This window comes from Taurulus bubalis, assembly GCF_910589615.1.
Source record: "Taurulus bubalis genome assembly, chromosome: 16".
NCBI lineage: Eukaryota > Metazoa > Chordata > Actinopteri > Perciformes > Cottidae > Taurulus > Taurulus bubalis.
In genome coordinates, this window is record NC_136604.1 from 14887725 (window position 1) to 14959813 (window position 72089).

Sequence of the window (72089 nt, forward strand, 5' to 3'; positions counted from 1 at the left end):
ACGCTTCCACAATAAAGACGTGATAATGGGAGGAGAACTGCATCATACAAATTCAGTGTGTGATTTATCTCAGGGCACTCTCTCTCTCTTTGTGATTACAAATAACACCCTAAGCTGCAAATCCTCATACAGCACCTTTGATCCGAGAGGTAGACAGTAATGTTGAGGATGCAGGTTTAATTGTTCTTCTTGCTTCTTCTGTTTCTTAGGCTTGTATATGACATGAATGACAAACAGGACAGGCCTTATGTGTGCGCCGCCCAGGGCTGCTCTCAGGTCAGTTGGATACAGAGCTTGTGTGTTACACCTGCACCATAGCAGCCGTAATGACTCTTTGTTTTACAGGAAAATGTATCATTATTATGATCAAATTAGATTTGTAATTCTGACAGAGTAAAGTCATTTATTGCAGGTAAAATGCAATGATTTAATATTGCAGATAGTCATATGATGATTCCTTGTGGACACAATGTATTTCCAGGTTGATAATAATACGATTTTGAAGGTTGAGGATTAATGATTTTATTTGTCACATTGCATTTCGCAAGGTGGCATACACTCAAGACTGTGCTAAAAGGTCTAGTGTACAATTAATACCTATAATGAGAATAAAACATAAATACATAAACATTACAAATATATTTTTCATTTGTTTATCATGTCGAGTGATACATATTCTCAGATAGTCAACTGACCATTACAACTGATTGCTCAGCTAAAAGAGGCGTTAGCTGACTTAACTGAACATCCCATGTGTCATGTCATGCAGCTCACGCATCTCTTCATATCTTTCTCATTCTGTCGGTGTGCTGCAGCGCTTCCAGTTAGAGGAGCATCTGGTCAACCACAGACGCAAGCACGAGATGTCCCTCAAGTTCTCCTCCATCAAGGCGGATACGGCTTTCACAGGTGAGAGAGCACAAAAGAAACCACGTAAAAATAAAATAAAACATTTGGCCTGTCCTCTCTCCCACATACGCCAAGAGCGGATATTTGAGTCTGTGCATCCCCTTATCTTTCCATAACCATAAATAATTGTCATTTTTTCATGCCTTAGATATACTGTATGTCACTCAGTTCAGCCGTGGTCTGGCTGCATGTGTGTGTGTGTGGGGTAACCTCTTTTCAGGATCAGTGCTTGATGAAAAAGTTATGACGCTAGTTATACAGTATGAAAGCAGATAAGCTTGATACAGACTTCTTTCTCTCAGATAGTCTGTGTTGGGAAACATAACTGCTCATGTTGCAACCTGCACAGCACAAACCTTCTTAAAGATCCTACTCTTTTATGTTTCATATATTTTATATATATTTATATTGGGCAAAGTAAAGAGAACAGGAGATCATTTTAAAATTGTAACCAAATGCTTGTGAATCAGTTTTTTACTCCGTGAACCTGGGTTTGCTAATAACACTAGTTTGCTGACTAATTGCACAAATATTTACCAATATTAGATGGACTGTTCGTAAAATGTATTCCCACAGTAGTGGTAGTGATTATACCACAGTAGTTTCTATTTGTCAGTTAAATGTCACCAAATAGCAAAAGTAGTCAAAAGTATTTCAGAGCCCAAGCTTACTTCTTCAAAGCTTTGTCTTGGCTAAACTAACACTCCAAAACCCAAAGATACGAAGTGTATCATACAATACAGAAAAAAAGCAGCAAATACTCAATAATAATCAAATATAATTATTTTTAATGATAATTTTGTAAATTCTTCATCTTCTTCCTCTTCTAATTTTTCCCACGTGGATAGAAAAGGGGTCCGTTTCTAATTCTCCATAACCATAGGCAAACTACAGTATATGTGAGCAAAGCAACAACTAATTAGTAAGCTGTTGTTTTCACTCCACTGAGACATTAAACAAAAGAGCTATTTAAAAGCAAAAAAAAAGTAATACTAAAATACTAATCCAGTTATGTCACATCTTTAGAAGCTCCACAATGCAGTGCATGACCAGCAGCTTCACTAGATAAACAGTTTTTCTATCGCACCACCGCGGTCCAGACTCATGATCATAACACCGTCACGTGACAATGTCTGTAACTATAGAAACAGTTGTCCATCTGGAAATAAACATGAGCATGGCATCTAACCTCTGCAGACCCTCCCTCTGCATCTCTCGCTCTCTCTCTCTCTCTCTCTCTCTCTCTCTCTCTCTCTCTCTCTCTCTCTCTCTCTCTGTCCTGCAGCCTGTCACGCCTCCTGCAGGAAATCTCATGTCAAAACAAAGCGTCCAGCTGACCTTTGACCCCTGCATGTTTAGACGGCTCAAAGAGACAGACTGATGTTATCAGAGAGAGAGAGAGAGAGAGAGAGTGAGAGAGAGAGAGAGAGAGAGAGAGAAACAGAGAGCACGGCTGAGAGGAGACTTGGTTCTACTCTCGGCATCACAGCTTAAACTACAGTCGATTTAGAAAGCAAATAAGCTAAAACAGGGCAGACTATTGTGGCAAGAACTCACCAACACATGAATGTCTACTCATTCTGTCCCTCCTCTTTTGTTTGTGTATTTGTATGTAATGCTTCCAGACCAGACTCCGACGCCAACGCGATTTTTGCAGAACTGTGAAGAGGTTGGTTTGTTCAAGGAGATAGAGGAAGAGTTTCTTCAAGCACAAGAAGAAGAGAAGAGCAAACAGGTACACATTAAAAAAAAAAAATCCAAACCAAAATTCAGCAGAATTTTAAATCTTTTGAGTTATTCCTGGCTCAGGTTCGCGTTTTGAGTGACACTTGAGTGTGAGGGAGATAAAAGCAGTCAGACCCAATGAGACGACTGCAGATATCTGACCTGCTGCGAGGAAAGCCACACCAGGCGATCACATTCTCCCATGTAAATTAAACAGCCAGACATCAAACACACAAGGGCATACAGACACACACACATCAACATCATGCACTTCAGATCACAAAACACACACCGACTCAAAGTAGACGCTGCACGTTCAAAAAGGTCCCGGCTGATTGTTGCTCCCACTTCTCCCGACAGAGGCTTTCTCACAATGGGCCACCCTGTATGAACCAGCAGCAGCTCAAACCCCAGCACCCACAACCGCAGCCACCGCTGCACCATCCTCAGACCCATCCCCTGCAGCACCCTCACTCTCATGGCCCCATGATGGGCCCCAGCTGCAGCCTGGCTGCCCAGCAAGCGCTGTCCTCCTCGCAGACGGGATCCGTCATCACCCAGGCTCCTTCCACCCTCACACACTCAGGGTGAGTATACGGCTGCACACATACATACACACCTTGAGAGGCACTCATACACACATACAGTACATATTTCACTCTGCATCCATGCAGCTACATGTATTCCTTCATCACACACACACGCACACATATTTCCTTTAAATGTTGCCTTTTCTCACTCTTTCTTCCTCTCTTTTACTCTGTCTCGCCCATCCTGTTTTGGATGAATTATAACTCATTCTGTCTGGCACAGACTGGCATTTCCCCCTGCATAATTTATCACTGCACTAATGAACTGAGAGAAATGAGGGGGGAAAAAATCACACATCAATTTACTGAGAGAACAAAGTCATAGCAAAAGAGATGGAGAACCGCTGCACACCACCCACTCAAACCCACTGACACTACCCACCCTGCCACCCAAATACTGCCTCTGTTATGTCTGTTAAGACTCAGAACCAGACTGCAGTCTCGCAGCGCCTGTGCAGCTTCCATGGCTCCCTGGTTATCATCCAGCCCAACAGGCAGATTAGAGGAGTTCCTGTCTTTCATCTGACCAGCTCCCACCAACTGCTTTCCCTCCTCCTGACATTTCAAGTTTGGATTTGGATTTACGTCAGACATATATTTCTGGTTTAATGGGAAAATGTCACACCAATTTTAATTGGAGCATGCTGGATTGATGTGAAAAATAGGACTGTAATGTTTTAGGTTGGTAAACTTTAAACTTTTTCAATTATTCACAGATTTAAAGGACTTCCGGCAATGAAAATGATAACATTGTAGTTGATAACACAAGCAGCTCTTAACCTACCAAAAAACCTGATTTAGTGTAGATTACAAATGCAACATTTATACATTCCAGTTTACACAAACGTGCACATTTTGTAACACATATCTTCATATATATATATATATATATATATATATATATATATATATATATATATACATTTTTTCACTTCTCTATTGTTTAATTAGTTTAATTTAATTTCCTAAATAATACTCTCTGCGCTGTACATATCTTTGATCCCAGCTATTTCTATTTTTGTATAAATCTCTCATCCCTGTTGTTTTTAATATGTTATGTTTAGTCTGTAAATTGCTACTCCGACAACAAATTTCCCGTTGGGGATTAATGAAGTATATATTCATTCATTCAAGTAAATACCTGAAATTATGAGTAAGACTCAACGACAACATATCTGTGACTTGATCAAATCAATTTAATTATAAATATGTATAATGTATGGCAACACAAAATAGAATAAAACCAAAACAGAAAAAAAATTGTATTGCTAAAACCTAAATCTCAACCTCAACTTCCTTCAGCACCTCCATTTCCACTGCCACATGTATACGCTAAACGTTTCATTATTACATTTGTGACATTTTGGCAAATGTTTGTTGGACATTTATTGTAGAGATTTATTGTAGAGTAGACAGTAGAAACAGGAAATAATGGAAAAGAGAGAGATAGAGAACGACAAAGGTCTCTTCTCTCATTGCTGTCACGACAGGACAAGACAGGACAGGACACTACAGGACAGGACAGGACAGGACAGGATAAGACAGGACAGGACACTACAGGACAGGACAGGACAGGACAGGATAAGACAGGACAGGACACTACAGGACAGGACAGGACAGGACAGGATAAGACAGGACAGGACAGGACAAGCCACTAAAGGACAGGAGTCAAGACAGTACAGTAAAGTACAGTGCAGTACAGTACAGGACGCTACAGGACAGGAAAGGGTAGGCAAGGACAGGACAAGACAGGACACTACAGGACAGGACAGTGAGCTGACTATGGTACATAAATTGGTGCCAGCTGAATCCAGACAGCATGTTAGTCAGTGCAACCAGCTAAGTGTTACTATATGAACCGTTGATCGTGTGTCTGACTGTTTCCCCTTGTGTTTATGAGCGGTTTCCACAGCGACCTGGTCTCTGAGAGTCTGGCGCTTGGCCCGGTAAAGCTGTTGTGGTTACGTTAGGAAATGCTGTTTTGGTTTGTCTGTACTTTGTTGTATGTTAAACGGGCCGCTTGCCCCGGATTCAGTGATGACATCATTGCCGATGACATCAGCACGGGCCACGCAGGCCCACGCTGTCCAATTGGCTGAGAGCCAGAGCTGTTAGGTCAGCACATGGCACCCCGGGTCTCTACATCCCCCGCTGTGATCCCTGAGCGTCTCTCCTCCCTCTCAAGCTGTCACTTTTTTTTCCGTATCTCTGTTTTCTTTCAGGTTCTTCACCTCATAATAGTTTCCATTGACGTTGCCTCACCTCAAACCTCTGCTTACGCCTTTCTGCTCAAATACAATAACGTTGAGATTTTTTCTTTCCTTCAGCGGATGCTTTTTTCCAGATTTTAAGTTTCATACAAAGCTTGGTTACAAATGTACCTGCAACTCTCGACTACATTAAACACTTAAACTCAGATCATCCCCGCTAAATTCTGTGGAAGAGTGCAGGAAGAAAAATGTAGCATTCAGTCCTCTGACATACCTCATAAGACATTCTGTTAGAATAGTATAAGCACACTCAAAACAACCAGTTACAATAATGTGAAAATATGGCCGTTATATCTTTTGTTACATTGAACAGATATAACAGACATGAACAGATGAAACAGATTCTGCAAGCATTTTCATGAGGTATGAAAGAATAATAATTTGTACAACAGAAGAAACAACTGCCAGATTCAACTGTCCAAATACAAAAAAAGTAATTCCCGAATTTTCACAAACTGCCCAAAACCATTTTTATTCACTCAATAAAATTTGCTCATTTTGGGCCAAATCTGATGTAAAGTGTGGGTGAATACAAATTGTGGTGCTCACAGTGTTGCAAAAAATGACTTTTGAAAACGGAAACAACTCTTTCCAGTAACAGATGCCCCTATTATTCTGGATAATCCACAGAACAATAGTTTTCATAGGGATTACTGTTTCAGCAAGACAACGTTCCAATAAAACAAATTCCACAGTGAGGTCTGGGGATTAATTAGAGTAACCGCATCATGGTTTCTGAAACTTTTACATTTTTTGAGCACCACAAGAAAAATTCGGATGACCGACATTGTATTGGGTGAAATATATTAGATTGATATTTCAATGGATACATCTCATAGTAAGTCATAAAAAAACAGCTCATGCCAAGATCAAGAAGTTTTTTAGTAGTCAATTTGATCATAATTCCTCATTTATCAGCCTTTTGATTTATAACATCCATTTACCCATACATAGCTCACACATTTACCTGTTTTGACCATCTATGTCAGCCTCACCTCCATCTGCCAATAAAGCTATGAATGTTTTAACTTGCACCTCTCTCTGAACTTGATTAGTGAAACTTTAGCTGTGAATAGCTCTCTGGCTTGACTCACCCATCTCTCTCTTTGTGGCTGACCACAGGCCAGTTCCCGGGTCGCTGTCGTCCCTTCTCCACATGCGGAACAGACAAAGACAACCGCTACAAGCCTCCTTACCTGGCACCCTGCCAGACCCCGCCATGCAAGGGGCATCTGCTCAGCACATGCCTGTAAGTACGGGAGGCTGGTTACTCACACATTTGCATTCAGACGCGCGTGCATTATGATTTATAGATGCAGGTATAGTGGCCAAAGTGGTCAAGATCCCCAGGTTAGAAATATTCATGGCTGACAGAAAAACTCACTTCACTCTTGTGTATGAATTAATCAAAAGTGTCAAGCTCCAAATGGATATGGCCTTGTGGGGAACTCTTTATACTTGAGGATATGTATGCGCTATAGCTTTTCCTTGTCACAGTTGAAAGGTTATTTTTGTGTCAATTTCTTTCCTTCTTCAGATAGAGAAGCAAATGCCGTGTATAATGGGTCTACCAGGTCCAGGACACAACCCCTCCTGTTCCTCGCCCCAGGTACTGACTACATGCAGTATCTTCTTACTGTTTCTGGACTAAATCTGATTTGTAAATTGCAGTATTAAAGGAATAGTTTTGAAACACAATTATTCGCTTTCTTAAAGAAATGTGGATGAAGATATTTGCATGGTATGAAGCTACCACCAGCAGCTTGTTAGCTTAGTGTAGCATAAAGACTGGAAACAGGGGGAAACAGTTAGCCTAGCTCTGTCCAACAGCAACAAAGCCCCCATACTAGCTCCTCTATAGCTCATTAGTTTACAACTGAAGTGTAAACAAATACAATTTGCCATTTTATAGGGGCCAGAGTATTTCTTGGTTGGGAGCACACATGTCCTGGATTCTCCGCTGACAGTCAAGCAACTGCTCAGAGACAATAAATAGAAAAACACGAAATTGACGTATTTAGATTTGTTGTACAGATTACGCATACTAATTATAGTTCTTTAGAGGTGCTGGTAGGTTATTTTACCTTTTTTACAAAACCAGACTAGCCGTTTCCTTCTGTTTCCACTCTTTATGCTAAACTAAGATTACGTCTGCTGGCTTTAGCTTCATATTTGCCTCATATTTAACAGACGATAGTGATAGCAATCAACAAACTATACCTTTACATGTTAATGATTTCACTATTCTCATATTTACTCTAGAATTAAAGCTATAAAACACACTGTGCCTCATTGTCTGCCTTTGGCTTATTTTTTCCTAATCAGTATAGACCGGAAACAGTGTAATTCTACACTTTAACACACACATGTCCACACAAACACATGCACACACAGGTCTGCACCACAGGGAAGTCACAATATACATGCTCTCCCTGGCTTTCTTGGTTGTTTTATTTCTCTCGTGTTAACATGCTTTCAATCTCTTACCTTGTACATTTTAAATGTCCTCTTTCTAGGTGCATGTAGTATGAATTGTTAATAATGTGTGCTATCAAAAGCAACTTCAAAAGGGAAAACTGTGAAATCGCTCTGCATCCACACACACACACACACACACACTCACACACACACTCACACACACACACACACACACACACACACACACACACACACACACACACAAAGGTTATGACTTTATGTGAAGAGTTTGTATATAGAGAGGCAAATGAAAAGTGGTTTTAGGTTTCAGAGCTGCTCAGGTCGCAGGCTCATATCTGAGCCTCTCTTCTTTGAGCACACACACTTCTCCTCCAGACCAAACTCCATTTTTTCTATTGTCGTTTAGTCTTGCTAGCTGTTGTGTTTTGCATTTCGAGGGTCTAAAACTGAACTCTGCTTCTGTAAAACAACACAGGGTGTATTAACATGCCTCCATTGTACAGTAACTCCACACTCAGCTGAAGTGGAAAAGAAAACGTTTAACAAGTGGATCAGTGTTTCATGTACAGTTCTGTGTCTTCATTCACTGATCCCTCCAGACAGAAATATCAACGTGGTGTGTCATCCAGGCCAAGGAGATCCATGATGTAACCACAGGCCCCAGTGTCAGGGTGTTTCTATGTAGTAAACAGAGCTCAGCTACTCGTGTCCCGTCCTGTTCAGTGTGTGTGGCTGTGCGTGTGTGTTTGACTGGCAGCCTGGCTGGCTGGCAAAGCTGGCACAGACAGCGCGGTGACCTCATCCTTGGCGCTCGCTAAATGTGCTCCCTCTTTTCGTTGTTGAATGCTTGAAGGGGGGGGGAAGAAAAAAAAATCTGCTTCTTCTCTTAAAGAATTATTGTGTAACCGGGAACAGATAGCAACATGGCCAGGGAGGGGGTGATGTCATGCTCTAAACATGACCTCTCCCTCTCTGCGTCTCCTCTGCTGAGTGTAGGAGAAAGGTGAGATGAGGTTTAATTTAGGACTTACAGTCTGTTTAGTCAGTTGATAGGCGGGAATGATAAAGTGTGAAGGTATCAAGCTGCAGACTGCAGCATTTATTGGAACACATTATCCCTCTTATCTTAGTTGCTTTCACGGTTGTGGATAATTAGGAGAAAAGGTGATGATGGGCTAAGTGGGAGATTGTGGCTAACAGCATATAGTTTTTATTTTGAGACACTTTTTTGCCACGTAGAGTGGCCTGCACTGTAGGTTAGGTATTATCTGCTGTTACCAATTTAGCCAGTGTTGGGGGTCAAACACACCAGACCCAGTATGAGAGAGCATGTTTATGTATATCCTCAAGCTCTTTATACATAGTGTTTAGTTTCACACATTTGTTCACACGTGTTTAAACATACTGTATGTGGAAATATACGTTTACGTTTCTCAATTGAGTCTCTTTAAAGTATTTACAAGTTATGAATGTGATGAATTTTACAATCGATACTTTGATGAAATACTGAACCTGGCTGAAATATGTGATATGTTCCTGGGCAATCTTATTCAGGGGAGTTGTAAAATGCCTGATTATCCTGAAATATATGTTGCGAAGCAAGTTATTGTATGTTTATAACAAACTCAGAGTCCTATGATGTAAGGAGGTCTCCGGTTGCCAGGGCTTCAGGTGTAATGTTGAAGAGAGTGTGAGTGAGTAGAGTGAGGTATGGGCCTTGAGGAGGCGAGATTTGTAAAGAAAACACATCTTGATCCAGGCTAAAGGCCAAATTCAATCTTCTTAGTGCTTCAAAAAGTGCCTTTTTTGTGTTTTGATTACATAATTACCATGTCGGAGGCCCTTTCATGCTCAGATTGCCAATAGTCATAATACGACACACATTAGAAAATGATTTAACCGGGCGATACAACTGTAGTTAGATCTGTGGCATTTTTGCCCTTCCTTAATTATAGACATGCATTGGCCTGGAGACAGGGGTTGGAGGACTATCTTTGTACATTTTCAGTGGGATTGGTGTTTAAAAAGTGTCCAAAAGAACGCCAAAACCATCGAGGCCCAAGTGAACTTATTCATTGATTCACAAAAGACTTTCAATAATGTCTAACTATTTAATGCTTTAAATAGTAGTGAAGAAATGACTTGCAATAACCAGCTCCTATCCAGTGTCGCTGGGGGCTGGTTGGGCCCTACACGTCCCAACATGCAATTAATTCACCAGCCTGGTTATAAATTGGTTGTCAGTAACATTCCTAGAGGCAATAATAAACTCAGAAGGAATGTGCCGTTTTAGAGAGGATGTGAAAATAAAGAAGTTATAATGAGAGTCAATTACTGAGGCTCCACTGTGTTTATCTTTCTTAAAGAAATGACATGTACAACTCTGTCTCTGTCAGGTTAGAGCTAGCTCACAGCCTTTTCAATTGGAGTGGGAAAAAAAGGAAAAAAAGTGTACATTGGTTTAGGAGATGGCTCTGATGGATGCACATGTGGGGAAATATATTCAAATCGACTGGACATTCGACATAAAGGCTGTCACTGTGATAATTTAGGTAGTATTTAATATTGTATGCAACTTTAAATGCGGTGTACAGTGCATCACATGTATACTAATATTACATTTAATCGTTTAATCTCCTCCCAGAGATCCAAACAGGCCCTGGGCCACCATTTCCAACAGCACCACCCAGCTATGGTCGCCATCAACAACCCTGTGACATCCATGAGTCACATGATGGAGATGATGTCACAGCGTCATCAGGCACCTCTACTACAGCACCACCACCATCATCCTCATCATCCACAGCTTCAAGCTCCACCCCTCACCTTCCAGCAGCGATGCCATGCTTCACCTCAGCAGCATCTGGGAGGCACCCACGGCCACCACGCTCAGGCTCACCAAGCCCCGCCTCCCCAGCTGCACCAGGGCTCGCCTCCTGCACCTCCCCTGACTGTTCAGGCACAGGTACATATGTGTATGTACCTGTGTATGTGTATGTATTTCTACATCCAGAGGTTACTTTAAAGATGTTTGTTTTTTTGCTTGTAGTTATCACCAGTTGCACAGCAGATGCAGCCCTCGCATTCATCCCACTCCCAGCATGCAGTGCAGGATGGTGGTAGTTGCAGCAGTGGAGGAGGCGGCAGCGGCGGCGGCGGCGGTGGCCACCGTCGCAGGAGGACGGCAGATCAGGACCCTGACCAGCGCAGGCAGAAGTTTCTGGAGCGGAACCGGGCTGCAGCAACCCGCTGCCGACAGAAGAGGAAAGTGTGGGTGTCGTCGCTGGAGAAGAAGGCGGAAGAGTTGACGCATACAAACCTGCAGCTACAGGTGGGACACACTCTGAACACACTCAAGTGCACACAATCTCAACATCAAGGATACTTAGTATCTATCTGCCTGTTCCCAGAACGAGGTGACGTCATTGAGGTCAGAGGTGGGTCAACTGAAGCAGATTCTGCTGACCCATAAGGACTGTCCCGTCACCGCCCGGCAAAGAGAGGCACAGGGGTACCCCAGTGAGTAAAACCCCCTACCCTGCACTCCCTCTCTAGAAATCTCACCAGCTTTTCCAGATGCCTGACACCAATCATCTCCATCCACCACAGAGGGTATAATTCAGATACCTTATGCCTTGTATGTGCACATAAGGGAATACTCCATGGTTACATTTTGTCTTGTTATGGCGCTCAGCACACATATGGACCTTAAACTGTATCTCACAGAGTGCAACTAAACAGCCCTTAAAACTCTGCTTTTAACCCCATTCTCCAAATATTGGTACATGCACTTTTATTCCTATATGGAGAGGCAATCAGGGGAAAGCACTGCACTCTTAACTCTCCATTGAAAGGAATGCATTTTTCATTTCCATTTCATTCAATGAACCAGACCTTGACGGTATTTGAAATACTCTGGAGCAGTGGTTCTCAACCTGGTGGTCGAGACGCATCGAGTCGTAAGATCATTTCCCGGGGTTGCCAGATGGTTGTGGAGAAGAAAAAATGTAATTACATACTAAATATAAAAGATGAAATACCATATTTCAGACTGGGGAATGTTTTTTACATTACAACGCCTGTACCAGTAATATAATTTGCCTCATAATACATTTTATTGAGTGTTTGAAAAGTGTGCCTGCACAAAAGTTTCTAAACGGGGATTTCCAGTGGGTCAGGGGAAAGAAAAATCCACAGTGCCTGGAGCACGATGGACAACGTCTGGAGGTGTTGTGACTCAGAAGCATTGAGAACCGCTGCTTTAGAGTGCAATGCAGTATTCTGTAGTTTTGCCTTGCATGAAGTTACTTGGAACAAAATGCAGACAATGCTCATCTTGCACTCAAGGCAGGTTAAAGTTAATGTTCAACAATAATTTAACCTGTATACAACCTTAAAGGAAAGAAGCAAATACTGCACCTTGTGGCTTAAATTAAAGCAGCCCTAAGTTCTAAGTGTTGAGCTTCAGAGAACAAAAATGGATGCAATATTGGCATGTGTTATTTTGTTACTTTCGTATATTTCTATTGTTGTCTTTTTACCTGTATGTACAGTATTAATTTGTTAAAATAAAAGAGATATTTTCCTTTAATCTGAGCTGTAGTGAGTTTTTCATTCATTTGCATGCACACAAACCTTGCACATATAACAGACAATCCACACAGGATCTGTGACTTTGATTGACAGCTGTCTTTGTGTCCAGCTGCAGTGGTGAGCCCAGGCGGAAGTCCCGCCTCTGTAGGTCCTGGCTCTCATCTGCAGGCCATCCAACACAACAGCATCTCCACCTCCTTGACAGCTGGAGGCGACACAGGGAACGACCCCAGGCCCGGACGTTAGCCCTCACCACATAGAGGACGGGATGGGACTGATGTAATCTTTCTGTCAAAACTACACTAAAGTCTCACTCAGCTGTGGATCCATGTGTCTTTACATTGTAGTTTTCTTTTCTGGTTGTAGGAGACCAGAACCACATACTGATACATTTCCATAACAGGTGCAAAATTGACCTTTTCTGAAAGCCTTGTTCAAAACTGGCATGGCAAAACATGGCAACTGGATCCTGCGTTTATTCAGAAAGTGTTTCGGCTCAAAGCAATCGAATCATTGCCTGCTACCCACGGATTATGCATGGAAACAGTCATACACATCTTTTCAGTATGTTGTGCTCTCATACCTTGCACTAAAAAAAAACAGCCCGTATTTTAGTTTTACATTTCAAACAGAGCAGCTGCGAGCACGCATCTTATGCCTTTTCTTATTAAAACTATGTATTTTTCTACAAATAATTCATACTAAGACATAACATGTTTATTTAAAATGTTTGAATCTAACCCACAACTGGTTTGGAAAGCCATATAGAACAGGATTGTACAGTATTTCCTTTAAATCTGCCCAAAGACACTATAAATAACAACTGCGCCGTACGTCTCAATCCCTGTCAGTTAATAATAGAAAACTCTTATTCTGGTATTTCCTTGTGTTTTTTTAATACCCTTTTACTATGGCATCATATTTGTCTGATTGTTTTACACTATAAACCTGTGGTTTTGAACAATGAGATTATAGTTATCAGTCTGTTTCTGTGCATACAGTATGGTCTAGTCTGCCATCTAGTGACTGGTTTTGTCGGTGATAGTTGACAATAACTGGAGTGGTCAGCGAAGCAGATCACAACCTGTTTTATGTTTGACCTATACAAAGATATACCTATGTCTTAATGTATAAAACAAAAAGAAAGTTTTAAAAATTGTCATTTGTCTTTTATTTAAACAATGAATTTTTCTGACATTAAATGAAAGTGTCCCAAACTTAAGGACTTGCTTTATGGTACCAGCTGTAGACCCTTCAGTGCGGTTTATTAAGATGTTTTTTGTATTTTTTGTCAAAAGCTTTCCGTTCTGTCCGCCTCGTGATATGAATAGAATTTGCGTGCATGCAATTGTGTGTGTATGTGTGTGTGTACATGTGTCTTTGTGCATGTGTGCTTGATTTGGACTAAATGTGGGAGGCACTCCACCCTGTCTACTCAAACAAAGGGACCACTTAACTATTACCAGACCGCAACTTGACGCGGATGCAAAAGCATGCATGCTCACAAACACACACGCTTACTTTTCTAACATTATTGCCATTATCTTCCCCACCCTTACATATTCTTCAGTTATCCCTCTTAAGCACTACATATCAGTTGCAGATGAAGTAATCATTAATTGCGTCATATTTGAAAATACAATAAATGTATGATTAAACTGTTAATATTACCAGTGACCCATTTTGACAAAAACAAATGCATGCTAAAACATGTATAGTGTCGCTAACATGCCAAATGATGATATTTTTCTAAACAGTCTGAAAATAATATCTGGCCTGGATTTTTATGAATGTATATATAAAATACTCTTCATAAACCCCCCTAGAAAGATAAACCCTTTGTTCTTTACACAATCAGTGGTTTACATAACAGATATTTGAACGTGACGGATACAGTTACATCTGTTAGAGAGGTAAATCATACATAAAGACTCAAATGACAAATCAATCACATTGTTGGGGATTTTACTTCTTCATGTAATGCAGGTTTATATATAAAAGTATAAAACATGATACAAATGATACAAAACAAATGTTTTTTTTCCTGCCAACCAGCAGCCATCATTACATACTGTACACATATGAGACAACATGATGTCTATGAACTCAATAATAGCACCATAGTTGAAATCAGTGAGCGATCATTCAAGTGTATGTGTACGCACAACACATGATCGAGTCGCACATTTAGGAACACCTGCAGGTGCAAGGAAGCTAAAGAGGAAAGGCACAAAGCAGGAAGAGGAAGTCAGAGGGAATTAGCCCTTCCTCTGGTGTCTGAAAAGGAGCTGATGAGCTCAGCTGTTCTATTGTCACTTGAAAAGTTTTTTTGGGGGCAAATGAGAAACCAAGACACAAAATGGTGGAACTTTTGCCTTGGTTTGTTCACAGCCACAAACGCCCATGTTTTTAATATGATACCCAGGTCTGTGACGGGAAGGGACAAGAGCAAAGATTGTAGCAAAAGCCAATTCACATGTCTTTCTCTTGGAAGTTTCATGGCTCTAGTCAGAGAATCTCTGCATGTTGCCATCTCTGCGAACACTGTTGCTGTCCAGAAAGCGGTCACAAGGGAACTCAATGAGGTCTCCTTCCTCTAGTGGTGCAAGACGTGCTGGACGGCTGCTTTGGTAGCTGGTGAAGTCAGCGGACACAGAGGCGCTCGGCACGGCGGGACGAAACGGTCGCCGGGTGGAGTACATGTGCCGCACGTGCACGGCCGTCTTCCTCCTCTGCAGCCTCCTCTTCAGGCTCCGCCCCAGCCAGACCGCGCCAATAATAAGCAGCAGCACGGCGTTCCCGGCCAGTGTGGCCACCGTCACCAGCTGGAGGTCAGAGGTCAGCATGCCTCCATGGCCGAACCCCTCCGGGAGAGTGACCAGCCCTGCACAGTGGTCACGGGGTGCAACTTGACACACAGATCCTCCGACTACTCCTTCCACACAGACCATGTAGGTCACGTCGGAGCTGAGTTCTCGAAGGGTTACGGAGCGAGCCGTGCCACGGGCGTAGACATAGCGGGGGAAACGATCCGCAGTGCCAAAGCGGTCAAACAGAATCCGGTATTGGACTTCATCTAGGCCTGGCCCAAGTTCTGGTGCGTCGCGGTGATACTCCCTGGTGGTCCAGTAGATGGTGACAGTACTAGATGTCACTAGATCCACTGAAACATTAGTGATGACATGGCGGTTGAACATACAAGGATCTGTGATTACAGGCCGAGCCTCCTCCTCATCGGACCTCAGAAGATCAAACTTTTCTCCTGACTGGACCGGAAAAGTGGTGGTGAAGCCTGTGTTTGGATCAGTGGAGTTTCTATCTTGGTTTCCAGCATGACTTAGTGTAGAAATAGGTGGTGGATCGGTTCTGGAAATGTTATTTGACCGTCGCCTCCCTTTGGCACGTTTCCCACCAGCCTCTGCAGCAGGTCGTGACCTTGGGCTGAGTGGCTCTTTCTTTGATTTCTTTCTTTCCAATGAAGAAGATGGTTCTGCCACTGCTAGACCCCATAGGTCTCGCTGGATTCCCACCTCCTCCTCTCCTTCCCTCTTCCTTTTCTCTCGCTCTTTCCTCATTATGACTCCATCCCTATACCCCTGTCTCAAATCTACACTTTCTGTCTCCTCTGCCTGGACTTCTTCACCTCTCTCCTCCTGCTTTATTGTATCCACCGTCCCTACCTCTTCGCCCTCCACCTTTTCCAACACCCCCCCTTCCTGGCTCTCCTCGGTCTCAACTTGGCTCCTGCACAAGTGGGTCCAGTTCCCGAGGGGCTGCAGCTGGGAGCTGTTCACATAGTCAAGATATTTCCCTCTCAGAGTTGCCGGGTGATGACATTGCACAAATACAGTCAATAATTTGCCTTGAGAATGCGCAGCAGTCATCCATCTTTTCAGCTCCTCCAGCCGACAGTCGCACGTCCAGTTGTTGCCATGGAGATCCAGGTTGTAAAGCACGTTGTTGAGGGAAAAAATGTCCCCGGACAGGCTGCTGAGCACGTTGTTCTTCAGCTTCAGCACTCTCAGGTGTTTAAGTTGTGAGAAAGCCAAAGAGTCCACGCTGGATATCCGGTTGCGACTGAAGTCCAGCTCCTCGATGTGCTCCAGAGAGTCCAGGAGACCGGCGGGGATTTCCTCCAGCTCGTTTCCGTCCATCAGAAGCTCTCTGAGGCTCGACAGACCCCTCAGGGCCCCGCTGTCCAGGCGAGAGATCCTGTTGTTGCTGAGGGACAGCTTGGACAGCTTTTTTAGGTTCTGGAAGACGTGGTTTCCGACGTACTGGATTTCGTTTTCAGAGAGCAGCAGAGTGGTCAGAGCTGTGAGTTGTGAGAAAGTGAGTGCATTACGCACGGCTGACTGCTTGTTGTGGGCCAGGTTTAGAAAGCGCAGATTTGTGAGTTTAAAGAAAGCGTTTTTGTGGATATGCTGCAGTTTGTTGGATTCCAGATGGAGATAATGGAGGCTGGCCAAACTTTTAAAAACAGAGTCCTGCAGAACGTCTATTGAGTTTCCATCCAGACGCAGTTTAACAAGATTATCCAAATCGGTAAAGAGCTCCGGGGTGATTTTCTTAATGTCATTATTATTTCCACAAAGAATAGTTAATTTCTTCAGGGATTGTAGAGTCCCAGCTGGTATAGTTGATAAACGATTATGTCCCAAGTACAGCTCCTCCAACTTGGAGAGTTTCTCAAATGCTTTGGGGTGAATAGCTTGTATCTGATTGTACTGCAAATTCAATCGTATGAGGTTACTGTACCGTGTGAAGTCGAAGGCAGAGACGTTACCGATGAAGTTACCCCCAAGGCTGAAGATCAGCACCTCCTCGGGCACCCGCGCGGCAGGTTTGGGCACATTGAGCAACCCTCGATTGGTGCACATGAGGTGCTGCGGGTGCTGACAGTCACAGCGGTCGGGACAAAAGCTCGTCGCCTGGGAGGAAACGATGAACCCGTTGAGCGACAGCAGGAAAAAGCAGGTCCCCGCCACGAAATAGCCGGTATCCATTCCCACTGTGCGGCTGGCACAGACAGAAACCGATGCGGCATTCGCGTTACGTCGTTCAGGTGCAGTCGCCCCTCTCCTCTCTCGCGCGCAAACTCGACTCGTCCATAATGCACTTGTTGCTCTAAGCAGTGGAGAAAGGCGCTGTACACATCAAGCACGCTTCTCCATCACTTAGCAGCATGTTCTATAGACCGCATTAAGTTGTGCAGTGCGCTCTGATGTTGTTTGAGGAAACACTCACCACCGCAATAAAGCCTCCATCCCCCCAAGTGGTCATCTGCTGCGAATTACAGAGTTCATGCGCAGAGCGTGCTCACACACACACACACACACACACACACACACACACACACACACACACACACACACACACACACACACACACACACACACACGTAGTGAAATAGTCCCTCCCCCGCAACTCTGCGACCCTGCCAAAACCAGATGTGCACAAGTCTTGACGCACGAGATCCAGTGTTTTGCGCATGCACGCGGGCAATTAAGCGCGCACACACTTGCCTGTTCAGTGAGAGAGGGAGGGAGCGAGAGACATTGAGAAACCCTTTGACCGAGTTTTCTGCGCGCCCCCGCAGCCACCGGGGGTCTGAGATCTGGATCGGATCCCTGGTATGGACAAAGCAGACGTGAAGATTTCCTTCCCACGAAATCCCAAGAGAAACCCAACGTCTTGGATTCCTTCGCAATAGGGTGCAGATAGAGCAAGCATACTCATAAAACAAGTTTAACAAAAACGCTTGAATTCATGTTATCATTGGTTTTCATGAGCTATGTAAAAATAATAATTCATAAAACAGCTGTATAGAATAATGAACAGCTATGTGGTGTATTCTGCTATAGCTGAGCTGTCTGAGGACAGACACTGCATAGTGAACTGTAATCAACACATCAACACCCAGTCTGCACTTTGTAGCCTACAGTAGGAACGCCATCATCACGCAGCCTAACTGTAATTTACCATTCTCTCATTAAAGCGCCTGCATGGTGCTGCCCGGGCCACGAGGAGCCCAGATGGTTCACATTTGCAGATGAGGAATTCAGGAAGTTAAGTGTGTGTTAAGACTGAGGAGGAGAGGTGCCAAATCGGAGTTAAAGATCTTCCAACTTGAATGTGGGGAAATAAATGCAGGGTGTGTGCAGCATGTGCAGATTTTGCTCGGACATTTTGCAGATTGAGGAACGATTCTCAGTGTAGCCTAGCCTACATGAAGGCTTGTCTTCCTGTCTGAAAAGCATGCAATGCTACTGCCAGGACATCTGCACATTTACGGCACATGAGGTGGAGTGCTTACCCACCACAGTACAAATAGATCAGTGTTTCCCGACCTTTCCTGTCTGATACACAGTCCTATTGGATGAGCTCAAGATCCCCTTTATCAACACCACAATCCCACCATTTTTAACTGGATCATCTTTAAACAAATAACTATAAAAAAGGTGATATTGTTACAAATGTTCATACTTAAATCATCAATATTATGGTTGATTAAGTCAAGTTTGCATTCATAGTCTACTGGGAGAGGCACATGGTTTGTTCTTTTAGAAAACTACTTTAAACTTTACTTTTAGTCAACCGCTTCAGCTTTTCTGCTCAATACGTTTCCATACACTCTCAATTGCAACATGTGATGTAAATGTTTGTGAACGGAGGTTTGTTTTACCGCGGAGAAAATAAGCAGTCCTAACTTACTCAAGCCCACGGAGTCACATGCACATTGACGTGCACACACATGCAACTTTCCCTGAGAAGCAAGTGATGCAATGGTTTCCACAGCCGAACTAATGGATGACTGTTGTCTCTCCGTGCATTTCCAGCACCCAGCAAAAGCCTCAAAGACACCCTGATTGGCCTTCTCATTCTCATGCATATCTGTTGGTAGACATCATGGACCTTATAGCTGTGTGTGTGTGTGTGAGAGACAGAAGGAAATACGACCCTTGGGGAAGCCCCCTCTCTCTGGGAGGTCATTTCCTGTCTGGCCATTTCTCCATAGTATTCCTGCATCTCTGCTGTCCTCCCTTCGTATCCCTTTCTTTCTCTCCGAGGAACACACACATTGAGAAAACACTCAGCGATTTAGCCTCAGACACAGCGGGACCACTCCAGTTAGTTTTATGGCAGTCGCCTGGTCTGTGTCTGAGTTGAAAGGAATACACAAAAGATGTCATCAGCGTGGATTGGTTAACACTGTAGCATCAAACAATAACTTCATCTTCACTTTAATGTTGTAGCATTTGGAGGAGTATATGGGGGAAGGATCATTCCCAAGAGAGCAAAGTGTGGAACTGAGATGGACAGATATAGCATGAATGATGAAAACAGGTGAAGAAAAAATAAAACAATCTGAGGAAGTAAACTGAGGGGGAAGGGGAGGGGGGTGTTAAAAAATGATGTAGACAGAGATTGTTGTGAGGAAAAACGTGTTAGAGTTGACCCAGATTCGTATAGACTATGGCACAATAGGCAGCATTGAGGACCCGTACAGAGCTGTCTGCCACTGTGCCTGCACACAATGACGGCTGCAGGCTGGTTTCACCATCCCATCCTTTCATCACCTCCCTCTCCTCCCTGCGGGCCTCTCACAGTTCAATCAACTGGCCATATGACGTTTGAGTCTCTCAGCAGAGAGAGAGAGAGAGAGCAGTATGTGCAAGAGAAACCGAATTCCATCAGGGGGAGAAAGACAGAGAGAAGGGTTTTTATATCTGTCTGCCAAAGTATGTCTGCATGAAACAACAAATATCCAGGTCACTGCAGGTGAGTTTGTGTGTGCATGTAAATGAGCTGATGCTGCAGTGTATGTAGGTCACTAGGAGTGTTACATTTCTACAGCACAGTCTTTAGGTGTTGAAACAGCTTTTCTATGAATGAGGGACAGAGAAGAAAGTGTGTGTTTGGAGGGAGGAATAAAGTCAGTTTGTCAATCAGCATGATGTGTAGTTGTACAAGCAACAGTACGAATGATTATACATTGTTTTATAATATTATGTATCCTCAGAGGGGGAAGAAATTAAATATATTTTGTGACTTCTTATATTTTAAAAGGAAATGTTGTGCTTTCTATTCTTCTGAATAAGCCCTTTTCACAGCAGACATTTCCATTTGTCATAATAAGAAAATTAATAATATTAACGAGGGCTCCATTATTTTCAAATGGCCCAGCATGTATAATGCCAAGGCTACATTTAACATCACAAACCTAACCCAAACCCCCACAGTGCACCTACTTTACAGTTCGTCATTTTATTTGAGTGTCATGAATCAGAGTGAATAATAGTGGCCTAAAAAATTCCTCATCAAAACTAAGAGTGTTCACGGTGTGTTCACTGCTCATTCATCATTATTTCTATCATTTCCACCGGTGCTTTTCTGTGTGAAAATGTCTAAAAACTTTATGAGTAAGTGGACCTTGAGTGGAAACTGTTTCATCAACTGCGATTTAAGGTCTAGAATAAACTTTCAAGTTCAACCTTGAAGCTAACGTGGAGATGAAGTCTTGAAAGTGCTCAGTAGCGCAAAGCAGTTCTAACATATACGACCGTATAATGTTAAAATGCAGCTTAGTGCATTAATAATTAAATACTCAAAAGAGAACACTTCTCTAGAATGAATCCCTTTTTCACAGACTTTACTATCACGTTTGTACAAAGGTACTGGCTTTGAAAGGAATTTTAATTTTCTAACAAGAGTTAGATGAAAATATTTAGACCACTTGGTAAATATAAAGTTACCGCCTTTAGCCGGCCAGTTTAGCTTCGCACAAAGACTGGAGCTGGGGGAAACAGATAGCCTGGCTATATCAAAAGGTCACAAAATCTGCTCTCAGAACCGCTAAAGCTTACTCATTCACACATTATCTTCAGGACAGGCTAACTGTTGGCCTCTGTTTCTTGTCTTTATGCTAAGCTATATTAACCATCTCCTGGTTGTTATTAAATATATTTACTTCATGAGAGTGGTATCCATCTTCTCATCTAACGCTATTTCTAAAATGTCCAATGGATGTGAATACTTTAAAACAACTGGTCTCCAGTCAAATGCTAACCCAAATAATGAATTAAGAACATTTAAAGGTCCCACACATTGAAGCGAGGCTAAAATGTGAAAAGAGTTCCAATTTGGCATCTTATCACGCTGTGACAGAGAATGGGAACAGAGATTTAGTACTGACACGTACTTGCACACACACACACGCAAGCTTATAAAAGTCCCATGAAACACAGTTGGTGATACTCTTGAAGTGATCATTTATCATGTAAACTGTTCCCAGAGACACACTAAAATGTGCACCAATGGACACACGCAGCAGGACTGATAGTGTAGGGGACTAATGAGCCTCACACGAAGCCACAGACTTGCAGGAAGTCGGGCTCGTGGAAACATGAATGTCCTATTGTGTGTCAGAATGCAGGGATCTCAGCGGCTAACCTTCCCCTGAGGGCCCAGCATACACCAGAGAGACAATCCATATGGGACACGTCCTGGTAACAGAACACTGCATGAAACCAGCACATGGAGCTTATCATAGTAATCAGTGTAAAGGATGCGGCCGCAGTCGAGATGAACCACATGCTTTGTTCCCCAGATAAGCCCTCCAATGTGGCTCCAAAGAAAATTGTCCAAACAAATAACAAAGTGTCCCTGTGTAAGTGTAGGACCATTTGTGCGAGAATGTGTGTGTGCGCTTTTGTTCATGAGCAAGTATGTGTTTCTTTGTGTGATGTATATATTTAAAGCTTTCCTTGTGAATAATCAATATGCAGGGGTAAAGAACACAGAGCGAAGCAAAGGGAAGGAAAGAGGTGACGAGAAAGTGGGATTGTGTGTGCGTGTGTGTGTCTTTTTGTGTGAGGAGAGTTTACATGAGCAGCAGCTGCTGGGATCGTTAAGTGCTTCAGCTAGAGCAGGGAATCATAGATCTAGTCCATGCTCACACGCATTAACGGTGTGTGTGTGTGTGCCTGTATGTTTGTCTGAGTGGATGAGTGAGTGTGTTTATACACTTAGAGGGAGAAGGTGAAGGAGACACCATCCTTTCTGTGCAACATGTGTCTGCGGCTCCATTCACACGTCGCTGTGAGCAGAGATTGAAGAGACTGTGTGCTAAACAGAATGTAGCCACGTTTTATGTGCACCTACGTGTATATAAATGATAGAAGAAGAGTAAAGGGAACATCTGGACCCCATGCCTCTACCCCCGAACATTCACACTGCTCCCCATACACAACTATCCCAGTTGGTTCCCATCGCAGGGAGTAGAAAAGGAGGGCAAGATGGAGGGAAAGAATGGAGGAAACACAGCGTCTAGTTGTAGTAACGTGACAAAACTTCTCTTCTGCTCATAAAATACTAACAATCTAATCGAAATCAGTGCTTGTCACAAATAGTTGGCACTGAAAATGCACCGTGGACCAAGCGGCTGATTGCAACAGCACATCAGGCATCATGTGGGAAACACATTTGCCTTAGCATTCCTTTCTGCTTTGGGAGAGCTCCAGCCTCTCCTGCTTGACCTCATAGGGTCATGTTTTGTCGTTGAGCCCAACATGAACGAGCCGGGGAGAGAGAGAGGGGGCGAGGGAGGGCAGGACTTTCCAGGTTTCAGTCAACCCTGTGAGACTTAAAAATGGAGGGAATAGAGGAGGGAAAGGGAGGAAGGGAGGTAATCGACATCTGGAAAGAATTAGAGAGCATGCTATTGCCCTGTTGAAAGGGTAGAGCGAGTGGAGGGGGAGATATAGGAATAAGGAGGGCAGTGTAAAGGATAGACTGTGTGTGTGTACTGGGAGGCTAACCCTTTGATCAACCGAGTTTGATAGGTCTGTCTGCATGCACATAATCAGCCTCAATCACATAATAACACCGAGACGACGTAATACCTTAGAATCTTTAGATCACTGAGTTGTACAGATAACATTCAGGAAGTCAAGCACCTTGAAGGGGCAGTACAAGGCTGCATGAGCGCACCAACGCATGAAAGTGAGCACACAAACACTCATATGCACACAAAGACTGGATTATAGCATCACTCAAGCAAACAAAATGCAAAACAAGTCACAAACTACAAGAAATGTGGGATTTGTGAGTCATTGAAACAAAGTCGTCAGTCAGTAATTCAGAGAGCTGGGACATCTGATCTGCAGCTGCTGACTCTCTGTCGAGTCCCCACAGTGTTGCTTCTGTGCAACAGCGCCCTCTGCAGACATGGAACATTATAGCACGAGGTGGGGCCGCTGACAAACGCCACCTAGCAGCACCTCGAAAAGCTCACTTAGTTATTTAGTTTGTTTAATACAGACAAACACGTTTACACTTAGTTTATTTTTGTGGGGATTGGATAAACAAGGCGTGATGAGTTAAGAGTTGCTGGCAGTTTGCATCTTACATTGAAATATCTGGATTAAACAGCTGTTTCCTGTCTTTGTACTAAACTAACCACTGATGGATGTAGCTTTATATTTACGGTACAGATGTGTATTATATCAATATCGGACCCTCATGGTGCATTTTACTAAGTATAATTGTGTTTATTTAAGTTACACGTGTTACTAATCACTAATATCATGTGTGCATGTCGAACATGTCCTTGAAGCTGCTCCTTTGACGCTCAACAGCAAGCAACGGCTCCGACAAAGCTTAGGATTGGTTAAATGCAGAGTAATGCCTGTGACGATAATTATTTGGCTTTATGTTTTTTTTTTTACACAATATACACAGAGTGGGAGAAACAGCAGGTTGGTAGGGGCCCCTATAGTTAATCGGATCATCGGCAATGTTCATGTTCAGATATAGAACAGGGACCCTGTATCTAGTGGAAGTGTGTTGTCTCTCTTCATTTACCCCCCCCCCCCTTTACACTCAAGGTCAAATTGCACAGTGCACGTAGCTCAGTAAATGACAAACCTTCTTGTGCAGTTAAAACAGCATCAGGGACCTCCCTGCCATCCATGCACGTCGCCTCTTTGTTAACATGACCTCACCGACAACCAGCAGCTCTCAGTTCAGCAAAGGCGTTTTAATTCCCTGCATGAATGCCAGCTGCTCGCTGTGCAGTGACCATATCTAACCTATAGGTGGCACTGTCACATATAATCTGCTCGTATACTGTACATCTGCATATGTCACTTACAGTACAGCACATAAGTGACAACAATGTGATATAAATAGCTTAATGTATCAGCCTCAATGGCATTATCTTTTTTACGAGGGCCTCACTGCCTTTAAGTCACCGTTCCCTTTGTTATTTAAATGGTGCTATGTTTGAAGCAATTATCAATGGATGTCTGGTACATTTTCAGGTTTTGCTATCTCACTGTATGCGTGTCTGTATGCGTGTGTGTGTGTGTGTGTGTGTGTGTGTGTGTGTGTGTGTAGGCAGGTGTGGCTCAGCGTCTGTCTCTTGTATGCCACGGGGTGTTCCCTTGTGAACACCTGTACACTGCTGAGGTAAGCACAAGCGAATCACCTAGGTTGGTCAATGGAAAGATATGTGATGCAAACACTGCTAATCTTTTCTTTCCACGTGTTCCATGTGTTCCACGTCCAACATCACACGACTGCACGTCAGCAATCAACACTCATTTGGTCTTAGTCATATCCCAGCACCAACATTCCTTTAAACTCCCAAAACAGCAACATTAGTTTTGTCGGTTCTAAGTTTCTGGACACGCCCGTCTCAAACTCCCACTTTCGAAGAAGTCTGTTCCTCGGTTTTATGTTTTCCCTGCCCTCTGTTGCCATAGAAATAAGCCCAGGCAGGAAGCGACAGCCTCATGACCATGCAAAGGAGGACATTTGTTTTGTATGGTAAACAAATACAACCCATGAAGGTTCCCTAGAGCTGCAAGGACAACAGAGGACGACTGAAGATTCTCCGAAGAATGACATAAGGAGCAGAACTTTAAGACGGACATTGAACAGAAACACACAAACACATGCTCATTCATTCACCCACACGCTTGTTCCGTCTGGTGGCAATCACACAACTTTTCTCACTTACTCATCATTGCAAAAAACACTCAGCACTTGTGGGGAAAGCCATCTTTTGCAACCAGTATGTCTGAAGAAAAGCACCAGACAATCTGTCATTGGACTGTTCACTGTCTTATGAAGCAATGAGAGCGGGCAGATTATTAATACATACTGTATCTCCACACCCCCTGGCTCTTATTCATGAACACAATGCACATCAGTTAATAATAATAATAATAATAATAAAGGAATTCATAAGTCTGATGTGCAGCTGTTGACATTACATTATTGAGTAATCTCGAGTCATTCTTCAAGCAAAAATAGCAAACATTTCCTTGTTTCAGCTAACAATTAGCTGTTTTTTTTGTGTTTAGTGATAATAAACTGAATATATAAAGAGTTATTAAGACAAAATGAGCCATTCAATAACATAACTTGTGCTTTTAATGGGTAATTTCCCCTTACATTTTTGACAACTATTCAATCCAAATAATTGACACTTTACTAAATAATGAAAATAATCGTTCCTAATTTATGGTTGTGAGATGGAGTATACTTTTATCTGACCTCTGACGCTCATATTTAGCTCTTGGAATGTTGTTTCTGGTAATGTAGTACATCATTAGTGTTAGGGTCTGAGATGAAGGAGGACGAAACTAGGGTATTTTTTTGGTTGTTGTAATTAACATTTTAAATCATCCAGCATCGTTAGCTTGGACTACAAGGCAGAAACCTGTGCTTGATGTGCACGTGACTGAAACCAAATGGCCATTAACACACAAAGGTCACAATAATCAGGTGAGATTAATTCAGCTGCAGCTGGAGCTGGAGCTTACCTCTCACTCCATTGTCTGACGCTAAACTTTCACCTTGGTCGCATTTTGATGTCTTTGACGTTTTTTTTTCTTTTCGTCGGACGTCACACTATGGTGCGTTCAAAAAAAGGTGTCCGCCCAAACCGTTGTTCCCGCCCGTCGGGGTTCATACTCGACCGTGATTGGCTCAATGGAGCGTCAGTCTCTCCGCGCCACTAAGCAGACCCCGCCTCCTCCACATAGCTACGGCGGTGTAACGAGCAGCAGTAGCTCCCCAAAGCCAGGTACCGTATGTCTCCACCACCAGGGTAGGATGCTGTAGCTTTCGCCACAGAACCGTAAGCCATTTTTTTCTGTCATTTATACTCGCAACACATGTGAAATTATGTCCTCGTCTTTGCTGTTGTTGTCTCGCTTCCGTTTGAAGCAACTGAATTGAATTGCGCTCCTGTCGTGGCTTCGGCGCCCAAGTGAAATATCGCTTTCGATAGAATTATTGATGGACTTCCTCGTGACATTTCGGTGCTGAGTTAGTGCTTCCGTGTCCCAGTCACATGTTGTGTTTTTATTTATTTATTTTTTAACCGAGGCTGTGTGAGCGCATGGTTCACGAGCACATGGGCATGTATTGGACATTTTGTCTGCGCTGACAAGTTTTAATTGCTGTGTTGGCAACAGGAACTGAGCTGGGCTGAGCATTTCCATGGGACACCTGTGGTTCGTCCCCGTGGAGTTTGTCCCATTAATGGTTGCTGTGCTGACATCATCCCCAGCATAAGCGATGCATTTTTCTTCCGTTCATTCAGCGTGCTCAATGTAAATATTGAGATTATCAGTGAGGATTCATTCAAAGTTGATTCATGTAAAGTTACAATTTGGCTGGGGTTTGTGTTTTAGATGGGACAGTATATTTATCATGTACTGTGTTTTACCTGTACAATACACAGGACTGTATGTTTTTACAGGAGGCCATTAGAGCAGGCATGATTAGTTGATTGCCAATTACATTTTTGTTGATTGATTAATCAACTCGTTTAAGTAGTATCTAAACTAAATATGCCAAAAACCATTAAGTGTTTCCAGCTTCTCAAATGTGAATATTTGCTAGTTTTCCTTCAGGGCTTCAATTATATCTTTGTTTGATCTTTATGGACTATTTGTTGAACAAGGCATTATTTGAAGATGCCACTTAAGACCTTTTTATTATTTTTCAAAATTAAAATGATTTGTTGATTGCTTCCCTACACACCATCATGTCAGAAAATGACCAAGAGCCATTCAGCAGTTTCACTTTCAGCTTTTGCTTGAGTGACTTAGTTTCTATCAAACCGTACATCAATACCTGGCCTGAGCACCTCTTAGTCCAGACTGGATCACTTGATGCAGGAGTGGTGATGGCCTCACTATCACTGTTCCATTGACCGACCAGCCAAGTACCAAGATGACTGTAGCCTGAAGTGTATTGTTCACATATCTAAACTGAAGGCTGTTTCACAAAATTGTAATCGTGTAATAGAATATGTGTAGATTTTTACTTCATCAAAAATAATGGAGGAGGATACAATATGGGTTCAATTATAATAGCTAACAAAAACCTATTATGAAAAAACACTGATAGTTATATTTATAACTGGCATCTGAAACAATTAGTTGATTAATCGATGTGTCTGAATAACTGCAATTATTTTGATTATCGATTTAATCATGGGCGCCATTTTTAAAAATCAAGAATGCCACAAAAACTTAGTTACAGCTTGTGTGTGAGGATCCTCGATGTTAGGATGAGCAGATTTGTCACTGTTCTATATTATTACTGATACTGAATGGCTTTTAGGTTTTGGACCGTTGGGCTGGTCAAAATAAGACCAGAAATTCAAAGAGCCATCTCTGACATCTTGAATTTCGGATGTGTCTGAAGTATCATAGGCCAAATGATGGATCAATAAACCGAGAAATAATCGGCAGATTAATTGCTAATTATTAATTATAACCTTAAAACGGGTGTAAGTAGTAAGAGGGTGCCCTGCAACCCAACAATCGGGGTGCAAACCCAAGTTTTGGGCTGTTGGAGAGCCCTTGAGGAAGACATAGAGACTGAATCCCTGCAGACTTCAGGGGGCGCTGGTCGTTCTAAACGTGCATGATCTCAAGCCAACAGAGGATTGCGCCAAAGGGATCAATGCATCAGCCCATCAGTCAGCTGATTACAGTTCAGCCCAAATGTTGTATTATTGCTGCAACCTTTCTGGGCGTAAACATCCAGCATGGCCGACGTGACTCACTGAGTTATCTCTATGTCATTCTTTCCTTTACACAACACCCACTTAAAAGCTGGTAAATACAGAGCATCGCTGCCTTCTCTAATACACCAAGTGGCCACTCTGAGAAAAAGCCCGCCTATGATCTCTTATGGATTCATAAGGTTATAAAATGTTGTGTCCTACTTCCAACCAAGCCGCCATGGTCGACGCTGACAGTCATGTGAAATCATGCACAGAGTCTATAAATAGCTCCATGTTTTATGTCCTCAGATTTTCTATAAAGAACAAACAAACTGAATATAGTCTTTTGCCATCTTTTTGTTGTTGTATCCATAGCAACACATGATTGAGCAGTTACACAAAGTGTCCCTTGTCTCAGCAGGAAGGAGACAGAGACATCTTTTGTGATGCGGCTTTTCAAAAATACATCGGTAAAGAATCTATGGGCATGCTTGCGCTCAAGTTTGTTCTCTTTCTGTCTCTTTGAGTGCTGCTTTTTTACCTCTTTGATCACTCGCTGATGCCCAAATCAGTTTTCCTCTGCACTGTATTACTCTCACATGAAGAATAATAATGTTTGAAACACTCAGTCCTCGTGAAATAAACAAATAATTAGCTCACACACTGCAGCTCTTCAGCGTCGATTTATTTATTCCACGGTAGGTGATGTTTCGAGCACAACTGCTCTTCATCAAACTCCAATAAAAACACTCAGTCGGGCATCGTGTCACAGGTCAGACAAGCTAAGTGCTACTGCCACCAGCCATTTCCCAACCATATGCTGCCACACATCTATTTCCCTGCTAGTGTGTACAATTTGAGTGTTTCTGTATGAAGTAGCTGGATAATATTTCCAGATGCGCGTCTATTTAAAGCCGGCTCTCAGTTTAATAATCAGCGGATCATGCACAGCTTAAACTCAGTAAATCTGTGAAGAAGCTTTATCGGAATATTCTGACGCTTTAGTGGAGGTAGAGTCACAGATGGGCCATCTGCGAGGACCTTTTCTGCAGTCCCAATCGGCGAGTAACGGGGGGGTGGGGCGGGCGGGGCATACAACTATGTGGATGGTCGGCTTGATGGCAGTCTTGATGGTGCAAGAATGTGTGCGCAGAAAGCAGATGGATCGGCTGCTAAGTCGATGTCTGTGTTTGTCACGCTAGGACTGGAAAGTCCAGCATGACAATTCCTCAGGGTTCAGTTGTCTCGAGATCCTGTCATAAAACCTGGTGAACAACAGACGAGCCTTTGCTTAAAGAAAGCCACAGGCGCTTTCTGTAAATATGCAATATGTGTTGCCTGTAGCTATGGTGCACATAATGGCTTCTTAAAAGCAGCATTCCTGAAGGGGATTTCTGCCTGTGCACACAGTTGGTCACGTGAAGGCTTGTAAGGCGCGCCGGTGGTAAGCGTGGAGGTCAGCGTGATGACCATTTAGGGGGCCGACCACTTTGTTGGTTGCTGGGTAGCGGACAAGTAGAAGGAAAAAGTTCCACTCTTGTGTGTTCTTGTATTTGCATCGCTGCTTTTGTCTCCTGGCGTTAAGCAGGTTCGTGCTCACCTTAGAAACAAATAAGGAGAGACGCTTAGTAAATATACCTTTTGTCATTGTGATTATAGGGACTTTTTCCTTCAGTGCAGTGAAGGAGAAAATATGCTTTGGAAGGGCGGGGCGCGTGCCCGAGGTAGTTTTATTTCAGGTTTGTAATTGGACCACACAGCACATACAAAATGTTACCTTCTGGTGTCCGATGCAAGACTCACTGTTATCACACTTTCATCCAGACAAACCAATGAATTTGCCGTTTACATCTGCACTATCTCTCCGTCCCTCCCACCAGCGGACTTCACAAATGCTTATTCATGTTTTAAAAAAAAAAAGAGAAGAGAAAAAAAAGTGCAAAACTCACTCAAACCTGTTGCTTCCAACACGTTAAACCTTTTATTCCCTCATTCGAGCCTTGTGACTCTCTGGCATTGGCCTTGCCGTGAGAATGACCCCTTTCCGTCTTAATCGATCATTTACAAGGTGTTATGCCATTAATGATTGACTCTCATTACGTAAAACCTGAAGCCAAACCAAAGCACTTCTAGTCTTACAGTGCAGGAGGCTCAGTGGTGTACAATACTACAGTAATCACTCAGTCGAGGTAAGTAGGGCACTCAGAGAGGGATGTTCAGGGACTGACATGTCCCAGCTTCATTTTCAGATTTTACAGTTTATATTCTCGACTAATACACAGCTTTTGCACAAGCTTTTAAGCTTTTCAAGTGAGGAAGTGTCGTGAGGTAGTAAGTGACACTTCAGACTGAATCTGTGAACAGATGCAGTGGCAAATTTTTCCTTATAATGTTTTGCTTAAAGGAAGTGTTTTGTGGCAAACTTTGCTGCTGAGTTGTGTGAAAGGGGACAAGGCTGAGGAATGGAAGGCCGGGCCAAGTGTGTTATGTAAAGAGGCGCTTAATGCTGCAGCCCTTACTCACCACTTATAGTGTTTATAATCGCGATTGTATTCTTCAGAGCCAAAGATTTACCATGCAGGCCCTGAGCTCCGACTCAGGGCTCCGACTCAGGGCTTGCCATTACATAATGTTTAATGGTGGTTGGATGCACCTTTTTTGCTGTTGAATGTCTAGACTACAGTTGTGTTTAAACACAGATATGCACAAGTTGTGCGTGTGAATTCCTGAAAGCTTCAAATGCGACGGCAGACATGTCGCAGCCTGAAAAGTGCGAACACAAAGACTTGATGAGCTAATTCAAGCTCGTTTGAAGTCTACTCAAATATATGGTCTGTTCTTTTAGCCTGTGCTGCAGAGCTGTGAAGCAAGTGGGTCGCCCCATGTGTTTCAGGCTGCTTTTAGCTCAGTGTTGACTGTAGCTAGCTGTGTGTGTTATGGTGTGTCGGGGGTATCGAAGCACTGAGCACATTCTTTCCTGTTGATGACTCATGTCCTGGGCATGGTACCGACTGTAAGAGAGGCCCTGGGGAACTACAGCACACACACACACACACACACACACACACGCACACCGCTAGACTGTTAGCAGAGAATGCAGCACACTTAAAATCCAATAGTTTAATAGTTTTGAATTTGCATGTAAGCACATCTCACTGTGTAAATCCACCAGACGGGGATGTGCCCTGCTCATGTTTACGGTACACAAGTCCATGCCAACATGCCTGAGGTTAGTCCTCTAAAGTATCAGTGTACAAAGTGAGTGGCACACCTGGAGGTATAACGTACACAGCCAGGTTGGTGCATGTCACTTGATGCAGGGAGAGGAATGAATATGACATGTCGGTGGGAATGTGGCGTTCCCTGCTCACCCCTTTCCACCACGGTGTCATTATTTTTTAGAGACCTAATGCAAAGCTCTTCAAGCCCAACAAAAGTATTTGGTCAGTTTTTTTAAACTACGGTTCGTTTGGAGAAATTTGGACAGCAGAATTTTGCAAAATGATGACGGCAAATTGTAGAACAAAGCCGAGCAAATCTGAATTAGACTGTCTGTGACTTTACAAGCCTTTTGTCAAAAGCTTCAGATACACAACATGTGATCAACACGTGAACGGAAACATTCACATTTGTACTTAAAATACTTAAAAATTAAGATACAGGAGGAGACCGGGGAACCGGAGGAGGTTACATTTGTTGAAACCGGCTGGTGGTGAAGCAACAAGGGCCCAGTTCTCAGTTTTGCAGTGTGCAGATGGAGTGAGCTCTAAATGTTTAAGTGGTAGGAATAGGCGTTGGGCCTATTTTCACTAGTTTCATGTTAACATGGAAATGGAAGTTGACTCATGTTGACTTAACATGTTTAACAAGTTCATATGTGTACTTGGCTCCAAAGTATCACAGTCCACACAAAGCCAGACTTCAGTCAGAATACATCTGAATTCGCATGGGGCAAGTTGAACCCTGAACTGAGTCTTGATAAAGACTGATTCACCTCATGTGTTTTTCTTCTGGGTTTTTGTGTCTAGCTTCCTTAAAACAAAGATACTTTGGAGTTTTTTTAATCCTCATTCAGGCTGCTCACAGTTAGTCAGCAACACAGTGACTAAGTGATTCCTCTCTGTTTTTAGCTGTCTGGTCCCGCATGCTCCTACTGTTCTCTTAAACAAAAACAAAAAAACAGAATTTTTGTTTGTTTAACCTTTCTCCACAGCGCTGACTGTAGTGCCGTGGCCTTCAAAGGTTAGAGTGATGCTCCTGTCGGCTCTGCTGTGATCTCTGTTGCTGCGGTTTCCACAGAAACGAGACAACGGTGGGCAGAAAGCTCTCGAGTCGCAAAGAGATGACGACGCCGTCGCCCACTCACAGTGACAGCAGCGGCTCCTCTAAGCACGACAGTAACCAAGTACGTGTGTGTGTGCGTGGTACTTTAATGTACAGTATGAGAGTTTTTTTTGTCTGTGCCCAAAACAAAAACTTTTCTTTTCAGTTCCTATCAAAGTTGTATCATACCGAAGTGTATTACATTATTAAGTGTCGCTCTCTGTGTTTGCATTTCTAGGAACACTATAATGTTCAGTCACAAACTAATGCATGAAGCACAATAGTGCTGTTTTTACAACAAACGCTGTTGCTGTCCCAACAGTGTTCTGTCTGTGATGATGATGATGATGATGATGATGTGTTTACTGCTAACATGTTTAGGTCATGCTATTTCGAGGGAAACGCCTGTCTAACTCGTATGGTATTGCGCCCGTGTCTCCCTCCAGGACAGCTGGGAGATTGTGGAGGGGCTCAGGGGCGTTCCTGCCACCATGCAGGAGCCCGACAGGCAGGAGGGCTTCCTGCTCAAGAGGAGGAAGTGGCCCATGAAGGGGTGGCATAAGGTGAGCGCCTCACAAGCCCCTTTTTTGAAGCCCGAGACGGCAACAGCAGTGCAGCACTCCTTATTATAGAACACCGCTGCTGCTTTTTGGTCAACCAAAGACCTATTTTCACTCTGAACTTTGCTTTTGATACAAAGGGTGTCAGATAGTGAGCCATAATGGTTTGGTTTTTCATATTCTGCACTGTATTCATCGCATGTAGCTGAGTTCTTTCAAATCCCTGATGGTGTTTTTTTTTTATTAAACAAGGCCCAACATTCATTTTGTTAAAGAAACATAACAATTCTGCATTTTAAGAGCAATACTGTACATGGGTGTAGGTGTGATTTCCCATGATTGAACCAGCAGTGCTTTCCGTCCTCCCTAAATTTCCAAATAAAGTTCTGACCTAGTGTATTTTAATACCTCAAGCTATTTCCACATTTCCTCCTCTTCACCATTATAGTCCTCTGTATTTCCTTCTTTCCATTGTTTTTATTCCCAGCCGATTACACTGTAACCCTGACTCATCTTCCTCCCCCTCCTCTGTGTGCTCATGCATACCTGGAAAGTTCTGCCTTGCAACGTGACTTAAATAGAAAATATGTTGACCGACAATGAGGTCTCAAGTACCGTCAAAGTGCTTTAACTGTGACTTCTATATTTTATTGATTTTTAGTTTTTACCGTAAAACTAAAATGAACAGAGTGTGCTTGTAAGCCGTTGCTATGTCTATAAAAGGTCATCATTAATCCAGCTGGTCACTTATTTTACTGCTGCTGTTGTGAAAGTTGAATTGCAGGGTCATGGGACCAATCTCTGCATACCTTTTTTACTTATTGCTTTTTTTTTACTATTGTGTGAACTCAGAGAGCAAAACTGAGCCTAACAACTGAGTAATATTGTGAATAAATATTGATTGAGTTTGATTTCTTCCCACTTAGAGATACTTTGTGTTGGAGAAAGGCATCTTGAAGTATGCGAAGCGTGGAACTGATGTAGGTATTCCCTCAAGTGCCATCATTCATGCATTTCAACACATACAGAAGCATGCTAACAAAGTGTTCTCTTCACAGCTGAAGAAGGGAAAGCTTCACGGCTGCATTGACGTTGGCCTCTCTGTCATGTCAATCAAGAAGAAAGTCATGTGCATCGACCTGGACACGGAGGATAACATCTATCACTTAAAGGTAAGCCCTGACACTCACATTAACAATCTAAGTTTCGTTGAATTCATCATGGGTCAGAGATATAGCTGAATGCAAATGCATCGACGCCTACACGTCTCTCTCCTTTTTACTCTTTGTGGTTCATGCAAAGACGCTCACAGCGGCTGTCTCCCGGTTACTGCTCTTAATTTGACTTCATGGCCCCCAGGTTAAGTCTCCGGAGCTGTTTGAGGAGTGGGTGTCGAAGCTGCGTAATCACCGCGTGTTTCGGCAGAATGAAATTGCCACGTATCCTCATGAGAGGCACCTCTTCAACCCACACGCATCGTCCTCCCCCTCCATCAACGAGTCCCTAAGAAAAGTATGTTTTTGCTTTTTAGATTTGACACGGTAGGGGTGTGAGGTTGCATATGCCTCATCCTCTCTTTCTCTTAAACAGAGGGCTACTCTTACTAATCAGGCGTCAGTCCACCAGGCAAAGGTCAGTTCTTGGCTCCATTCTTCAGAGGACATGGACAAGTGCTGCAAAGGTTGGTCGTTGTTTTGTCTGTTTCTTTTTGCTTACTGGCCTCACTAACTTGTCTCCCTGCCTAACATTTTCCTTTCAAATGTGTCTCACTGCAGTGAATATTTCTTTTTATCCCCCAAACTTTCATCTAATAATACATATCTTTCACTCAGACTTGGAGGAATGTGAATCGTACCTGCTTGAACTCAACCTGCTGCTGAAGAGCATGGAGGTCCTCCACCGCACATACTCGGCCCCAGCCATTAGTGCACTACAGGTAAGCACAGGCACACAAATTAGGTTAGACTCTTCCATTTTTATTCCATCAACACTTACTCCGTGAGACTCCGCGTCTGACCGAGACCCCTGCAGGGTTTTTTTTTTCATTGCCGCCAACACAAATATCTCAGTCTGTACGTCTTTTGAACTTATTAACTGTTTCTACATTTTCTGTTAGTTCGCTTGTCTGTTTCACTACAGGCAGATTCTCCTCACTGGTTATGGGGGGCGGGGAAATAAAATCAATGAAAAAAAATACAAAAAAGATTTCTTCCTATTGCACCAACAGGAAAGATATGTTGGTTTAGTCGGTGAAGCTGCAGCTGAAAGACTGACTGAGATGTTTACTCCAGTGGGGATTGTGTTTAAGGAATTAATGTAGACTGACATCGACATTACTCTTTTGGGTGCTTAGAATACGGGATGTATTTTTGTCGACCACTCCCCCTTTTTTTTTTAAAGTCTTCTTGTGGTACCACAGGCGTCTAATTATGACATGCCCAAAAAAGAGAAGAGGCCAAAGAGATGGCGATCCAAAAACAACGGCAAAGAAACCAAAGCCACACTACAGGTACATTTTATTGATTAAAACACACTTCATTCAACAGTGTGAATGACGGGGAAATGATGGCTTATCCTTTTTTATTTATTTTTGTCCACCAGGTGCCGAGCTGCATCTCCTCTCAATCCCCTCGTCTCCACGCCTCCAACCCCAATCTCTCCACCACCGACTCAAACACACAGGAGGTCTGTCCTGAATCCCCAGACTCGCCGACAGACGCGTCCCGTCTGCAGGAGGACTTCTGCATGCTGGCCAACAACAGTGAGTCCCTGCTGGGGTGTCTGCTAGTTAGCTCCGCAGATGCATTTAGATTGAAAAATATGCTTGTTTATCTCTATATGGTAAGATAGTTTCCATGACAACTCTCCCTGTGTTGCATTTGCTTCTCTCCAGTACAAAGCACACTGAAATCAGCCTTCAGTTCCCTCGTAGCGGAAAGAGACAGACTGAGGCACACCATCGACAGGCAGGCCCCGCAGTCAGCGCAGGTCATTGGCTTGAAGACCGCCTATGCCTCAGTGAGTAGGACAAACAAACAACATCTCAAATGTCCCCCAACTATCACCTCAGGTCCAGTTTCACTCATCTGACTTTCATCTGAATTATCTTCATTAGGAATGTTCAGGAGGGTCTCACTCCTTGGTCCACCAGGTGTCCAATGAGAGCAAAGCATCAATCCCAGAGTCGATATCAGAGTTTTTTGATGCTCAGGAGTACCTCCTCTCCTCTTCTTCTTCTGAGAATGAGGTGAGACACTTTCTAAACTTAGATTAGATATTCCTTTATTAGTCCCGCAGTGGGGAAATTTGCAGGATTACAGCAGCAAACGGGTAAAGTACACACGAGACGCAATAAAAAAACAAGTAATATATAAAAACAGTAAAGAATGCACAATAAAAATATTATTTATACAGAGAGAATTTTTTTATTTATATTGCACAAAGGTCACATGTTGAAAATTGCTTGTTTCGATAGTTTGAAATAATGTGAAGCAGAGAAAAGCAGATATTCAGATTTGAGAAGCTGGAACATGAGATTCTTTGCTTTTATAAATTACATTTAAAATCTGTTCTCACGATTGCTGATTGTAATCATTACTTTACGACATGTTTCAGCGTTACAGGGATCAAAACAAATCAAGTTCAAGTCTTATAAAGGGTTAGTTGTGCAGGAAAAGTATCTTTTTTTTTTTTTCTTCTCTCTCTCCGACTGTCCCAACACGGGCACGTTTTACATTCACACAACTAAAACCTGCAAGTCACAACAAACACTCTGTACACAGGGTGATTTTTTTATTTTTCTGTTCTGATGACGGGAGCCTTTTGGTTTGTTTGTTCTTGTCCTTTTTGCTGATATGTTCTTGCCGCTTACTGACCTTTCAGCATTGACTTTCTGTCTCCAGGTCTCTGACGATGACTCGTACATTAGTGATGTCAGCGACAGCGTCTCCATGGAGACATACAGCAACGAGGGAGGCAGTGAGAGACACAACTCTGGTACACGATACAGTAACAAGTTGAGCGTGTGTGTGCGAGGACATATCATCTCGCTTGGCAGAGTGGAAGACTGAGCAAACAGATCTTATTCTGTCAAAAAGAGGCAGCGCTTGTCTGTCCTAGCGCACTTGAGTGACTGACTAAGCCTCTGTGTGCTTTTGTGCATTTCTTCAGAAGGTGTCGGCACTAAATACATCATAAATCACAGGAATCATAGAAGTTACTCACTTGCTTGGAGAAGGTGCTTAATGTGACCACTGACAACTTCCTGAAGTGTTTACAAACTCGGCAGAACGTTTCCTCACACAGTATGTGACAAAGCATCTGTGTTCAGTCATCATTAATTCACTGCTGCAGATGGTGTTATTTTTTTTCACTGCATAAACCTTCGCCTCCAAGATGCCAACATATAAAATCTTGAATTACAATATCATGTCTATGCCAATAGAAATGTTGCTTTTCACCTGGTTTAGAGCCAGATATAAAGAGAATGATTAGAGTGTATGCAGAAAACCACCCATATCTTGTCTTTATCTAGATATTTCAGACTGTGTTAAACAGGTTTCTGAAAGCGTATGCCAGTATGTTGGAATATATTGTATTGAGGCCAATTTGAAAGACAATGTTTTTGTCAATACTTTGTATAATTGCATTCAACCATTTTCATTTCTAAAAAAAAACACTTATTCAGTCAATAAGTTCAAAGTATCTCATAGAATTTCCTTATTTGGCTCTCAAGCAGCATTTAGACCATGATGGGGCACCACAATGTGCCACTTAAATGGGTCTGCTGCTGCTAGTTCACATTTGGGTGAAACACATTTTGATGCTGCTGTTAAGTGCCACCTCTGAAGCTACAACATCCTTGTTTCCACCAAATCAGCTTAGAACACCAAAGGTGTTCCCACTAGTCTTCTTCTAATCTCAAACTATTCTCCTCTAGTTAGCAGCGCGGTGACCAGGGCTCGTCGGCGCTCCGCATTGCCTTCTCCCAGTCCCACCAGCAGCGTGAGCCTGTGGAACATCCTGAAGAACAACATCGGTAAGGACCTGTCCAAGGTGGCCATGCCGGTACAGCTCAACGAGCCGCTCAACACCCTGCAGAGGCTGTGTGAGGAGCTGGAGTACAGTGAGCTGCTGGACACCGCCAACCGCACACAAGACCCTTACCAGCGCATGGTGAGAGGAAAGAAAAAACACACACACATACATGATCAAGCTAGATGAAGACACGCAAGCATGCACAACTTCTAACTTAACAGTTGAGAAAGGATTTAATGTCCACACAGTGAATTATACACATGCACAACTGAAGCACATGAACAGATTAAACGGATGGAAATATGATCATCAAAGTAGTTGATGAAGCAAAATGTTGACGGGAAATGTGTTTTCGAACTCAGTGCTTTCTTTACTTGCATCTTTTACCTTGTGTGCACTTATATGAGAGGCTTTTATAAATATGTAATTTTTTCTTTGGATGACTTTTTATCTGAGTTTTATGCACATTTTTAGTCAAATAGACACAGAATAGGTACAAAGATACAAAAGTGTCATGTGGTAAATCTCACACCTATACATACTGTACAATACACAACATGTGGTTATACTTATACACATTTACCTCTACCTCATGTGTGTATATACCCATACTACTAAATGCCATAAAATCATCCCAATTCAAAGTGTACCAAATGCAGTATGCCAGAATCCCCGGGACATCCTACTACATCTGGTCGCATTTTACGGTTTCCAAGTCGGCATGATTTTCTGGCTTTTCTGGCCCATTTTCCTCTGAAAAACGACTGTATCAGCAAAAGGTCAAAGTGCAAAGTGCAATGTGAAGAGAAAGTAGTATGTCCCAATTCCCAATGTCTCAATAGGTAATTAAAGTACAAAGATAAAGTATTTGATAGTCCCATGTGAACAAAGTTGGTGTTGTCACACACATGCATGTACACAGTCATGACATCATGCAGACAAACCAATACTGTGAATACATGTGTAACAAATGTATCCCCCCCCCTGTTCCCCTCTCCCCTCTGATTTTCTGTGCAGGTGTATGTCGCTACATTTGCAATATCTGCATATGCATCCACCTACCATCGAGCAGGAAGTAAACCCTTTAACCCTGTCCTTGGAGAGACGTACGAGTGTGACAGACCTGATAAAAGCTTCAGGTTTATAGCTGAACAGGTAGAGCCACACGGGTTGCAGCACACACATGATTCACTTCATGGGATATACACTAACTCCATAGGATAGGCTACTTTTTCGTTTACTTTGAAACTTGAAAACACTACCGTATTTTAAATCTAATATGTAAAGTGATTGAAATTTAAATGGGAAATATCTCTGTGTATATATATCTGTAATTAATATGTAGAAGAAAACGGTTTCTCTCGCATGCCTGCAGTGAACCAAGAATCACAAGACAAGACAATTATTGATGAATTGAAGTAAAGGGTTTAACAGCAAAACTATATCATAACATCATTTTAAAAGCTCTCACGCAACTCGTGCAGTATAATCCAGAGTCTCCTCTATTCAGTCATATGCTGACCTTTTTGTTTTGACTGATTCATTGTAAAACTTCCTGAGCTACAGCCTCCACTGTGTAAAGCTTTTGATAGAGCCTTTTTTATTTAATCTTCTATCTCTTCTCTTCATTTCCCAGGTGAGTCATCACCCTCCTGTGTCTGCATGTCACTCTGATTCGAGGAACTTCAGCTTCTGGCAAGGTAAGCGGGAGAGAACATGTTTGTAATACACATCTCATTTCCTTCTGAGTTTACATGTTCATCACTGCCACCACACCTTTTATTTCACACATGCTGTAGGTTGTATTTAAAGTGGATTAGGTGACCTAATTAAACTTGACGTCAGCTTAGCGAGCACTCTGTAACTTTCCATTGAATGAGTGTGTAGATTATACTAATTACATTTTTAAACTCTGGTATGTAAGAACAAAGGGTGTGGCCTTTGTTTGCATTTCCCTCAGTGCGTATGAATAAAGAATTGGATTTATGAACAAATGCTTCTGTTTACTGAAAAGGCTTTGGCGATTTTAAATTAACAAGCACTCACCTGCTATTTTGCAATCTTTCTTTTTAGATGTTCGATGGAAAAATAAATTCTGGGGCAAATCCATGGAAATTGTTCCTATGGGAACCACTCATGTCACACTACCTGCGTAAGCCCTTGACTCCTTAACTCATTGTGAGGGTGTGTGTTTGAATGTGCATTAGTGTTTACACTCTTGCATGTTTAATGTGTCATTGTGAATACTATAGGAATAAAACAACTTGTGTACTGAGTGCAGTATGTGTGCAATTTTCAGGTTCGGGGACCACTATGAATGGAACAAAGTGACGTCGTGCATCCACAACATCCTGAGCGGTCAGCGCTGGATCGAGCACTATGGAGAGATGTCCATCAAAAATACAAACAGTGACGCCTGCCAGTGTAAAGTCACATTTGTCAAGGTTGGTAGACACAGATATTTAATTACTTGGAAACTGATCTTTATTCCACAATTGATTTTTAGGGGAAAGAAGTTTGGCAAAACATGTTTTTCATAGCTTAACAATGTAGAAAGAATTATACAGTCCCTGTGTGATGTCACTTGCTCCTGATTTATTGTGTATTTCTATAGTAGAGACAAACGGTGCCTAACTATACTTGGCAAACTTTTCCTGTTGCTTCTCCACTTCTATAGTATGTACTGGTTTGTCACATTCTCATGAGCCTGTATCAGCCTTTTGTAATCATTCCAGTTGCTTCATCCTCCTCTGAACATGAACAGACACTTACGTTTGTTCATTTGTAAGAAGATGACTGTAGTTTTCTGGAATACAGTGCTTCCTCTTAGTATTCTGTACGATCAACACCATCAAGGCAAACGGCACCATCTTCTGGACAAATATGGGAACTGCATTTTCAAACCATGAGCATGGACAATTTCAATCCCATAAACCCCTGACATAAATCATTTAATGTCACATGAGATAAATGTGATACTTGGGATGTCTGCTCTCATTTTGATATTTATTCCATCTCACACATGCAGACAATTCCCTCTTTTCTTTTCTTTTTTTAAAGGCAAGATCATGGAGCTCAACAGTGAATGAGATAGAGGGCGTGGTTACAGATGCAAATGGGAAAGTTGTACACTCCATGTTTGGAAAATGGCACGAGTCAGTTTTTCAGGGAGACCCACCTTCTGCCACGTGTATCTGGAGAGCAAGTGAGTGATTGGTCCTTGGGAATGTCCGTTTATAATGTTTTTACAACCGAGCACTTCAAGCAAACGTCATAACTTAATTTGTGTGTGTTTGTGTAGATCCCATGCCAGTGGACCAAGACCAGTACTATGGCTTCACCCAGTTTGCAGTGGAGCTAAATGAGCTGGACTCCCCCCTGAGACCTCTCCTGTCACCCACAGACACACGCTTCAGGCCGGACCAGAGGTTGTCACTCTTGCCTTGTCTGTAAAGTTCTCGTAGCTCGTACACAGACAGCATCTTTTCCCATTTTAGAAACGTAAAACCTTATTACTGCCGTTACTGTGGAACCTTATATTCTAGTTTAATGGGTTGTACAGGTGACCCTCTAGTCTTAATGGACTTAAAGCTGGCAAATGAATTGAAACAATTTTTACAGACATGATATTTTTGACCAAGATCTAGAAGAGCCCAAGTGGTGTGAAGCAGTAATCACCATACCAACACATCCAAAAACTTGAACCTGCTCCAGCGCAGGCTTACTGAAATTCACTGGATAAGGTGGCCACTCCCACCGGACAACAATGGCAGCGCCCTTCCTCAGAGATCCCATTGATGAAGGAGCGATATTAGTTAGATTAGCATTTTATAGGGAGAGAGTTCTTTGAGATCGCCAAGATCCGTTCTCACATCATGATGACTTCCTGTATGAGTGCTATCGATTCTGCCGACAAGGAATCATTTATTTACGAGACCTTCTTGAGCCGTGCATTGAACACCACACTGCGCAGCCGAGCATTGACTGGATCACAGACTGGATGCAGCCTTGTGCTTTTTTGCGACTGGTACATGTTTGTACAGTGTCGGCGATGCGGAGAACATCGGGAAAGCCGCTGCATGCCGTGCTGTTCGTAACGTTTTTTTGGCGCTTAAGAAACTGATGAATGTGTTCATTATATTCCCTGGCCATGGCCGAGTAAATGCAATCACGGAGGGCTTTTATGGAATTGTGAAATTGAGTTATTCAATATTTCACCATTTAATGAAAATGCACTCATAATTATATGACAGTGAATATAATTATATGTGTTATTAGTACACCATAGCATATACTTATTGTAGAAAAATTTTAAGGTGGACTCATGATAAGAATAGAGAGAATCGCACACAATTAATTTTCATTGCTTCAATTGATTGAATTTCTGATTATGAATAATACCTAATCAGAATATATATATATATATATATATATATATATATATATATATATATATATATATATATCTCTCATAAGTATCTATTAATTCGTATCAATTAGGTCTCAAACTCTGGTATTGTGATCTCATCGGAGGGCCACACAGAAAGCGCAATATTTTTGAAAGTTTATTTATTTACCTTAACATTCATAACATTTGCGTCATGGCAACCAGCAGTTTCTATACATTTTTATATTAATTTTTAACAGTGTGTATATATATATATATATATATATATATATATATATATATATATATATATATATATATATATATATATATATATATATATATATATATATATATATATCTCTATCTAATAACTTATTGAAACTGCACCGAACCAACAGATGCAATCCCTGAATACAGTTGTACTTTATTCTATTTCTTGCCAGACACCTGGCAGCGCTTCTGCTCACACAGCTGAGCCACATTAACCCTGATCGAGGTCACTGTTGAAACCCTGATCGAGGTCACTGTTGAAACCCTGATCGAGGTCACAGTGGAAACCCTGATCGAGGTCACAGTGGAAACCCTGATCGAGGTCACAGTGGAAACCCTGATCGAGGTCACTGTTGAAACCCTGATCGAGGTCACTGTTGAAACCCTGAGTACAGCTTCACGATATGCATCACTAAGAGCCTGGACCTGTACTTGCATTTATTAAAGTTCATAGTCGAGAAACCTTTCTCACAGATATGTGCTTCCAAAAAGGTACATTACCCGAATGAACACTTTTGTCAGCTCAGGGAAGGATGGAGGCAATTCTCTCAGAAATGGTCCAGTCATGTCTGGTTTTCCTTGTGCCTCTCTAAATGTAGCTTTTAGATCACTGTTGCACTGCAAGTCAATAAGTTCCATTTGCAATATTCTCGGGACACTCTCCACATTCGCTGAAAAGGGGTCTGCAAACAGCTGGAAAGTGTCACGGCGTGCCTTGAAATCAGCAAAACACAGATCAAAAGGGCATGCTCCTCACCACTGAAGGCTGTGCCCTCACCCACAAGAGACCTGCATGTTGTGAAATGGCTGAGATGTTTTGCAGAGAGCTGAGTTTTCTACAATTTCTGTTTGGTGGAGAAGGCTTTCACATTTTCATAAGTTGCTGTGATTAGCTGACTAGGGCCCTAGAGCTTCAGGTTAAGGATGTTCAGCTCCTGTGTCATCAGAACCATTTATTTGCTAGGTATGTTCCACATACAAGGGATTTGTCTTGGCGGGTGGTGCATACATTGGACAAACAATCAACACAGGAACATAGGAACATATTCAAATTACAATAGAATAAAGTCCACTAGGAAAGCAAGGTCCATAACCCATCTTGGATCAAGTTCAGACGCATCCATTCTGCCATCTTCCATGAATTTCTTCACTTCTGCTCTTAACTAAAAAAAATCTCTTCAGGACATTTCCTGTGCTGAGCCAGCGCACCTCAGTAAAATAAAGTACATCAACATATGTTGACTCAACTTCTTCTAAAAAGGCCCTGAGCTGGCGGTGCAGTAAACTTCTGGACCTAGTTGATACGTTCCAAGACAACAGACATGACGCGTTCATATATCAAGCATTTACTGCACAGTGCCTGTTGGTGTATAATGCAGTACAGAACAACTGCTGAATCTGCATGTTCCTCCTCTAACTTTCTTTGGACCAGCGCTACCAGTCCGTTTTTTTTTTGCCTGTCATAGAAGGGGAGCATCCGTGGTAATGCCCACCAGTCTGTTCCACGGTAAACCACCTCGCTCAATCGCGTCGCACAGCTCCTGAAATATATCCTTGGCTGTGGTGCGACCGTGCATTGGACACGAACTCAGCAATTCTTCCGTCACTTCAAATTGCTCATTAATACCCTTTATGAATATGGGTTAGCTGAGCATTGTCGGTTTTGTCTGTGCTCGTCGAGCGCCACGGAGTATGCAGTGAAATTTCTGGCTTTTTCACATAACTGATCATAGATGTCAGCCTTTGAGAACCTGAGAGCCTGACGTCAATCATCGGGGTAATTTAAGCTGGGTAGTAGGACATTTGATCGATTTAGTTGAACCACGTACGAATAACGGGGCCCTAATGTAGTGCATGCTGGCTCACTGTCAAAGATTACTGAGGCACTTGAGTAGAACAAAGCCATTTAAAGAGTTTTCACTGCAGGAACTTTCCTATGTGACCAAAAACCTTTTTGAGGAATTTAAGGAATTAAACCTGAATCTAAATCGAGTTCCTGTAGTATTCATTGCATGCAGCTACAGTAAATACAAACAACAACAGGATGACTCCGTGTTGTTGTTTTTTCTCGTGGGAAAATTGCTTTTCAAATGCAGCTGCCATTTTTATTTATTTTGTATGTGTGACAGGTCTATTTGCCTAATCTTTATGCTTCTTCAGATGAGATAAAAATGCAATCAGGGAACGCTCAAAGGCGACTTTCATTTCCTGAGATTAGTTGCTGGAACCTTTTGGTAACCTGAGCTTTTCCCACTATGATCAGTCAAAGTATTATGTATTTTGTATAAAGTAAGAAGAACTTAGCGGCTTTATTGGCACAGGAACATAAAGTCACCTGCAACTACCGCAGCTAATGTCTACCCAGAGTGGGGAAAGCAAGAATGTTTCAGTTTGAGACAATATGGGATGAATGGCGATGGCGCTCTAGTGGGTCCAAGTTTTCCATCCTGACTCACTCTGTCCCGTGTTCTTTGTCCAGGCTGTTGGAGGAGGGGAACACAGAAGGAGCCGAGGAGCAGAAACAGAGGATAGAGCAGCTCCAGAGGGAGAGGAGGAAAGTGCTGCTGGACAACAACATGACGCACCAGCCACGCTTTTTCAAGTACGCTGCTGATTTCATGCCTGTGTGCCGCTGTTTGCAATCAGACACAGTGTCTGCATGCGTTTTTCCACAAAATTGGTTTGTCGCGTATGAACGGAGATCGACTCTGGAGCAGCCACTGTGTCTCATGTATTATAAGCAGATACTGGATGACTGGTTTGTCTTGCCTCACACAAAAGTATAACAACCTCAACTGGTTGAAACTAACTTTTGAACAGAGGGGCAAAGTGACCTTAGAAGTATGACATCATGTGATATTTGGGTAGAATTTAAACAAGGGCTATAATTGGAATATTAGCGGATGTATATAAACAAAAAGTACAGGCAGACTTTTTGTAAATTTAGAACACAATAATTCCTAAGGGTCATTGGAAGATATGAAGGGCTAAATATAAACCAGAGGATCTGCAACCGTTGTAATGGCCCAGAGCCATAATACATTAAATACATGTCACTCTCTGCAGACTTTGGATGAACAAACTGGGTTGTTGGGATGATTCAAGTTAGTCTAATTGTCGTCTTATATTCTGGAAACTGATGTGGTAATTTGATAGGCTGTACCTTTGACACATATCACGTAATTTGATAATACATTTAATATGATAATCATTCAAGGGATTTGTGCTGTGTTGACAGGAAGTCCAACAATGACACGTGGGTGAGCAACAACACATACTGGGAGCTGCGCAGAGACCCTGGATTCAGTAAAATGAACTTCCCTGTGTTGTGGTGACATCTGGATTTAACCAAACCTCTTCACGACAACTTACCATCAAGAGGGAAGTATAAAACTGCTGAGACCAGCCTCCAAGTGTCCTGACCTGGATTGTCCCATGTCATTGTAACCCAAACCTATCTGGACTTCCTGCTCTTCCTCTTTTAGGACTGAGCAGAGCATATAGAACTTCTGTTGGTTTTGTTTCTCCTTAAGGGTACATTTTCTCTTCTTATTGTCATAACTGTAATTGACAAAGTGTCAGTATAAAGATTCATATCATGTTGTGTTGCATCTCAGCATTTACCAAAGTGCCTTTTTATTGCAGTGCCTCACTCAGCCAACTGCTGTAGCAGTTATGCAAAACACTTTTATTCTAGAGACTTTAAAAACTTGTTTGGATGATGTCAGTATAATATGTTGACTTCACTGGAGAGTAAAAGGATCGGGGTTGGAAGTGACATTTTTGAAAAGGGCAACTTGCTGAAGTTTTCCTCCATCCAGTCAGCATCGTGACCCAAGGATTTTAATCAGATGTTCTGATTTATAAAAAAGGGACTTTAGCCTTTTTCAGTATGCTGCCTTGTTATGAGTCATGAAGTCATAGGGCTGTGGATAATGTTTATCAATGAGGGAAATGACAATAGTACTCCATGTTCAAAGAGATAATAAACTGTATGATGGATGGACAAGTTATGGATTGTCTCATTTTGTTTTTAGCATAAGTAATAAGCCAATTACGCTTGCTTGTTTCACTCACTAGCACAAATGAGTTTCTCCCAAAGTAACGATCATCAAAAAGTGTCTCTCTTTTAAGACTATTCTAAGTGAACGATACCGTAAAATTAGTGGTATAAGGAATCTGGTTTATGTTAAAGCAACACAGAAACCCAGCGACGGAAACCTTCCCAAAACGGTTGGCAGTTGAAATGTTGTATATATGATATATGATGTATAGTATGTTGGACACCAGTCAAGACAATTAAAAGCAAATGTGCCAGTAGATGAATGAATGAATATATATATATACTTTATTAATCCCCAAGGGGAAATTTGGTGTCAAGTAGCAATTTACAGACAAAAAAATAAGATATAAAAGCAGCAAGGATGAAATGTACATACAATACTAATAATAATTAAAAAAATTGCTGGGATGAAAGAAAAAAGAACAGTATTAATTCAGGAATTAAATTAAACTTAAACAGTAGAAGTGCAAAAGTGCAAGTATGTATCTGTATATTAAGTGTGTGTGAGGTGTACATAAACAAACAATAGGAGAGTGCAAAAATGCAAATTATGTATATAATATGTGAAGTGTAGATAAACAAACATGTACAGTGGTTAATCAGTCAGAGGATCTGGCAAGCGGTGACTTATAAAGCCGTAATGCCGTAGGCAGGAATGTTTTCCTGTCGCGGTCCTTGTGACAGCGGAGCGTGATGAATCTCTTGGAGAATGTGCTCCGCTGACCCTGCAGTAGGTGATGGAGAGGGCAGTAATTATTATTTTTAATTTTTTTTATTTGTAATGTTATTTTCTTTTCTTATTATTATTGTTTTATTTCCCGATAATTATTATTACGGTAGTAGTTTAGTTTTGTAGTTAGTCCAATACATATTTAATTTATAAAGAACTTGAAGTGTGTGTGTGTGTGTGTGTGTGTGTGTGTGTGTGTGTGTGTGTGTGTGTGTGTGTGTGGTAATATGTCACTGTACACACTCTGTAGCAACCAAGATTGAGATTTAGTTGATTTATATAAAATGTTGATGTTTTCCCTTATCGCCTCTGCATCTACTGGCTCATCTTCCGAAAGATCTTCTGCAAGGGTGGCAAGTATTTCTTTGGGATGCGCTCTCTCTGCTTGGAAAGTCCCTGGATCATCATCCGTCCATGATATCTGTACAAAAAATATTTCCCATTTAGCAATTTACAAGCAGCACATTGCCAAGAACGTTATCCAATTTTGTCTAAGATTAAAGAAACAACATTTCTGCAGGAGTCACACACAGTCACATCTAAGACCTGGCAACCCACCTGACTTCTGGTGCAGCATCCACTGCCATCTTGCTGATAGCAGTAAGGAAACGCTCTGTGAAGATCTTCCCTGATGTCAAGATGTGATCCTCTCCGACCACGTCCACCAGCTTGCGGAGGTGCTGTGCTGTGCTTTCCCTCACTGCAACAGAAGTGTGACTGAGGAAAGACAAACACAAGTGAATGTAAGACAGCTCCTTTGATCTAGTTTAATTTAATGTACTTTAATGATGCTGACACTACACGTCCTACTGAATTCTTACCGTAGCCCTGCATTGAAAAGGACGCACATGACTCTTCCAGGGCAGCAGCCCTCCACCAGTGCATCCAGGGCAAGGTTAGCCCGCTGGTGAACGAAGACATTGGTTGTCTTTGCTAACTTCAGCAGCAGGGCACGGCCCGTCCACTCTGCCTTGGTGTCCATGGCTCTCCCCAAGTGAACATGGAGCTCTCCTATGCAGTCCAATGCAGAACAGGCTACAGCAGAGCGCAGGTTATTCACCTAGATGGTAAATAAGAACATCATTCAATACTTCAGGACAGTTGCATGCACAAGTAGGTAAACGAGAACCTCATCTAAGATAGACAAAAAAAGAGGAATATGTCTAATACCCCTTTTATTAGGATCAGGCAGACTTCATGAAGCTTGGTCTGCAGTAGTGCTGGATGGTTTTGTGCCAGAGCTTGAACAGATTTCAATCCATCCAGGTTTTTCTCCCTATGTTTAGATGATACAGTGATTGAATTATGTTGGTCACTACTTTAGAAAAACAGACTGTCCCTGTGTGTTGATGTCTTACCATTCATCTGAGCTCAGCTGCTTGAAGCAGAGGGACAGACGCTCTGCAGGGTTAACCAAGGCCTGGAGGTCTCCCTGACCTGCGTCAGCTTTTGTAGGGCAGGGTTTTGGCCAAATGTGAAGTCCTCTTTGGTTGGGTGGGACAGGAGGTGCTTGAACCTTGGGTTTCACCACCGGGTACCCGCGGTAACGTTGTCTTTTGTTGGGCAGGACAGAAGGTATTGGAACCTTGGGTTTGATCACCGGTGTCCAACGGTGACGTTGTCTTCTGTTGGGCGGGTAGGGAGGTGATCGGACCTTGGCTGTCACTGCCTGGGCCCTTCTTGGGGATGCTGGTGGTTGAGGTAGAGGAAGGTGGAGGGGCTGGAACTTTTCCAGGCTTTCCACAAAGTTCTCCAGCTTACTTTGAGCTGTCTGGAGCTTGCATCCATCAGCTACATATTTTTCTGTTCAGATTAACAAGAAAAAAAACATGCTTACACAGATTTCTTGTTAACTGTATTCCCATCTTCACCAATGTCTATTTAAGTTCCCATAGAGAAAGTCATAATCACTCTCAACGGTACATACCTGCTTGTCCAGGTTTTAGAATCAACACTGGGAGACGAGACGGTCTTCTGGTTGCTGCAGTTGGAGGAGGACTAGGGGTGAATTGGCCGATGGCCCTTAGCTCCCTTGGAGTGTGCATGTCTACTGAGCTGAGGAAGGAATCTGGGCTTAAGCTCCTGTATGCTTCTGTAAACGTAGCCAATTTGCAGGCAAGTATTGCCATCTGACTGCCAAGACGCAGCTTCTTCACGAAGAAGGGGTCCTCTTCTTGCAAAGTCTGGTTGGTCCTGGACTTCTGACCCCTTTGGCTGTCCTCTGAAATGGGCCTGATCCTCCTTCCTCGCAGAGAAGATTCAGGGCTCTTCTTGAGAAAAGTTTGATGATGAGATGAAGGTAGAGTGTCATCTGGGACGGCGAATCCCAGTCTCTCCAGAACGGTGTCGGTTTGGGCTTTCTGGGTAGCACAGAACCTCTCTATGTCTTGGATCTGTGCAGCCCTTTTAGCACTTTCAGCTCTCTCAATGTCCAGGATCCTGGACTGACTGCTGGGGCCACTGTGGCTCTCTGGTGGCTGTAACAAAGACACATTTTTATTTTCTTCGTTGTTATTTGTATTTATATTTTGAACTTCATGTAGAATGATTTGAAAGAGGGCTGGCCAATATGGTGAAAATCAAATATCACGAAATGTTTGACCAAATCACTTGATTTTTATTATTGTAGATTTCGATTATTATTGTTACAAAATGTGTTTATCGATAAATAATAATATTAATCAGTGATGTAGATTTAATCACCAAGTAGGTCAATTTAGTTTACGACGATATCTAGTCTTACATCACACAATCTAAAATATCTATGTATTGCCCAGCAGTCATTTGGAAGTGTTTTTGCTTAAATCCAGCAATAGGTTGTTATTTACTTACATCTTTATTGAAGTTTGCCTTTTTCCGTTTCAGGAATTTACATAATGCCTCGCAAATAGACATGACTAACAGAAAAGTGTGACTAAATAGTCACACAATTGTCGAGCCAAAGCCGAGCAGCTTCTCTCAACAGGATCAATGTTAGTCTGGATGTGAACTCTATGTTGTTCTACATGAGCATGTTCTAAGTGATGTCACGGAACAATCTTATGGAATCCATGATGCAAATTAAATTTTCTGGGAAATCTCTTCTTTGCCTTTTCTGTTTTCAAAGCATTGACATGATAAAGAAATATCTTAACTTGAAAATCAGGATATCTTTTAGGGGTTGGTACACATTAAATCATTTATTGATTATATATTTTTCCCAAGGGCGATTTTTTTTTTTTACATCACATTTTAAATCTTCTTCATGCTTTTACGCATCGGTGCCCTTTTTAGGCGGAGGTGAGCGAGGCCGTTGACCTTACAGTTCAGCCATTCACCATCATCCTGCATATGAATCATGTAATAATAACTATAGGCTACTTAAATTACATATGAACGTCATCATCATATCATCCAAAATGGGATGGGACTGGGAAACTATGTGTGCAGGTTCAATGTGTTGTGGTATACGTTTGTAAAAAATAACTCACAGCGTTAAAGTAAAATTGTGCTAAGACCTGAGACCCCTTTGGAATGAAACAAATATAATTGTATACATTACAAAGCACTTTTATAGATGTAACAATCTAACCGTATATATTAAGTCGTTAATAATAATGAATTCCACTTAACCAACAGCATTAAATAATTGAATAATTATTCAGTAATACAAATGATATCTCTTTGATAGGGGCCATTGTCCATAAATAGTATTTGATACTAATGTACACTTTGATTATAGTTTAACCATTGCATTATAAAAACATCTGACCAATTGCTGCCGGTTTATGGTACCTAAAGCGGACGGTGACCTCTGTGCACACTATTATGCTGACTATTATATCTCTCCATCTGAGAGACCACTCCCTGTCAGCCTTGACAGAGTTATACTTATCACCACTGGTCACAAACCTAAAAACACCCACTCACACATACACACAATCTTCTAACCCCAGTCCTTACATCATTTCCCTTTTTAAATATGAACCTCAAAACGTTATTTCCGGTGAGTATCGACAACAATTGCAATTTTACCATCCATTTGACTCGCATATTTTTTTATATTGTTTTTTATTTTAAGGCAAGTAGACAAAGAAACAGTACAAGTACAATTGTGATACATTTAGCCTTTTTCTTTCGGTTATACCTAAAATGTCTGAAATGGATTTAAAAAAGGACTGCCAATAATTATCTAATTTGGAACAGGACCAAAACATGTGAGTCAGGTTACAAGGAGTCTGGAAGCATCTACTACAGGCTTCATCCATTGACTCTGGATACATTTTAAAGAGTTTATGTTTGCTGTAATGTAGACGGTGGAGCACTTTAAACTGTATGAGAGACAGCCTAGCACAGCTAGAAGAGAAATTAACAGCAATATCTGGGTAGTACGTTCATTTTGATAGTCTGTATCCTTCCTGCCAGAGATAGTGGCAGACAATTCCACCTCTGTAAATCTGCTTTGACTGCAATAGTCAAAGCAGTAAATGTTTGATCTTTAAGAGTGCGCATGGTATGTGTAACTATAATACCCAGATATTTTATTCCTGTGTTAGATATTTTAAATGGTATAGACGACTGGAAGGAATTTTCAGCAAGTTGATTAATTGGAAGACATTCACTTTTTTAAATATTTAACTTGTATCCCGAAATAGTACCAAAAATGTTCAAAAGCGAAAGGATATGTGGGATACTTGTCAGGGGGTCACACACATACGGAAGGAGATCATCAGCGTAAAGTGAAACACGATGTTCAACCCTTCTCCTTTTGATCCCTGTAAACCCTCCGTCTGACTTTAAAGCAGCTGATAATGGCTCAATAGCGAGAGCAAATAACAATGGGGAAAGTGGACAACCTTGCCTAGTACCACGGAAAAGAGGAAATGGTTTTGAACGCGGTGAGTTTGTGCACACAGATGCAAAAGGAGAAGAGTAAAGTAGCTTAATCCAGGAAATGAAGCTGGTACCAAAACCAAACTGCCTCAAAGTAAAAAAAAGATAAGTCCACTCCACCCTGTCGAAGGCCTTCTCGGCATCTAGAGATACTACAGCCTCAGCTTCAGTTGAGGAAGACGGGGTATGAATGATGTCGAGCAGCCTTCTAACATTCGAAAAGGAGTGTCTCCCCTTAATAAATCCTGTTTGATCTTCTGAGATGACAGTGGGCATAATATTCTCTAAACGACGAGCAAGGACTTTAGCTAGTATTTTTACGTCAACAGAGAGCAGTGAAATTGGACGATAGGATGCACAATTTGCTGGGTTCTTGTCTTTTTTATGTATAAGAGATATAGATGCTTGCATGAGCGTGGGTGGCAAGATGCCCTGGTGACATGAATATTCAAACATTTCTAGTAAGAGTGGCGCGAGCAAATCAGAAAACTGTTTAAAAAACTCCATAGGGTAACCATCAGGGCCCGGTGATTTACCACTGCGCATTGAACAAATGGCCTGTTTGATTTCAGAAAGTATTAGAGGGGCATCCAGTAACTGATTGTCATTTAGGTTAACTTTCGGCAAGGTTAATTTATCAAAGAAATGTTGTAATTGGTTTTCGTTGTTAGGGGACTCAGAGGTGTATGAATTAGAATAATATGACCTAAATGAGTCGTTTATCCTCTCTGGGTCAGAAGTTAAAGAGCCTGACTCTTCTTGTATCTGGATAATCTTAGAAGTCAATCTGGCCTTTAATTGATGAGCCAGGAGGCGACCCGCTTTGTCACCATGCTCATACATAGAGCCACGAGAACGGAGGAGGACATGTTCAGCTTCTGCAGTAAGGAGAAGGTCAAGCTCTGACTGGAGTCCTAGCCTTTCTTTGTATAGATCAGGTGTTTGAGAGGTTGAAAGTAAAATGTCGAGGCCAGCTATAGATAAATATAAATATAAATATAAATATAAAAATAATTGAATCAGTGACGTATTTACAGAAGGTTATATCGGCCAGTAGAAGCGAGTCCAGGCGCATTTTTTTTTTAAAAGATCAATGTCTACACCTCTTTCAGCATGATCTTCACATCTGACACGGCTCTAAGGACAATGGGCAAATGGATTTAGATGCTTTGAGAGCGGATTGAAAGTTAAATGTTTCATTTTCCCTGTGACAAAGTTACACATCCAGCACTTTTTTTTAATGAATAACTATAAAATAAACTGTCAAATATTTCACTTAACTGAACACGCTGTTTTTGTTGTCATTACAGGATGTGGTAGGTGGTGGCAATGTGTCATAAACCACGGCTACTGACCTACTTACGATTTTACGATTTACAACCAGATTGGCAGTGAAATGCAAAATGGTATGAATGAATAATAAGACTAGCAGGTATTTCCCCTCTTTATTCATTTAGAAAATTAAAAAAAACAAGTCTGCTCATGTCTTCCTGAAACACGCACACGGACACGCACACAGACAAATACCGGAGTTCATATGATCATAATTAACTCTCCAGTGAGAGTGGGAGGAGTAAGCGGTCTGCGTTTTCTTCTGAAGTGGATAACTGTGCAGGCGATCTCTCTCCCACCATTCAGCCACAGCTCCGACCGAACACTGCTTCTATCAGTAATTGCTTTTACGATACCCGTTGGCCTGTATTACTTTCATAATAACACTGCTAGGGACGTGTCATTGTTACATCACCAGGATTATTTTGGTCCCCGTTTGGACAACTTTTACGCATGGCAGCATCGGTGACATTCCAGGCTTGAAAAACGGCACAGACCTGAGTCCTGAACCAACGAAGCTTTAATCTCAAACCTGTAGAGTTGTTTGTGAAGACATTTGAGGTAAGCGACAACTTCACTTACAAATAAGTTATATGTTTGTGGGAGAAAGAAAACCAACAACCTGACTCTATTCCGACTCTTGTCCGTTTGAGATAACCAACGTGATAGCTTTTGTTATGATTTATGTTGGATCTTTCCCGAAGAACATGCTTTTTCCATGATCTCCAGTTTATTTATTTAATTTCACACTGATAATCCGAGTCATGCGTCCTTAAGGCTCGTCCACAGCTGACCTCACTGTGCAAGCACGCGCAGCTCAGTTACAGCAGCCTGGTTGCATTTGAGAAAGTGGGCTGCCGGGAAACACGTGCGCGCGCGCTGGCACACTAGCAAGTATGTGTGTGGTGTGTATACTTTGTAGACACGAGGCAGGAATGTTTTGGGGACATTACTAACTGTATATATTGGAACATATTTTAATGGAAAATTGTACCTTTTTAATAGATAAGCATGGGAAACACGTGTACAAAAAAAATAAGTATGTATTTTACTTTGTTGTTTGCTTTATGCTGATTTGCCACTGGAAGTGTTTAAGGATCCATTACATTCACTTTACATTACTGCTTTACATTTCCAACAACATATTTTATCTTATATAATTCGAGTTTGGGGTTAGGTAAAGGTCCCCATGTTATGACAACTCTTTAATAATTCAGAACAAATGACTTAACCCACTTAAGTCGACTTGAGTTTGTGTACAGAGATGTGGGGAGTGGGTGGAGATCAGGAAGTGTGAGCCCCTGCTTTAGATGCATTTTTCCGAACTGGCCTCTTTCTCTAACTCGAACATTTCTCAAACCAACAGGAGCACAGCTCAATCTTTCTTCCATTATTTCACTCTCAGCACAAATCCCCCGTCATGCCTGATGACATACAATATTTAAGCTGCTGAGCAAGCAGAATTAGCCTGCTTAGTGTCTGCGTAGTTGTCAAACTATTAACAATATTCAGGGGACTTCCTTTATGCCAACTGTTGACTGCAAAGTCGTGTGGGTAAACGTGGTACACCACATAGGGTCTGACTGATTTCACTGGAACTTCTTAAACTAGCACAAGTTATCTCGAGGGGAAAACTGGGGAGAATACCAACTGGAAATCACCCGTAGTGGTTTAGTAGTTGGGTACCAGCACACCAGGGCCTTGTTATCTTTGCTTTCATTGCCTTCTAGTGGACAAAATGAAAAATAAGCTTAAATTGAGGCTCTCTTCTCTTCTTCCAGCTTTCTGCAGTCCTAGTCAACCAAAGCCATGTTTTCCAAAGCCACTGCCAACTTTGTCCGTCAGATTGACCCTGAAGGAAGCCTCATCCACGTGTCCCGAGTCAATGACTCAAAGAAACTGTTTCCTATGGCACTGGTCGTCAAACGCAACCGCACGTGGTTCTGGCAGAAGACCAAGTACCAACCAACAGACTTCACCCTCAGCGACTTGTTGCAAGGCAACACAGTGCTCAGCCCTGGTATGTAGGTGTGCACATACGTACTGCAGTGAATAGAAATTGCTCAAGCTATATTTTATTTCCCCTTTTTCACCCGCACAAATCCATATTAATGCGAACACCACTTGCGTTGTCAGATGTGTCCGAGACAGAATTCCTGACCTACAAGGGGACGTTTCGAGACAAACTCTCTGGGAAGCTGGACACAGAGATCGGCTCTGCCAGCGCCACACTGGAGGCTCAGGGCTCTTCCAAGCTCCAGTTAAGTTTTGGCAAGCTGAAGAAAGAGGAACTGAATGTGAAGAAGCTGTTACAAGACTCCAGCAGCAGGTGATAAATAATTCCTTTTTGTATTATTTGCACATTGTGACGAGCAGAAGGTGACAGGTTAATGACTTAATTATTAATGTGATGAATACTCAGCTAATGTAATTAGACAGCCATTTGATACCTGAGACCAGTGACATGCAAACCACAGAGATTAGTAGAGTCATCTTACTTAAATATACTGCACTAGAGCTGTTCCGGTTCTTCGTGTTGTTTCTCATGTGAACGCACTGATAGCTGACTGAAAATGGCAACACATTAATGTTGCACACACTACATTGGCATTGTGCATTTACAGTATAAAAACAGTCTGTCTTCTCATCAGGCTGGTGGACATGCAGAAGCCGCTGGTGCAGCAGCTGGAGAAGATAGCTGACGTGCTGGCGGTGGTGAAGGAGAGGATCCTGACCACCGACTCCTGCTCCATCACCCAGATGAGTAAGGAGCAGTGCACCTTCCAGGGGATACTCGGGCTACTGGGCATGCTGGGTAACTCTGTTAAGGTGGGTGTGGGAGGAGTCGAGTGTGTGTGTTTTATTCTAAAAACATGCAAAATATGCACAAAAAAATACAGTTTCAATGTGATGTCATTCAATGATTAACTGGTTTGTTATGGCCATTATTTCAGAAATTCTAAAGTAACAGATTGTTATTATTATTAAAATTGTTATTAGTGTCATATTCTGGGGTAAAGATTTAATATTTGTTGAAATATTTTCAATCCAAAAATATTTCTAAAAATCATACACGTGTGTGTGTGTGTATATTGTAAATGTGTATTCTCAGGTGTGTGTGAATGAGAGCAACAACATTGAGGCGGACAGTGATGTTTCCTTGGAGATTCCTTCTGGTACCGTCATTGCTTACAGCATCCTGGAACTGGAGATTAAAAAAGATGGGCACTATGGTGAGTTTGTGCTTCTGTGTATATGTGTATCAGAGAGTGTGTGAGGTTACCGAGAGGCAGACTGACCGACAGCCGAGCAGATGGTTAGGCAAACATCCCCACCTAATAGGAATAGCCATAGTTCATCATTTTAACATCCCACAAGCTGATGTTCACTGATGAGTTTTGATTGTGTCTTTACTTATATGTTTGTGCACCTGTGGTCACTTTTACCCTGTGTGATATGATGCTGTGTCTATTTTCAGATATATGCCTACAACCTGGCACAATAGGAGGCATTGAGGCCGACTCGCTGGTGTGGCCATCCCATGGTCCCTGGGATACGGTGGACGCAGGGTGCAATGGTAAGATGGTTCCAGTGAAAGTAGCTTTGAGTGCACTGCCAAATGGTTTGTTTCCATTCATTCGTTTAGCCCTTTACTCATTAAATAACTATAACGCTTGTCGTTTACACTGCCCGTTTTTTCTTTTGTTTGTGAGGAAGTGAAACACATTAGAGGAATCATGGACATTTAACAGGTTCCTTTTTTTCTAACAGACGGCATTGTGGATTCATTGAATAGTTTGGATTGGTTATTTGGACTGACCAGCCTCTGGAGCAAAGCCTGTAACTGAAACTATCTAGATGAGCTTGGCTTTATTGCAACTTTGAAGACACTACTATGTTTAAAAATCTGTCATGGTCAGTAATGTACACCTCTTTATGCAGTGATAGAAATGTGATCTTGTAAGTTTTCCATTCTCAGATTTCCAAAATACAGTATCGTAAATCCTGTTCAATGTACCCCTTCGACTGTAAAATAACCTCTCAGTTGTTACTAACCGAAAATAAAAATGAGAACAAAGTCAAAGATGGCACACTCCTGCCAAGGTTACGCAATCCTCTAAAATTGCTCTTAATCTGCCGTTAATCTGCATCTGCATTTCAATCTCAAAATCTTCATAGTGATAAAACATAATCTTTGTAGCACTTTTTATAACAATAAAAGAGTGCAAAATGTGAGTTAGGTCAATTACATAATGTGTTCAAGAATTATGGTAATATTTTGAGCCGACAGGAACTGTTTATATGAAAAGAGTGTCTCTTATAAAACAAAGAATGCTGGTATTATTTGTTTGGTGATTGAATATAATGAAAAATGAAGGCATAGGCATGGCCAAAAAAAGCGCTCAACCACATCACACTGTAGTCCTTCCAGCATATCAAAGGTTGTTGACTGAGGCTATGACCAGCCACATTCTGTGCTGCATGTTGGTGTGGTGTTAGTTTAAAATCTGATGCAGTATCTCCCACTCTCCTGCAGGATCACAGAAGATGGACCTCTCTCCTCTGGCAGAGCTCCCCCAGTCAACTCGCAGTACCTTGTTCAAGATACTCCAAGAGACTCTGAGGGACCCAACTGCTCTGTCTTATATGGAGTGTTTGGTGAGTGACACGCAAACTTGACCCCGACGCCAACACACCACAGGTCTGTTGTGGCCACGAGTCACTTTTGGCTCATCTCTACATGGGACATGTAGTTATTTGTGTGACAACTAGACTTACCCTATTGGACAGTAAGACAAAACCTTATTTATTTTATTCAATGACAGGATATCATATGACAGATAGCATCTGTGACACTAGTTTGAACTACCATTTCTTTTACTTTTTTGATTTTCCCCATTCTGCCTCTTCTGTGTCTCTGATAGCTGGAAGAGCTGTGCAGTGGTGAAACACTCAATGTAGCTGAGCATGAAGAACTGTCGGATAGTCAGATGAAATCATTGTCAGCCCTACTGGACAGCCAAGCGGAGAACAGCCAGTGTGACTTCCCGGCCCACCAAAACGCAATTTACCTGTTGGTCAGTGCCTTGGAAGGTGAGGGTGAACTCTTGACTGAATATGACAACATTTTCCCTCAGGGCTTTAAGCAAAACAAAGTTAGTACTTCTCCAGGTTCACCTTGTTGTGTTTTATGGTTTTTGTAGCATTGCCTGATCAAACTCTGAGCCTCTTGAGTGAGAGTCATCCTGATTTTCTGGAAGCCTTCGACACACTGGTTAGTTAACTTGTTTAATTTACTGTATACTGTTGACTACTTATTTTAAGTGTAAGTGATGTACTTGATTATATTAGTGTCAATTATTTAAAAATGTAGAAATGATTATTTTAAGAAATAGTCGGACATCATTATATAGTGAAAAAAGCAAGTAACCAAATTTCTCAAAATGTGGGACTATTCCTTAAAAGCAAAGTCAGATTCAAGCCTTCATCACTTTGCAAAGAGCTAGTTATCTTTTTGTCAATCCTCCATCCATGTTTTTATATCTCTCCCACCAGATGTGCAGGTTAAAGCAGAGCAGCAAGCCTCTCTCCATCCAGTGTCTTCCAGTCCTGCTGCAGGACAACCAGGCCTTCCAACTGGCAGAGCAGCTGCTCAGCTCCACCAATGTGGCACTAAAGAGAGACAGCCACATGCTGTGGATGGAGACAGGAAATGAAGCAGGAGCTCTCCCATTGGTCCTGTGTCTCAGCATACAGGGATTGTCCCTGCTGTGCAAAGGGCTAGTGTCTGCATGAGCACTTTTGTGCATACATTTCCGCCATTTCTTTCTTTATTAAGTTTATTGAGAAAACATATTTTTGTATGTATCATATAGTATATATATTTTATGTAAGGATTTCTTATACGTATAGGTGCAGCTCTTACGTCTCACTCTTTTATAGCTTGTAAACCATTAGAGAGGTTTTTTATTGGATCAGGCACCTTACATAAATCTGTTCAGCAAACTATTTGTAAACACATTGTTTTGTATGAATCCAGTTTTACTGCTTTTATTTATGAATGTTCTCTCTTGCTCTAAAAATGTGTCTTGTTTATCAATGGGCTGCAGCATTTAAGTGATACAATGTCAATGCATGCTGGTTAAGCTGAAAACCATTCGTATTTCTTAGCTCAACAAATATTTAAGTGGTAGATTTGAAGTTTTTCAAACATGTCATATTTGATGCATGCTGACAGTACACAACATTATAACATTTATACATTCATAATGAAAACTGTGTTGGACGCATATTCTTGCTGGAATTTATGTTTTAAATGAAGCTGTATTGTATTGCTGCAACATATTTGCTATTAGACTATTTCATTTATCAAGAAAACTATATATTCAACATTCCCTAAAATACTAACGTTGAATAGAAAAAGCTAAATTATATTCAAATGCAACATTGATGTTTTCTTATGTCGTAGTATATTTGTAGCTATAAAGTTTAATGAAGCTACCTTTGCCATGGCCTTACTGCCACTTTCCTATTTGTTCGTTTACATTCAAATGTATTGTTGATTGGAAAAAAACATGTTTTATTTTATACTATATTAATACATTTTGAAAGATATTTGCATTTAGGTCTATGTGATATTACTTTATCGAAGTATATTCTTTTGTCTTACAGTAATGTCAAATAAAGCTTTTTATATTGCATGAGATGTATCGCCCAAAGATGAAAAAATGTGTTCCAAAATGACAAATCGCATTCCTTTTTCTTGGAAATATTTAAGGAACATATTTACTTTTGAGGTTAAGCCCTCTGCTCTGTCAAAAACCTATACACAATAACATTTTTAATTTATTTTTATTGAAGGTCTTTGCTCATTTCAAGATTTATATTGTTATGACTAAGATCACAAGCAGCATTAGTCTAATAGTGCCAACATATTTGTTATCATGCGAGTTGGATTTAATTAGTAATGACCAGTCTGAGATTCTTTGGCTAGTTTAAATGCATAGCAGACTCACCTCTGCACAAGGGGGTGTGTGTGTGCGCATTGTACACCCACACAGGTGTTTTCACTCATGGCTAATTAGACGTGTTCTCAGTCCAGTGTGTGTTCAAAGACCTTGAAGAGATTTGTGGTTGTGACCCAAACGCCCTGGCTTACTTTAACTAACTCAACCACCACGTGGGGTCGCTGTTGTCAATATTAAGCCTTTTTATTATTTATTTTGTATTATTTGTGTAGCCAAGGGTTTACAATAATAATAAAGCAACAATACGATACTCGTAGTTTGTAGTGATGTGTCGGTCGCGAACGAAACGGCTCTGAGAGCCGGCTCTTTGACGCGAACGACGGGCGCCGGCTCCTGACCTCCTCTTCTCTCTCTCTCTCTCTCTCTCTCTCTCAAGCCGCATTTAATTGGTCAACATGTGTGGCGTCGTCTCTGTGCATGCGCTGAGCAGAGGGGGGAGGGGCGGGAGTTACACAGCACAGCACAGCACACGAACAGGAGGGAGGGACCCACGCTTTACTCATGTGATGCACGGAGACTGTGCATTGTTGCAACTTCAGTCCCCTCAGAGAGAAGCTTCCCCAAAACAGGGCAGATAATTGCGGAGAGAAGAAACAGGATCAGCCCCTCAAAGCTGAGGCACTTGGTCTTTCTCAATGTAAACCTTCAATGAAGGACAACTCAGGATGCTGATTTTTTTTCTTTTTGTTTTACACATTTTTGTTTTTATTTTGTTGTGTGATTCTGTAAGCTTCTGTATGTTGTTTCACTTTAAATGTGTTAAGTATTAAAAAGCTAAACGTTTAAAATAGTTAAAAGTTACTTAAGTTAATTTGTAAATAGTTAAACGTTTGTTTTTACACTTTCTAATTTTTTTGTATCACTCTTTAGAGTGTATAAATAAAAGTGTATTTATATAATACACATTTGATATAGTGCATGTTTTTTTTACATTAGTAATTCATATTGCGCATCATTTTACATTATTGTTGGTAATAAATTAATTTAAGCACCAAAAAATCTAAAGAGCCATTTGGGAGCCGAAAGAGCCGGCTCTTTTTAGTGAGCCGAGCCAAAAGAGCCGGTTCTCTAAAAAGAGCCAGAATTCCCATCACTAGTAGTTTGCACAAGACGGCCACCGCTTTAATTCTTGTCACACACACCACTAGACCATTTCCTTCCATCTTCTTTTTCCGTTTGTCCCTTCACAATAAAAGCCCCAGAAACATACACCAGAACACTGCTTCCTAGAGATCTGTTTAAATACTCACAATAATAGCTTACATGTAGTATCATTATTTTTGATATATTCATATAATAATCAGTAATATATTTAAATATATAATAATCAGTAATATATTTAAAAATATAATAATCAATAATAATAATATATGTAAACAAAAATCACTAGGTACATAGATGCATATTTATATACATTCAAAAGTGATGAACGAATACAATCGTTCTTTTTCCGCCTTTTGGCCTTGTGACCGGTGACGTAAATCTTCTGCGACACCAGTTTCTGCGTTTCTGTGAGCCGAGTCGCACGAAAACATTGGAGGCGCGGATAAAAAACACTGCGCGTGACAGAAACCAACACGCTGCAGAAATGCCTGTGTGCAATTTCTTTGTTCAGGGCCGTTGTCGCTACGGGGACACATGTTGGAATGACCATCCGGCGGGAGGAGGCAGCGGTAGAGGAGGAGGTGGTGGAGGATACAACAACAACAACACCAGCTACAACTCCGCTCCTCAGCAGCAGCAGTCCAGAGGAGGTGGAGGTAAAGTAAAGCTACACGTAAACTGTATTTATGTGACGTTAACTGGTCTCTTTTTATGTCAAATCTTGCTGCGTTGGCTAGCTAGCAGTTTACGAAACAGGCAGACTTAACTTCCGCTTCTCATGTGTTGACATTGCTACAGGACATAGAAGGTCGTTCACTAAAGTTTCGAAGTCATTATGGGCAACTAAGCTGTAATATTTCCAGCAAGTGGAGTCAAGCATTTAGGTTCTTAATCTCGACTACTTTACATCAATAAGATCAGGCTAAATATTAGACCCTCTCAGTATAGTACAGCTGAGCAGCGCCACAAACTAGCGAAATTACCAGAGACGTCCATCATCATCTGTTTATTAAAAACTGTTTGAACGAAAACATGACAACGTTCACGAAGGAAAGGTTTACTGCAGGGCATTTGTTCTAGATGCCATTCAAGTGTGTCTCCTTAGTGACGGCAATTAGCCGTCTGTCTGGTGTTGTATTTCATGTTGTCTGCATTGGTGACTTTGCATGTGTGTATAACAAGTGGGACATTCAAAGCAGTGCTCTTACCAAATCTAAGCAATAAAGGGGGTACAGTGAAACAATAGTGTAATTACAAAATAGAAGAAAATAATGTTTGCTGTTAAATGTATTTATATAAGCTAAAATCACACATTTGTTAAAGGGCTTCACAATGCCTGTCAGTTCTGGAAGAAGTACAGTTATTGAGCTGAAATAAGGGCAACACAGTGGAGGGACGTGTCTCTTTCGGGACAGACAGCCATGCTATAGGTGTCATACAGAGTAGACAGACGTGCCAGTAGTTCAATTACAATAGAATAGTTGTCATGGTTTAACATAAAGCTGTTTTTTTTCCTCATTATTGACAGTTTTTTGTGTGCATCTTGGTTTCAGGGTTTGGAAACAGAGTTTGGGTGAATCCTTCTCAGCAAAAAGGAAACTATATCCAGCCATCATCTTTCTCTTCTCATGGAACTGAGGAATGGGGTCAAGGAGGAAGTGGAGGAGCTGACTGGGGTCGAGCTGGAGCTGGAGGAGGAGGAGGGAATGACTGGGGCAGAGGAGGAGGAAGAGGAGGAGGAGGGACTGACTGGGGCAAAGGAGGTGGAGGAGGAGGTGGCGGGAACGACTGGGGCCGAGGAGGAGGAGTTGCCGCCGCCGCCACCGAGACTGACTGGGGCCGAGGAGGAGGTGCAGGGAGAAGAGATAATGCAAGCTTCCCTGCTCAAAACAGATTTTCAACGCTTGGTACTCCCAGTTCCTTTGAAAGGGGACAGCAGGTGCCAGTCGGTGAGGAAGATGATGACAAAAAACTGTGAGTCTGTTTTTTTTTATTTTTATTTTTTAGTTGTGTAGCATACAAAAAATAATTTCATCATAAGAAATTCATTCATGTGATCTGTCTCACGCTCACGCAGGGAGACCATCCAAATGGACATGGATATTTGGGAGAGTTCGGGGCAGTGGGGCTTTTCGTGTTATTCCGGCTCCAAGGCACCTTTATCTGGTCTGTATCAAATACACATTTGATTCCATGGTTTGGGTTGTTATAGGTAGACACTAGACCTGATTATGTTTGATATTTCTTGTCTGCAGGTTTCACTGACCTCTCCCCAGAAGAGCTCAGGCTGGAGTATCTCTCCAGAACAGCTTTAGGAGATGTGCAGAGCTATGTGAGTGTATTGATCTCACTCCTAATATTGGTCTAAAGAGGAGACCGTCTCCTATGTATTTCTGGAGAGACTTGACTCCTCTGTATGGATACATGTATATTTTTCAGTGGAGATGATAGGTGACATCTTAATGTTCAATATTGTGGGTTGTTTCTTTGTTATTGTGTAAAAGCTGAATGTATGAAACTCCTGTTTCCTTTGTTCAGGTTAATGCTGTCAATCAGTTGCTCAACCAGTGGAGAAGCAGAGTCCAGGAACTGAAGGTCATGAATCCAGCCACCCGCACAGCTTTGGTGAGACACAGACACACACACACACAGTTACTGTAACAATACTCCCATCCATTAGTGTGAAAGACAACAAGTCAGTAAACATGTTTTTATATTTCCTTTTTTTGCAGCTCGCAGAGTTAAACAACCCAGCACCTCAGGCATCCTCGAGTGACTTTGGTTCAGCTGCTGTATTTGGATCTGCTACACCCAGCATGGAAAGCAAAGGTGAAGATTAAGTATTGCTTTATTGTAACAGGAGAAGGGAAACCTTTTATTTTACAAAGTATCAAAAGAGGCACCTGCTCCTTGCCAATAAATAGTCAGTTATTTTATACACGTCTTTTGTGTGGATTAAAGAAAAAACTAAATTCCATCATCCAAACCGCATGTCTTATTTAGTGCTGGAGCTGATCCCAGCTGACATTGGGTGAAGGCAGGTTTCACCCTGCACAGGTCACCAGTTTATCGCAGGGCACATATAGAGACAGACAACCATTCATGCTCACATTCACATCTACGGGCAATTTTTGAGTCTCCAATTAACCTCAGCTGCATGTCTTTGGTGTCTGGGAGGAAGCCGGAGAACCCAGAGGGAACCCACATTGCCACAGAGAAAACATGCAAACTCCACACAGGACTGCCCAGGATTGGGGATTGAACCCGGGCCCCTCTTGCTGTGAGCCAAACCGTGCAGCCCCCCAAAAAATGATATATATATATATATATATATATATATATATATATATATATCTATAGCGCTATATATATATATATATATATATATATATATATATCATTTTTTGGGGGGCTACTATATTTTAACTAGACGGCTGCTGACTGTAGAGTCATATTCAATGGACAGATATGAGTTGCTTCATCTAACTTTATGCAAGAAAAAAAACTATTGCTTCAATTAAAGTATCTCTCATGAATGCAGGCTTGAGCAGATGATCTTACTACATGTCCTATCTGAATATAATGATCTGTTACTCAAATTCATACGCGCCATTGCGCATGTGTTAATTCTAACTCTTTCTGAGCATCCAGGCTTTGGGGCTCCAGCACCGGCCACAGCCAACACTTTCAGCTTTGCTGCTCCAAGCGGTGGGTTTGGTTCCTCGGCGGCACCGCCCTCCTCCGGAGGTTTCGGCAGTGCCTTGGCATCTCCGACACAACCACCCTCCGGGTTTGGTTCCACCACTGCGCCCTCCTCAGCTCCTAATGCATCGTCTTTCTCCTTTGCTGTTCCGTCCACCAACAAGCCAGCAGCCACTTCAGGATTTGGCTCTGCTTCTGGGTTCAGTTTCACCTCGACACAAAACGCCAGAGGAGCAGGATTTGGGAGCGGTTTTGGGGCTGAAGCACCTGCCTCAGCAGGAAGCGGCAGTATTTTTGAACAGACCAGTGGAGGGTTTGGGAAGACCGCTGCTCCACCTGCAGCAGGAGTGGTGTCTGCCGGCGGGGCATCGAACAGTCTGTTTTCAGATCAGAGCAACATGACTCCAGAGGAACTGAATCAGTTCAAGGCTAAGAGGTTCACTCTCGGCCAGATTCCTTTAAAGCCTCCCCCAGCTGACATGCTGGTGGTTTGATGCTGTTGGAAGGATTCACAGGATTTTTTAAATATATTGAAATGATACAAAGTAAAACATTTTTTCTGCATAGTGCTTCTGATTAAATTAAAGTCATTATTAAATGTTTAAAGATCTGGCTAATGTTTATTATACAAATACTTCAAATCAATTCTAGCAGGGAAAACATGCTAAATGTAGGATGTTTGTGTTTATGCAAAGTGAGCTTCAGGTACAGCTGTACAATACATAGTACATATTTTTAGATGTCGTTTGTCACATAAACTTCTATTTTCGAATGATTGACTTTCGGGATTGTTCTGAATCTGAATTTTCCTTATTTGTTAAGAGGCTGATAGTTAACAGATCAGTTGATGAGCGACGTTTCTGAAGGTTTGTTTGCATGATAATGTGATCTAACAACTATAATACAATAAAAACATGCCTTGAATTTGGTTGGAAACTTGTATCTGCACAAAATGCCTGCCACAATGAGGTCTATAATGTCCTCTAAACTAGAAATGTATTTCACTGAATGCTTCATGGTAGAATAATAGAATCTCCTCCAATAAACTGACTGCATTCATAAAGGTTGTCATTGCACAATTACACCAGGAGAGGGTGTCAGAATACAAGCACTTTTTTAATGTTTTTGTGAAGCACAGACACTAGCTGTGTAACTTAGAAGATGTAGTTTGTCGCTTCAGACTGATCATTCTCCTTTTGTGTGTGTTTTTACTCTCACTGTAACGTGATGCTCCTGTAACAACTGCACAGCAGCTTGCAGGCCTTCATCCGCCAGAGAGAGGAAAGTGTGATAGTGCATGGATGACAGTGAGTGAGTAAGCTATTCAATACGTATTCATTAGGTGTTGAACACCCGGTGGGACCACTAGTAGAGGAATACAGCGACCAAGAGGCAGCAATAAGCTGTTCTGCTGCTATAGGGGCTACAGCTCTGCTGACCGGACCATATTTTCAGCTGACAGGGAGTTTATGAAATTCGGCAAGAGGTGAAACTGAGCTGGCGCTGCTTCCTGTATGTGTTTTAGTGGGAGTCTGTGCATGCAATCATCCCAAGTCAATACCTCATAGCTAGGTCAAAGGCATTGTGCATATACCTTATACAATGTTATGCATGTAAAAGGCAACACAGCATTCATTAACTAGTGTTCAACATTGTAATTTTCTCTCCTGTTTCTCAGTCTGTCAGCAGTAACTTCCCACCCACCCCCTACTGGAAGATAATGCATAAATAATTCAACAGATTAATGAACGACTGAAAAAGAGACCTCATGAAAAGGCACTCACATGCTTGTTTCCGTGAAACTTGTTTAAATCTGCTGACAACAATTAAACGGAGAAATATATGAGTGAATCCTTTATTTCCCCAACAGCAAATTAAAGTAGATTTAATCACTAACTGCTGCGGCATCAAATCGCCAGCCTGCCTGTGTTTATGTACTCTAATGTATGCATGAGCTGCACAGAGGTGGATCAGCGCAATATTAAAGATGAGGGATGAGTGCATGGAATGCCGACACATACACACTAGACACAGACTGTTTGTATCACTCTGGAGTACATTAAGACCTGTATATGGTTATGCTGCAACTTAGGAAACAATTACATTTCACTCATTTGACAGGTTGCGCTCACAAAAGCGAGGGGTTATGATTTATGAATGCAGTCATTTCCTGAGGGAGCCTGGATTTTCAGAGCTGACATTTGAGTCGAAATTAACAGACACACACACACACACACACACACGCACACACACACACACACACACACACACACACACACACACACACACACACACACACACACACACACACACACACACACATCTACACACCTGCCATGTACTGTACACACGGTCCTCCTTTAATCCCCATCCTGCCCTACCCTCCCGTGAAGACATAGCTTAGCAAAGACCCGGTCACATGACTACGATGTGTACTGTAATTCAATTGATCGTGACCTGACTCCAGCAGCATGGAACAGACATACAGTACACTGTATATGGTGCTCCTAATATATTTTTCCAAAGGGATGGCAGAGGTTGTCTGTATTTTTTATTTGCCGTATGCATGTCAGAGCTCTAAAACGATCAATTATTTGAATTATGTCTTCTGCTTGCAGAAATTGAAATTCCTCCTCCCTCGCCGCCTGCTACACATCAGCCTTTTTATGATAGTACCTAAATGGACAGTGCGTTCGTTGCCGCCGTGGTCACTACATTTGCTGATTACAGCGACAGACGCTTGTACCGCCGTTTGAAACCCCTCTCCATACAGAATGCCAATGAGCTGATTGGGATTCAATGCTGGTAATAATGTTTGATGGGGGCTGATTCCGGTCAACCCTCCTTGCTGCTGCAGCAGAGAACAAGAATTGATTGTGTTGTGCCATAGGAGTTCACCTATGGGAAACGGCATTGATCCGAGGCTTGTGATTTAGGCCTCTTTGAGTGTCTTGCCGTATGGGTGACTGAGTGACACATATTTCATGTGCATAGCTCTGGTAGCTCATCGTGCTGCAGATGTTTATGGATTCATATTAGGATCAGTGCCTCACGTCGGTTCTTCTAACACATTGACATTAATAACACACTGTAGTGAGTAAAGTACAGAGCATATAGCCTATTGTATCCGAGACAAGAGTGAGCAAGGCCTGGATCGTTTGAGCTGTAGTAGCACTAATTGACTTTTCTCAAAGGTTTCATAACTGTGGTGATACAGTGCAGATGGAGCACAAATAGTGTTGACTTTGACTTTTCTCAAGCAAGTTTCAAGTCTACAAGTTGAGTTTTATATAAAACTCAGAAATGGAGAAAAAAACACATTTTTTAAATTTATTTTGCACAATTCAAACATTAAAATAAAGCATATCCTATCCAACACAAATACAGCCCAAGTTTGCTTTGCAGCTATCTCGGTTAGAACAGACACAACTTTCACTCCTGAAGCGGAATGAAACTACAGGACAGGTCGACAATTCTTAACCCAAACCCAATCTGTGAAATCATCCAGTGTATCAGATTATCAATCTTTCAAACTGGTGAATGCTATGCCAGCAGGAATTGATTATTTGACACAGACTAAAATAAGATTTAAAAAAAAAAAAAAATGTAGGCCTGTTAATAAACAAATATTAAGACAAAATATTACATCACATCTTATATCCATTATGCTAACCTGAAATATGTTTCCTGCCCATTTGGGGGCAGCGTACACAACATTGACGAACACAACATTGACATTTGATAATCTTTTAAATTGATTTGGCGAACTTGTTTGCAAACGGGCGGTGTTAACACTTCCAGCAGCTACGAAGGAACATGTCTGTATCTGGTCACCTGTCCAAAAAGAAGAAAAAAAAAAATCAGTGACACTGAGGGCCGTACACTCACAATAATCATATTAAATCCACAGTATATTATATTTTAAGATTTTTCTCTCCACTGGACAGGGGCAGGTGAGCTGTTTTCTGTCTGCGTCCAGTCTTTATGCTCAACGAAGCTAACTAGCTGTAGCTTCATCTGTTTCGCTGATGTTAGTTGATAGATGTCAGTGGTATCGATCTCATAAACTAACTCAGCAAAAAGGTGAATAAAGCGTATAGACAAAATGTCAAACAATGTCTTGAACACCACATTTAGGCTTGAATACACTGCCTTTCAATGTTTAGGCTACACCATATTAACATTTTAACTTGTTTAACCAATCTATGACCAGGTTAATGAGGCCAAGGCCCCTCATGGCGCCTCTGCTAAGGTTTGGCTTAGTAGAGTGCTCTGTGGAGTTAACCTCAGATGAAGCTGTTTTCACCAGGCTTTTAACACATGTATCCATGTGCAATTAATTAACTTGCTGATGTGAACAATCAACACATAGTCGACCTGTATCTTGATGCCTCCATCTCTGTAACTTGACATGAAAGCTACACTATTTATCCACGCTTCTCTCTCAAGGCCACACATTGTCGCTGTTTGCCATGCCGCTGAAATCAACCAGGCCTAATCTCATCTCCCCCCACCCTCCTCTCCTCCTCTCCCTCCTCCTCTCCTCCTCCCCCCTCTTCTCTCCACAGCAGCGCGTCTCTCACCGCGCCTTGGATGCCGTGTGACCAGCAGCACAAAGCGGAGGAACCGTCCATCACAGCACAGTTACAAACCCAAACGATGACCTTCTTACAGATACGACAGAAGCAAACAGTTATTTGACCACTCCCGACCCCGCACCTTGGCTTCGCCGCTCCTTGTTGTAAGCGGTAAGTGCTCCGATTCCCTTTTTTTAATTGCAGGGATGTCAGTGCGCAATTTCCTCACCGGTCAGCGACAGCGCCAATGGATTGGCATTCTTAATATTTATAGTACACCAATTAATAGCCGATGATCAGTGACACGAGGTGCGTGGGTCAAAGTGTGCGCAGTAATGTGAATTTGGGTTTATTGATGAATAGTCCTGTTGTAAAAGCAACCGGTAGCACATTAGATTAGTGGACTGAAGACTCTTACTTTCACCTTTGTTGCATTAGAAGTCCAGCGATGCTAAAATGGGTTTACAGGTTACTTCTCCTCCTTCAGTCAATCTCGTTACATGTTTAAAGGATTTGATACGGCCGTATGGCATAGACAAGATAATGCACAGTAAGCCTGTTGACGTTGGGATTTTAATCTGACCTAAATACTTTCTTTTTCTTTACTTTTAAATGTATATAGTTTTGGACATTTAAATGTGGGATTTTTTAACTACATTACTAGAAACCCGGGAAAATAATTGTTTATTTTAGGGACAAAGTTCAGCGCGTTCGTGGCCAACTTCAATCTAGATTGAGGTTGCATGGAGTCAAATGCATCAAGGTGCTTTAGGATTAATCTGATATGCCCTGCTTCTCCTATTTGATTGCATTTGTAGGTGTGAGCGAGGGTGACAGTTAAGGGAGGGGAAGGGAGTGTGGAGGAGAGAATAAGCATATTTTGAGATCATGAGATGCCTACCCTCTGCCAAAACTCAGGTCAGGCCAAGTGCATGCTGAGGTGTGATATTAGATCAGCTGGCTCAACACACACACACAAACACACAAACACAAACATATCCAGATCTGGGCTCACACTGTGTTCCCCACCTGTGGATGAGGGCAGAAACACGTGATGCAGCTTCTGTGCCTCCTGTGTCTTTCTCTGAATCCTGCTAAGAAAATTTCACAGCCTGAAAGCTGTTTCATGTGCCTCTGACATGTGCGATTGTTGGCGTTAAGCTTATAGTGAAAAGCATAACGTGAGTACATTAACTTTCAATGAAGGAGCGCCCTCCTCGGCCCTTTTTAAGAAATTCTCAGAAAAAAAATAATTATCCATTAACTTGAAAATCCTAGCCTGACTCACACTTTATCCTCTGAATAATCCATTGAGGCAGGAAACACTGGAAATAGACTTAACCCTGTCCTGTGGAAAGCCAGGTTTCTGCAGATGCCATTCACCACAAGTTCTACGTTCAAAAATCTGTCATCCCGTTTTGCACACTCAAACAGCTGTGCCTCATCGCTGACATGGCCGTTTAGTATCCATGTATCTGAGCCTCAGTTTAGTCCCACATTTGTATTGGTGTGGCTGCACAAACCCTGTCCTTTAGAAATATT

The 72089-nt window shown here is 41.9% G+C and overlaps 5 protein-coding genes across 5 annotated transcripts; 4 read left to right on the forward strand and 1 right to left on the reverse strand.

The window, feature by feature from the left end:
* Window positions 1-222: 222 nt before the first annotated feature.
* On the forward strand, window positions 223-12772 carry LOC306748933 (cyclic AMP-responsive element-binding protein 5-like; the record flags this gene model as incomplete). The annotated part of the gene is made up of 10 exons (XM_079232165.1): window positions 223-276; window positions 816-909; window positions 2535-2644; window positions 2995-3221; window positions 6617-6743; window positions 7032-7103; window positions 10578-10898; window positions 10983-11264; window positions 11344-11452; window positions 12636-12772. 10 exons carry the CDS (start codon window positions 223-225, stop codon window positions 12770-12772), a joined length of 1533 nt encoding a protein of 510 aa, XP_079088291.1.
* A 2258-nt stretch (window positions 12773-15030) lies between these two features.
* Window positions 15031-17532, reverse strand: tril (TLR4 interactor with leucine-rich repeats; the record flags this gene model as incomplete). The annotated part of the gene is made up of 1 exon (XM_079232038.1): window positions 15031-17532. The coding sequence occupies one exon, from the start codon at window positions 17530-17532 to the stop codon at window positions 15031-15033; it is 2502 nt and encodes an 833-aa protein (XP_079088164.1).
* A 15308-nt stretch (window positions 17533-32840) lies between these two features.
* Window positions 32841-47138, forward strand: LOC306748846 (oxysterol-binding protein-related protein 3-like). Its single transcript, XM_079232071.1, has 21 exons — window positions 32841-32964; window positions 33329-33445; window positions 34369-34422; window positions 34501-34614; window positions 34802-34954; window positions 35033-35123; window positions 35275-35378; window positions 35862-35951; window positions 36044-36203; window positions 36336-36460; window positions 36558-36689; window positions 37345-37438; window positions 38382-38617; window positions 39497-39634; window positions 40116-40179; window positions 40553-40631; window positions 40779-40923; window positions 41540-41684; window positions 41781-41907; window positions 45619-45741; window positions 46378-47138. Exons 1-21 carry the CDS (start codon window positions 32902-32904, stop codon window positions 46472-46474), a joined length of 2451 nt encoding a protein of 816 aa, XP_079088197.1. The 5' UTR covers window positions 32841-32901; the 3' UTR covers window positions 46475-47138.
* Window positions 47139-55945: 8807 nt separating this feature from the next.
* LOC306748498 (gasdermin-E-like) lies at window positions 55946-59932 on the forward strand (the record flags this gene model as incomplete). The annotated part of the gene is made up of 9 exons (XM_079231674.1): window positions 55946-56156; window positions 56273-56465; window positions 56788-56965; window positions 57249-57369; window positions 57615-57713; window positions 58674-58795; window positions 59062-59230; window positions 59341-59411; window positions 59693-59932. The coding sequence occupies 9 exons, from the start codon at window positions 55946-55948 to the stop codon at window positions 59930-59932; spliced, it is 1404 nt and encodes a 467-aa protein (XP_079087800.1).
* Window positions 59933-62752: 2820 nt separating this feature from the next.
* On the forward strand, window positions 62753-67001 carry nup42 (nucleoporin 42; the record flags this gene model as incomplete). Its single annotated transcript, XM_079231732.1, has 7 exons — window positions 62753-62924; window positions 63822-64242; window positions 64346-64434; window positions 64524-64600; window positions 64807-64893; window positions 65001-65097; window positions 65920-67001. The coding sequence occupies 7 exons, from the start codon at window positions 62753-62755 to the stop codon at window positions 66462-66464; spliced, it is 1488 nt and encodes a 495-aa protein (XP_079087858.1). The 3' UTR covers window positions 66465-67001.
* Between the last annotated feature and the right edge of the window lie 5088 nt (window positions 67002-72089).

Excerpts from the sequence above, each read along its gene's own strand:
- LOC306748846 (XM_079232071.1), top strand. The coding sequence starts at position 32,902 with ATGACGACGCCGTCGCCCACTCACAGTGACAGCAGCGGCTCCTCTAAG. Across the intron at positions 32,965-33,328 it reads CTAAGCACGACAGTAACCAA|GACAGCTGGGAGATTGTGGA; the intron begins GTACGTGTGTGT and ends GTCTCCCTCCAG. Across the intron at positions 34,955-35,032 it reads TCAACGAGTCCCTAAGAAAA|AGGGCTACTCTTACTAATCA; the intron begins GTATGTTTTTGC and ends TCTCTTAAACAG.